The sequence below is a fragment of the Patella vulgata genome, chromosome 1 (assembly GCF_932274485.2).
Source record: "Patella vulgata chromosome 1, xgPatVulg1.2, whole genome shotgun sequence".
NCBI classification, from domain to species: Eukaryota; Metazoa; Mollusca; class Gastropoda; family Patellidae; genus Patella; species Patella vulgata.
The window spans coordinates 67,202,718-67,263,665 of NC_065879.2; the positions used below are offsets into that span (position 1 = coordinate 67,202,718).

At 36.9% G+C, this 60,948-nt stretch overlaps 1 protein-coding gene and 1 long non-coding RNA gene across 2 annotated transcripts; one reads left to right on the top strand and one right to left on the bottom strand.

Moving 5' to 3' along the window:
• The first annotated feature begins 21,700 nt into the window (after positions 1–21,700).
• Positions 21,701–51,564, top strand: LOC126820570 (uncharacterized). The gene is made up of 4 exons (XR_008788535.1): positions 21,701–22,017; positions 37,761–38,328; positions 46,471–46,614; positions 47,534–51,564. It is a non-coding gene; the product is annotated as an uncharacterized LOC126820570 (long non-coding RNA).
• A 2,964-nt stretch (positions 51,565–54,528) lies between these two features.
• On the bottom strand, positions 54,529–60,415 carry LOC126820489 (transcription termination factor 3, mitochondrial). The gene is made up of 5 exons (XM_050548500.2): positions 60,344–60,415; positions 57,911–58,747; positions 56,941–57,008; positions 55,341–55,431; positions 54,529–54,830 (listed from the first exon to the last, which is right to left on the bottom strand). Exons 2-5 carry the CDS (start codon positions 58,698–58,700, stop codon positions 54,553–54,555), a joined length of 1,227 nt encoding a protein of 408 aa, XP_050404457.2. The 5' UTR covers positions 58,701–58,747; positions 60,344–60,415; the 3' UTR covers positions 54,529–54,552.
• Between the last annotated feature and the right edge of the window lie 533 nt (positions 60,416–60,948).

Sequence of the window (60,948 nt, forward strand, 5' to 3'; positions counted from 1 at the left end):
GGCCAATAAAGGGAGGTTGAAAGAAGGGGGAGCAGGAAATCTCTTATAATAGTTTAAATTATCTCGTTCAACACTGAAAACCCGTCTCATCCCACATTTGCGGTCTCTAAATGGTGCACCCTTCAACCACTTTTGTTTTCGACTAATCTTCAAACAATTTTTGTTTATGTTAAAGTTAATGAAGGAAAATGTTTATTGACCTTCTGTCGTATTGTCAATATGGATAGTGTATGATAAGTTTTAAGTAAATATTATATAGATATCTATATCTAATATATCCTGATGAATAATTGATTAAAAGACAATATATTAATCAAATACAACACGTTGTTTCGCCATATTAAAACTTAAAAGGACAACCCGTTGACGATGGAAAATCGTTGAAAAGCAATCCTTAGTTTGCGATGATCTTTGCTCACTTCATTCTGTAACCACACAATGTAGCTAACAGGTTTTCTGGCACATATGTTCCCTCGTCTTTGTTTTCTGTGTTTCACAAGACTCTAACCCAGTTGAATTAGTTCTCTAATTAAGGAAATCCAGATCAAGTCAGTGGTCTCTTCTCTAGCTCCGGTGTTCCCAATTAAACCCAAGAGTCGCGGTGAATGTGTGATGGGCACACTCATTTATGTATACATATTTAGTCGAAAAGAATGTGGGAGGTGTTGGGGCGAAATTCCTCCAACAAAGTGTGAAAACCTAAATTGTTTTGGACAAGATGGGATTTCTCTCGAGCGACATGGCTATATTAGAACAATTCAAATATAAACTCCAGCAAATTGTTAAGAGCAATCCAAACCATAAAGTCTATCATGGGGACATTTGAAACTCAACTAGACTACCGGATACTGGTAGGTATAATTTGAAGACATTTGGCGGAAACGCCCCTGTCGGGACAAAATTAACCATAGCCTTTAGTAACAATAGAAATTTCGATTACCGTATGTTAGTCTCGAAAGTAAATAGTTCACGAAATTATTTTAATCCTTATTCAAACTGCCATAGCATATTTTTAATGCGTTAAAAATTTGTACACTGGTAGGACTCATTAAGACCTTGTTGTTTTTCCTAAGATTTAACTTCTGCTGACACCGACGCTGATATCGCATACCAGTTGTTTTATTTTAGTATATCTAGCGCATGCGCAAAGATCTTTCCTTTATGAAGAAACCGGAGTACCCGGTGAAAACCCACGAGATTGAGAAGGCACACACACCAGGGATCAAAACAACTGCAGCAAGCCAGAGGTGACATGCCAGTTACAGTTCAAAGCGTGACACTCCAGAAGACTAGACCATCCCAACCCAATCATGTCCACCTTAAACTGTCACAGCGGTTTGTCACTTTGATATGTTTACATTCAATGTCTTATTTAATATACTTTATTTGAATTGAAAGTCTGACGTGCTTGTCATGGCAACCACTATCGCCAGTAGAGTAGACCATGTTTCAAATATTATGTCTACAAATTTCTCAGATTGACGATGTGTTCCGTTTCATTTTTAGCGATGATATTTTGCATCCATTTAGGTAAGTGATTTGTGCCTTTGAGGAATGCTGATACCACTTCTATATTCTACTTAAACATACATTATGCAAAAGCTAAACCTCTGCACCCGTAACGATAGTACCTAACCGCAATCGATTGTTGTGAATGAAATATCAAATGGGGTTTAACCTACTTGTAAAATGAAATGAAATGGGTTTAACGTCCTACTGTTCTGCTCCTATTCTAGGCTAATGAAGATGATCATTCGTCTTGCAGTGTGTTATGAGAGACATTTTGCCCGGACAACGGCACTATGGCCTACTCTTATATAGAATTCCAACTGCCAAGGAATCACATTTTAATGAATTTGTTTTGAACTTGGATAACTCAATTAAATGAAATAAAATACAATGAGGTTTAATGTCTTCCTGTTTAATAATTCAATTAATAAACATTTTTATTTTGTTGAAATTTGCAGTTATCCTACACTGGAGGCTTTCTAATAACTGTAGACGTAGTCTTTAAACCAGTATCGTTCTGATTGGATATATTTCAAGCCCATTTCTCATTTATCAAAAGTGTTGGCAAGGATTCGACTAGAATCTCGAAACATACGTAAAATATGCCTTGGTCAACTAAAAAACGTCTCTTTCTTAGAAATTACCCAACCTACTCATTTAAGATTATCACTCCTTTAAGAGCGTAAAATTTTATATCTTTAGTTTTATATCCAACCAATGTCGATGCTTATCATGGTAGAGATGGGCAAACTCCTCCAACTAATGATGTATCCAGTACAACTCCTACAGCTAAAGGACGTAAGTTAATTTTCTTTAAAAGTAATAAGCGTAAAGTTCTTACCGGTCATCGTCACAGCTTTTTTTCAAAAGAAAAGACCCTTGCGTTCGTTCAAACGATCGTTGTTCGTTAGAGGGGTAACATCCGTTCCATTTAGGGAAATGCCGCGGGTGAATATTTCCTTAAAAACCTACTGAGAGTCAAACCTAGCGTAGGGCAGGAATGAGGGTTTGGGGTGGGACGGAATTCGCAGCCCCCACCCCGTATTCTGTAACTTTTTAAAAATCAGATTAAATTCGTTCTCTACTTTTCGTGACTACTTCCGCTGTTATTGAGATTGAATAGAGCAGTTTACCCGGACAACGGCCTTCCTGCATACCGTATCCTTTGCGACTTCAAACTGTCCAGGTGTCGTTTACTTACACCCGAATTTGTAAATGGGTGAAGCTTGGATATCGTCCTATCCGGAGGACTGGGCACCCGGGTCAAACAAATCGATAGTACACTACCGCTCTGTTAAAGGGATAAAAAATCAATTAAATAACATGGTTAAACACTAGTCTTGAACAGTAAGATCGACACATCAGTGTCTCTTTGATCATTCTATATAAATGTTAGTTAGTTTACTTTATTGGATTGCAAGTGTTTAAGTATACGCTATAGCAACAGGTATCCTCATTCGAGTAGGACATGTTTCAAATATAGTGTGTAAAGTTCCACAACTTGACGATGCGTTTCCTTTCATTTTTAGTGGTAATGTTTGGTACCCACGTGGGTAAGTGATTTCCTTCTTTAAATGAAATGGGATTTAACCCCCTGCATTTCTAAACCGACTCTTCTAATGAGATTAGGTCGTAGTGCCGCTGTCCGAGCAAAGCTTCCTTCGTAGCACACACTATACGACGTATGCCCGTCTTCACCAGCCCAGTCATTTTGTTTATCTTGACAGACATACAGGCTATAATTACAGAACCCTTTATGGTAGAAAAGACATGATAATCGTGATTGTACCAGAAGAGGTATAATCATAAAGTTACATTTAACCAGGCTGGCAATGGGTATTCAAACCGAGGGCAATTCCAGGTAGAATAATTTATCTCTAACGAATATTTGGGACTGGATAATTCCTCGGGGTGTCAGGTTATTGACAGGAAACAGATATTTGAAGTGCACTCGATAATAGATGAGATGGTAATTAATTGGTCAGAAATAGACTGAAGTACGCTTGTTTGTAATTTTTCATCTGAAGTATATTAAATGAGGCATTTTCAATAATCTTTCTGGCAAATGTATCATTTTACCAGGTTAGATATCAATCGAAGTACAGAAAAGGTGGTAGCCCTCTCCGGTTTGGGTCAAAATAATATATAGAGGATATTTGTCGTTTTAGAGTGAATAACATATTTTATTTCATCGAGAAGCAAGAAGACTTATATTTTCACGAATGCGTAGCATGAGTGAAAATATAAACGTTTTCTTGCTTAGAGATGAAATAAAATATGTTATTCACGACAAAACGACAAATGTTCTATTTATTTTATGATTTTACAATCATTTTAGGTAAAAACAACATGGACTACTTTGTCCGCTTCTAGCCAGTGGAATAACACTTTTATTTCACTGATAAAACGCGGTATTCCACTACTGATCATAAAATAAATTTGATTAGTTCGGTTTGTGGGATGACTGTCTATAGATAAAGCCAGATTTGTATCCATAGAGTAAGCCAAAAATGAAACTAAAATTAAAATTTCGAAACAAAAGGATCTATCGTATAGAGTGTGTCATTTCTTTCACCGAAGTAACATTACCAGATCAACCCAATACAATAAATTCAGAGCAAACAAAGACGTTTAGGTCATTTAGACGTTTCATGGTTGTTTATAAATATTCCTATTTTAGCATTAATGTATTTCTTTACTTAACTTTTAAATTTGATCTGTACACAATTACCTTAAAGATGCATTACGTAAGATTTAAATAAAAAGCTGGTCATTCGTGCTACAATGTACAGATTATAGATAATGAAAAATTAATATATTGAAAATTTCAAACAAAGTACTTTAATCTGAGTGCAGTTATGAGTCTTTGTAGGTTTGAGGACCATTGCTACGATAAATAAAGTCTCGATTATCCATTTTTAAATCAAATTAAGAAATGGCGATTGTGTATTAATTCATTAAACATCACGGCCATTCGATATTAATTATGGGCTTGCCGCGTGAATAAATGTCTAATTAATAATTTATGTACCATTTGAAGCCAAAAGAAAGACCTGCTATAGGCAAATTTGAAGTCTTACTTAACGCTTGGTCCGGTTCACGGAGCCTTGGTGACTCAGTGCTGAGTAAGGCGCTGACTCGCTAACCTGGACTTCCCGGATTGGTTTCCTGCGTTAGTGATACAGAAAGGAGGGCCTGGCGAGAAATATTGTCTAGTCGTTCAGGTCCGACGATAGGCCCCATGTACATGTTGTTGTGCTCGTTAAATAACCTTTGACAGTTGGAATTCGAAATAAGAGTAGCCCTAAGAACGGCTACCCGGAAAAATTATCCTCATAACACACTCTATGGATCAGAAAAGTTGGACGTTAGTCTGAAAATTAATCAATTAAATTACAGTATAAACAAGATACTACATCTCTCGTTTCTATTCAGTCTAAATGTGTCAATTTTTTTTATCTTTAGTTTTGTACGAAACCATCGTCGACGCTTACACTGGAGATGCTGATATTCCTGGAAAGACTCCAGCTACTAACAAAGTCGATACGTCGAAATTGACTCTCGATCAAGGACGAGCGTCGGCATTGACTGCTAATGGTGGACCCAAGTCAACTCCTCCGACTAATGATCTACCCAATAATGGCGGGCGAGAGGTGACATTTGCTAAAAGAATAAGCTGCAAGTGCAGTTGCTGTCCTCGTAGTTCGAACTCCGCCACCAACCTTACCGCTGAGGAACTTGAAGAAAAACTGGAAAACATTACCAAAGCTCTTACCGTGGAAACTGACACGTTGTCATCGAATGTGAGAAAATCCATTAGTATCCCTGACGACCGCCCATCGTCACAGTTCTTAGGTACCTTCGCCATTTTGTTTATTACGTTTATATGCATTGCGGTGTCACTTCCGGATATTCTGAAAGTGTTGTATCATTTAAATAAGAGGTTCAAGATTGTCGACCGTTGTTGGCCGCTGAGAAAGTGTAAGGAACTCTTTCGACTTCTTAGGAAGAAATGGCAGAACATTGATAAACCAAAACTGCGGAGACAAATCATGGATAAGTTGAAAAAGCTGGATAGATGTGGACTCGCAGATAAATGTGAAAAATTGAAAAACATTTTGTCTGAGAAATGGAGTTTATTTTGGGATAAATGTAAATCTCTAGATAAGTGTAATATGATTGAAAAATGTCGGTCTTTGTGTAGTTCTAGAGATTAACTGTTTATTCTCCTGTAGTAGTAAGCGCAGGAGAACCGCACCACACACATACAAACATAGCCCCAGACACACAACACACTTAAATTGCAAGCAATAAACAACAAAAATATTATTATCAAGTCAGTTGAATGGATCCGATCGTAAGGGGTTCACTGTAGTGATAAAGTCTTTTCTTAAATGGAGCCCCAAATAAAATCGAAATTACAAGGGCAACAATCTACAAACAGGGGAATATTTCCCAAATATGTGTACGTGTATGTGTTATTTTCGTGTATGTCATAATCGGCTGTGTGGTTAAACGCATGTCAAAATGTTAGTTCATAAGAGAAACCCGTTTAGTTCCATTTGGTGTGTAGAATTGAGGATTTAAAACATTATAAGCTTGATAAAATATACGAACATTCTAAACATGTTGGGCCACTAGACCATTTTCAAAATAAAACATGAGCTGAGTACAAGAAAGAAACAATGTACATGTAAATGATGATACTGGCATTGACGGTAGTTGTTTGCTGTAAGTAGTCTCTATACAGCTTTGTGACTAGACTACTACAAAGGGCGATAATCCGCATAAGGGTTGTATTTACATTTTAGGAATAAAATTGAATAGATGAAATACCTTTTATTATTAAACTGTATCATTGAACAAATATGACCAGCCTATGGAAGAAAAGAAGCTTACGTTGTTTAGAATTTATATTTATATTAAGTTCAAGTTTTACAAAAGATAGCTTTAGATTAGTCTAATACTTAGGTATTTGTGTATCTTTTGCAAATATTTGTTCTGCGAAGTTGTACTATTATAAAACAAATATGGTTCGCCTGTCATTCATTTATTAAAAACCATTAAATATTCAAACTGCAACGCCAAAAATATTGCACTATGATGGATCCCTGTCAGGGCTCACTGTTATGCAGATTCGTTTAAGTGGTAGTTAATAACCGCCAGGGTCAGACCACCAATGTAGTTCCTCCCAATACCTGTCTTTCTCCCCCCCCCCCCCAGCGACCTTTCTCCCCATTTGCATGGCTATTTGCATGTTGATTATTTAGTTCCTTGCTGAAGCGGGTGTGAACTGACATCTTTTGGTAAATATTCATGGTTTAGAAGGGAAAGGATAATAGAGTAAAGAGAGGTAAGTCACGGTGGTGTGTAGTGCGGCTATGTTTTGGGAAAAGTTGGTGATGGAAAAATAGACAAATAGACCAGAATTAACAATGAAGTCAATGGGCAAAATTATTGGTGATCTACTTCCCTATTGCCGGAAAATCTTATATGGAGTTACCCCCCATATATAATGATGTCCAAAAGAAAGTATACACACTAAAAGTATGACTACTGTCTGATTCATCGTAAATTTTAAACGGATTTCTTCGATTATGAACAAACTACTTAACGTTGGTTATTATAAACTTACCTGTGTGTTTGTAATGAACTCCCGTTCGATAAAATCCATTGCACAACTAATTATCACAACGATGAAAACAAGTTCTCTCTTGAAAAATTGAAATATCACAAACTTTTCCCAGAGAAAAATACCAATATGAAAGATGGTTACGTCACTCTGCGGAAGATATCATTTCGTATTAGCGGTGACAGCATAGGAAATTCAAGTACAATTACGACAAGAATCCATGACCACTCGGACCAAAGATCACTCGGTTCAAGACCAGTCGGACCAAGTGATAGACCACTCAGCCCAAACAAATAGACTACTCGGACCATACAAAAAGACTATTCGGACCCAACAGAAAGACGACTCGGACCAATAATAAAATGTTGTTTTAATAAATTGATAATTGCGTTTGTTTTAATATAATTACTCGAACCAATAATAAAGTGTTATTTTAATAAATTGATAATTGTGTTTATTTTAATATGACTACTCGAACCAATAATAAAGTGTTATTTGAATAAATTGATAATTGTGTGTGTTTTAATATGACTACTCGAACTAATAATAACGTGTTGTTTGAATAAATTGATAATTGTATTCCAAATCGCAAAATATCGAGAACCACACTTGTAGTCACGTTTAAAAAGGGGCATATAAACGTCCGGTCTTCGTATTATTATGTGCTGTTTATATTAACGCATCAAGGGCGGATAACTTGAAAACGTGTCTCCACCTCCCCCCCCCCCCATATATAGTAACCCAGGGGTTAGTGGGGTAGAACGGAATGAAACCACTGGGGATACCGCGAATGTGGAAAAAGTAAAATTAGGCTATCAGACAAGAACAGTATACCCGTATATGTAGAAACTGTCAAAAGTCTGGAAATACCGAGTCTCATTGCAAGAGTAAAGAAAAATTAGATTGATATTTTTTTTTGGCACCATTATTAATTAATTTTAAAACTAATCGTTGATTTATTTACGTACACAAAATTGAACCAAACAACTCTAAATATAAGAATTCCGTATAAGAATTATTTGCTTCTTTGTATTGTGATTTAATAATAACTAAATAGCATATTGTCTAGCCTTATAATATAATTTAATTGGTCCGACTGGTCTTAGTCCGAGTAGTCTTTGGTCCGAGTGGTCTGGATACCTACGACAATTGGCATTGAGTTTGAGCGTTCGCACACATAACTACCCGCATTCCTGTATTTAGTTACCGTCTTTTACATTCTAGTAAAATCTCTGCAAATTTTATAGCTTTACTTTTTGAAATATTTTGTTCTAATTATTTGATTAGCGACTCGGATGGGATTATTTACTTTTGAACACGCATGCCGCACAAACACAACTATACATTCGTTTTACGGGCTTTATCACACTTCGGTCAAAACTGTCGAATCGAGAATTAATGTTCCGCTTCTTACGGGGTCATACGGGCTTAGTAGCATTATATACCCACCCGGGCACCCAATACGGCAATAGACACGCTGAGGGCTGCCGCAACACGCTTAAAGATGTTACTGAAGCGGTTATTATTCGATCGAAAGAATGCGTATAAAATTAAAAATACACTCAGAGAATTCGGAGGTAAGCTTCGTGATCCTTGTTAAATTATCTATAACATGAAGAAGATAGGATATTTATAGTTTATTCATGACTTTATTTTTACGAGTATCCGTGCAATCAGTGATATTTTAATTGTGAAGAAAATTTGATAGACTGGCGATCAATGGTTTCCATATAAATCTCCTATGTAATTGCCTTCAATTGATATTTTTCGTCGCCCAAACCCATATACGATCAAAATGATCGCGCTGTCAAACTATCTTTCAATGTTAACCAACCCCCGCAACAGGTATATTGGATTCGACCAATACGTCACGAAGACATCGTTGACTCGACTCTGTCGAAATTACAAGTAAATTTTCAAATTTTTCAAGAGAGAAATTGTTCTCATCGTTGTGATAATTAGTTGTGCAATGGATTTTATCGAACGGGAGTTCATTACAAACACACAGGTAAGTTTATAATAACCAAAGTTAAGTAGTTTGTTCATAATCGAAGAAATCCGTTTAAAATTTACGATGAATCAGACAGTAAATTTTGTTTAGATTAAAAACATTTGATAAAGTATTACTGAGTTTGTCTCTGGCATCCAAACTCAACATTTCTTAGCAAAATAAAAATGTGAAACAAATTGACATTCTACCCAGATACCGTATACCATGGAAAAACGACTTTGGTTGATGCACCACAAAATGCACAGTTTATACTTTCTTTTGGACATTAGTATATTATATATTGTAAATAGGCGTGTCCATATACTCGCCACCATATCTCAATATTATTTCCAGATGACCAAAGGTAAAGACAAATATGATAACGACACTGAATAATCCCACGGGTCATTGGTATCCTTCAAAACCCCACATAATGCAATGAGGATAAAAAAAATTCTGAAATAGTAATGACGATGCTTGGCCTGAACAATAAAGCTGTTTGAATCCCTATAGCCAATAAAATGTCGTGAGTTTTGGATACTGGTACGTGAAAAGACTCATAACTGTCAAAAACTAAAAAAGGTTGTACAAAAATCAAAATTTATTGTCCCTTACTAAGTCCGTTTTTCTGTTCACCCCCCCCCCCCCCCAACCCTGGCGCACCGAGGAAAATATCCGTATGTTAGTCTTAAAACGACCCACATATTGTAGACGAGATACTAAACTAACATTCATTTCCATTCCATTACGGTAGAATATAGATATTATACCATGAGTTTGTTTATAAACATAAACAGTGATTGACAGGTAACCCCATGACGTCACAACTGTTAACACGATTTATACTTCGGATTCGGCATGGGTAAAACCTTTTGATACTAGATACTGAATACCATACACTGAGAAGTAGTAATAGCGTTATTTGTACGTTTATGGCATAGATATCTAACATTTTTGGTAAATTTGTACGAATATCGGTAAAATTCTAATTATCGCAACAAATCTAATACGAAGAGGCTAAAATCTGTAGGTAATAATAATCTCCTCCCGTGCCTCAAACCTTCTATAGTTCTATAGTTTCCAAGTTTTAATATTAATATCAATCTATTGCATCGCAATGAAGTTCTGCCGTGTTCACGTTGTTATATTAATAATCGTCCCAAATATTTCACCGGATGAAGTTCTACAGTTTTTACATTTTAATAATCGTCCCATTTTACCAGATTGAAGTTCTATATTTTTCAAAGTTTATTATTAGTAATCATTTCAAATATTTCACCATTGTTTTCACAGATCTATATTAATATTTCCTCCCACATGTCACATTTTTATGTTCTTAAACGTACATTTCATAGATCATGTCCTCGGCAGTTCCAGAGTTATAACATGTTTTGATTTCATAACAGGTTCGATAACTTTTAAAGTCTCCACTTCCTGGATAGGTCTCCTTCTGCAAGTTTCTAAATCATCGTGCTGAATAAGAATACCCCGTGTTTGTAGACTCCGGGAGAGCGAAGAGTTTTCAACTACTTTCGACTTTCTTGGTCTCATAGAAGAAAAGGGTCTACTCAAAGGTTTGAAGCTGCTGTAGGATTCTGAGACTTGAAAACCTTGTTCGATTTCAGCAGAAGCTGATAAATTGACAACGCGAACAATTTGTGAAGCACTTGAAGAATTTCGTGCGGATTTGGACCTGGAAAGGTTACTTTTGGATTGTTTTTGTGGTTCTTTGGATCTCGTGTGATGGGGAAAATTATCGTTGTAGATGTTGTGAGTTCCGTCCGCATTCAGCCGGTTACAAACGTCCGACTTACTTCTCGCAAGTCGTTGGGTAGTCCTTCGAATTGGTGGTGAATTTAAACAGTCTTTTTGATTAGAAGACGTCGATTCCACGAACGAAACCCGACCTGGCGACGTCTTCGGTCTTTTAAGAAAGGGTATAAAATTGTCATTTTTTCTTTTGTCCATAAAGTCAATATTAAGCTGAACGGTGGTAATTTGAGTCGAAGTTCTCCTGGTCTGGGGTTTTGGGAAGGGGGCTTTGGTATCTACCGATGTTTTTATCTTTGCGTCAGCGATACTTGTATAAATATCCTTGGATGCGTCTGGTAAATCAATTTTATTAAATCTTATATTTATTCTTTGAGGTTCCGTGGAGTCCGTCGGACCCTCCTCAATTTTGGTCATTGCTATAAAATTGGCTGTTTTTGGTCTTCGTCGATGGTCGCCCTGAAACCTAATATGGTCATATCCGGGATCCGGTGCGTCTAAAGATGCATGTGCTGTCTTTGGTCGGTCAGGAATACCTCCTTGGTGCACAACTTTTGTATATTTGTAGGGAGGCGCGGGGCAATTTAAAGTTGCATATAGAGTTTGTAATCTTTCCAGGCTGCACCCACAGCAAGTGGAAAGTGGATTATGCACATGTTCAGTGGATTTCCGATTGTGATCATTAGGAAACATTTCAGTGTCATTTTTACTACCCGTATCACTATAATGGGAACTGTTTTGGGAATCTTCTTTGTGGGATAAATCGTCTGCATGGTGTGTATCGTCATCATGCAGTACATGGTTCTGTCGTGAATCTCTGTAGTCATTTGTGGTCGAGTATCCTCGATCTTCTTCATTTTCGGTATACGCTAAACTTTTCGTTTCAGCAAGAGAGGAGCTTATTCCAGATCCTGTCCTTCGTTCCGATTCGAAGTCTTTTACTTTTCTGGGAGCATTAATCTTAGACACATGTGCCAGTCGGGTGTCTGTAGATTTTTGATGCGATGTTTGCGAAGCTATCCCAGAGTCTGTCGTGTTCGGGCGTTTTGGTTCTACAATTCGTGATTCTGCAGTTTGCGGATGGGACAATTCAGCTGCCTTTTGAAATGTATGTTGCCAAGTTGATAACCGTCGAGAGCTGCTGCTTGTAGCTGGTCCATCCCCAGATGATTGCAACTGTTCATACCATGTTCTTCCCACTACGTATCCACTATCTTGGGTGTTGTGACTTTCTAGGGATTGTCTTAGCTTTGATTTGTGCAATCTGCTAGTAGTCAGATGCCTAGCGGTCAAGGCGTCCCCGATTATGTAATCTCTGGGTTCCAAACTCGGTTCTGGAGTGAACGTCGCACTTGTAGCAGTCTTAGGTCTTATCGGAACAATCCTTTGTTTGTCTTTTGTTTTTGCCGTTTGAACTCGGGAGGTCCTCGGTGTTGAAAGAAATGGCATTTCAAAATTCTCAATTTGCACGAACCCATAATTTTTATTTAGACCATCGGCAGACATATCAACGTTGTTTGAAAATCCCCCAGTTATGAAGTTTTCCAGTCTAGCTGCTCTAAGTATCCTGTTCAGCTTTTCATCTTCAACAGGTTCCGGGAATTCTGATGCTTCTATTTCATCGAAGTCGTACATTTGATTTCTGGAATGTGGAATATCAAAGTCTAATGCTGTTAAATTGTTATCTACTATAGAATTAGCGTCATTTTTTTGTGTTTTGGGGATTTTGGATTTTTGACAGGATCTAACTACTAAGCAATCAATCATGCCATGGTTATTCATATTAGAGGAGACGTCTACATTATCTTCTAGATGTTTTTGTACATTTTCAATAGGACTATTTGGGCGTAAATTATCACCTGTATAAGAACGGGCATGTTCAGTTTTGAGTGTGGGAAACATGGATACAAGATCTGTAACTTTAGCTTTAGTTGTTCTTGGGGTTAACTGAAATGGACTAATAGTCATGCTAGTTAGCTTTCCGGCTTCAGTCGCGATCCGTTTCTCATATTGTTGTCCTTTACTATCTGTATTCAGGAAAGTTGTATCTTTGTGTAAGTTGAACAGTTTATTTTTGGAAGAAGTGCTCATATTATCTGGATCAAAATAGTCACATAGGTCGACATGGGACGGCAGTGACTTCACTGATGATTCGCTTGCTGTGTCTAGTTCTCGTTCAGACGAGGAGTGTTCAGTTTCCAATACCGGATATTGTAGCTCATGTTGAGTATCGCCATCGCCTCTTTGTTTCCGAGAACTATTGCTAAAGACATCGATATTACCCAAAAGCTGTTCAACGGTGATGTTCGTATCAACATCCAAGGAGATATCAGAGATATCTTCAATATGTGTATCTTCATCAGAATGCATGTCTTCGGGAGGTTCCGTTGTTACTATAGCTTCTAATCTGCTATTATTCTGAGAAAGTTCGTTTTCAGGAGCTTCATTCGTGTTTTTATTGGTAACCACTCGCTCTGTTCTTTCACTGCTAACCAAATTTTGTTGAAAGATTTTCGTAAGCCTTTCGTGTATTTCAGAAGTCTTTAGGGAAACTCCTTTAGTTCTGTCGTTTGCATAAACTTCTTCCCCTTCACACTGGGGATTCTGTACCACCTCCGCTTTACTGACTTGAGAACCCCTCCTCATATGTGATATCACCGAAACAGCATCTTTCACGTAATCCACGTAGGACAAAAGTTTTCGCTTTTGTTCCGAAACTAAATGATACTGGCTGTCTTCACGGGTGAGCTTTCTCGAACTCGGGCGCCGTAGTCGTTTGTAGGTTCCGAATTTACTGTCGTCGTCCTCATTGTCCTCTTGTTTTTTCTCTTCGAATTTATCATCACCATCATCATCATCATCATTGCCATCCGATGAAGCTTTCCTTATTTCGGGTTCAGGCAGTTGGGGTTTTAGGCATACCATGAAATCACGAAAATCTGAAATAAAAAGAACGTAAATAAGATCCTGTTAAATTAATCTCTTCGGGAGTTTATTAGTCTTGTTTTGCAATGCATGCTTCTCCTTTCCACGTACATATTATTCCTGTCTATGGCCTGTGTGTATCTTTAACGACACATTTGATTGGTACATCAGAACATCAAATTAGACTTATGGACAACGGGTTCACCCCTAACCATCGAAGATCCTTAAAGAGCTAATATATCTTTAGCCTGACAATCTGGTGGACGATAACATATAGTTAACGTATTTTATACATTACCTTCAAATCCTATCTTGCCGTCTTGATCAAGGTCTATATTATTCACCAGAGCTAATAGCTCCTGATCAGAGATAGATACTTCCAGTTTCTGAAACAGCCGGTGGATGTCAGCGCATGTTATATATCCGTCATTATCCTGATCCAAAATGGCAAAAGCTTCGTCAAAATACAGCTCCTCGTGGTCACCATTTTCTGCTGCTATTCTCACTAAGGCCTTATCTAGATCTATTGGATCTATCGCCCCGTTAGCTGAAAAACAAAACTGACCAATTTCTATTTTGTTTTGATTAATATGGTTGTATTATCGCCATTAAGGGACTTTAAGTTACTTTAGGATTTGTGTATCTTATTTTAATAATGCCAAAACCCACAAAGATACACAGCGGACACTTGATCATTCGTAGGGCTGAACTCTCCACCATATCGATGAGGAAATTAAAAGGAGCAGGCAAAGCTTTAGCAAATTTTAAAAGATCATTCCAATCTTCATGTGGGGTATATTTGTCATACGACAAAATGTGATCTGTCAGTGGGTTGCAGAAAGGATTTTAAAATATAATTCAAAATAAAATGAAATGGGCTTTAATGCTAAAAAATATAATTCAACTTGCAAGCCTTAAACGAGGGGTGTCCCTTTACGTAAGGTCAAAATAAGTGTGGATTTGTTTTGATCCGATGTGTTAATAGACACGCACCTTTGGTGTTATTTGTCCTTTTAAATATTTCATTTCTAACATGTTTTATGTTTCGAGTTCGGCAGTCTAACGGATTGAAATTCCGAACTATCTACATTTGGGGACTGGGCGGTACTGCGAATATGACCCATATGTCAATATGGTGACAAGTGAAAGCAACTTCATTTTTAATAGTCTCAAAAAAGTTTGGACACTTGTCAGCTGCTACACTATCACATTTGGACCAGGTAGAGAAAGCACAAATTATATTACTATCTTTGCTTTGCTTATCTTTGCTTATCCATTCGGAATTTTTTTTAACGCACACTATGTATACTGGCGACATTAACGATGGGAGGCTGAAAATTTACAAACCTTCTACTAAAGCATTCCTGGTTAAATCAAGTATATCCGATTCACCCTGGTGAACCCCCAAAGATGTCAGCAGAGGTGCGATGTTCTCCACGTTCAGTTTGATATCGTCACTTCCACCCGCATCTTCACATAATGAAAAGGAATATTTGACCTCTGGAAAAAGAAATACTATATTGAAATATAACATTTATCTGTTAAACTGTTGTATTATTTTTTTTTCGGGGTTCCTAAAATAATTTTCTAAAAGGAGATAAACTTTTCTCTCAATATTTTCCATAATATTCGAAATTAAAAACACGAATTAGAATTCAATATTGGTCCATGTCAACAATATTGATGTTTCCAATATCCAATACTGTAGTAATTAGTTAAGGCTGATTCACAAACGACAAAATAATAATAAAAAACGTGAAAAAGGGGCCAGGTCGGTGTAATTCGAAATTACATTTAAGATACCTTATGGGAGATTAGTTAAAGAGCTGGCAATTCTCACTATAATAGTTAAAAACTAGATAATGTAAAGGCAATTTGCTGAAAATTTCAGTCAAATGGGTCCACTATGAACCGAGATTTTAGCGATTGAATATTGGGGCTAACCTCGATCATCATTACTAAAGTCGATGGGATAAAAAACATAGTCTCGATAAACCATTGTTTGATTTAAATATGAATGGAAGTCGAACAGCAAATCGGAACGTAATCCAATAAATATCGCAAGCTAGCCATGCCATCTCGAGTTGATTATGGTTTGGATAAGTTAATTAATGTCTAATTAATAATTTAGATCACATTTCAGGCAGATTTAGCTCTTGCATAATGTATGTTTAATATGTTCCTTTAGAACTCCTTTTGTCTAGTTTAATGTTCCAAAGGCTAGAATCATATGCTCTTTAAGGGCAAATATCATCAGTGAAATGAAATTAAATGAAATGGGGTTTAACATCATACTGCTCCGACTGAGCTAATGAAGACAGGCATACGCCATACAGTGTGCTAGGACGGAAATTTTGCCCGGACATCGGCTCTACGAACGACTAGACATTTGTTCTTGTCAGGATCTCCGCCGCGCACCGCTGACAAGGGGAGTCTACGCCGGAAAAATCCGATGAACTGTCTCCGCCAACACCGGGATAGCACCTGCGACCTCCAGGCTAGCGAGTCAGCGTCTTACTCACTTAGCCACGGTGTGTTCCGATATGATCTGTATATTAGTGATGCATCTTTCTACATTTTTATTGTTAAGTTACAACATCACCATTGTTATCTATGTCCATTTTTTCACGATAACTAGGGGGGTGGGTTGCCGAATGGTTATGGCGTGCGCGTTGGATCAGAAGGTCTGTCATTGAGTCAAGTGGCGTGGTTTCGATTCCCCGCTTGTACGTGACAAGGAGTAGGGTCGCCTGTCCAACCTCGTGTGTTTTCTCCGGGTCCTCCCACTACTAAAGACCCATATGCGCATGCGAATTATAGAAATAAAATTGAACCATATGTTAGTCCCGAAATGACCTAGTTTGTGTCGAGAGGACGTTTAACGCCATTTCTCTCTCTCCCTCTCTTTCACGATAACTCCCTCCGCATCCTAAACATATAAATCTCACAAGAAGTGCACCTTGTGTCGTTCTCTCTGACAGATATTTAACAAGAAATTTCTGGGTATGGATGAAAATGGGCCCTTGAATCTAGTTAAGAAGCACAGTGTCACCCAACCCTCTTCCTAGATCCGACTTTTAATGTAAATGAACTTACTATCTAGTATATAATTTCTATATCTCGCCTCCTCCTCCATTATACACAGATGTTCCAATTCCAACAAATGTAACCTTTCTATTATAGATAGATAGATTTATTTACATAAGCACTGTGTTATTATATATCTTAGAACAAGTGATACCACTTCCCATCTCAGATATCGGTTATAAAAATATTATGGCAGAGTTAATTTTTTCTCCATTATTTAAACCTTGAATAATCTACGATCTAAAAATAAAAATCTACGCAAAAGAGTGGTAGGTGTCGGATACGCTTACTCTTTTTTGAACACACAATATCAAAGGATATTTTTGTATTGTAGGCCTACTTTTTGTAATAATGTGTTCCAGTTTTATTTAAATTTCTTTCTATGGTACATTTTCCCGGTGTTTATTTTGACCTGGACTGTTTGTTTTGTCTCTGGTATACCTATTGATGTCACTTGTCATTTAATAGCGACGATCAAACAGTCAGTTTTCATTCATAATCCATAAGAGTTTAAATATCACTATAATATCGTACACTGCATACTACACTTGTTTGTTTCACCTGTTGACAGTGTGACTTTCTATAGGGGCACATATTATAACACAATTTATCATATAAATTCACATATCCAACAACATCCATTATACTTTAGCATTACGTTCTAGTTAAATCTGAAACATTTCATCTCAATTTGTTGAGAATTTCCAGAATACTTCTACTCATTTAGCCATTTCTCCGAGGTATTTCTCCAACTTGTTGCTTCAAAATCATTTACCTGAAAAGTTCATAGAGCTGGCATATATTTCGCAGTTATTGTTTAAGTCCATAGTATGTTGATCCTAACAGTCGGCAATACATTAGAAGAGTGACTTGAACCATATCAGATTTGTTTCGGTCTTAGATTATATTAAGCGGTTTAGGTTAATCTGTGAATGGGTGTTAAAATCAAAGTATCGTGCTATACCAAAGGCGTTGTGATATATTTAGACGGACAACATACAGATGTCAACTAAAATACCACAAGCGAGTAAATCTAACAAATGGGGTGGTGGGGGGAAGAAAGTCGGTTCCTCCATCTATATCTAACAAATGGGGGGGGGGGGGAGAAAGTCGGTTCCTCCATCTAAAAAGTAACTTTTTCAAATGCCCTTTCCTACACCTGTGTTGAATATAAACCGTTAAAGGTCCATTACATTAAAGCAAAATATTCCTATTGCTCGACCTTCTTTTGGCTTCAGGTGTGTGTTTGGGTGTGGGTGTGGGTGTGTGAGGGTGTGTGTGTGGGTGTATGTGGGTGTGTGTGTGTGTGTGTGGGCGGGGGGGGGCGAATGGTTAGCGCGTGTACGTTGTATCATAAGGTCTGTAATTGAGTCAACTCACGTGGGGTTTCGATTCCCCGGTTGTACGTGACAAGAAGTAGGGTCGCCTGTCCAACCTCGTGTGTTTTCTCTGGGTCCTCTGGTTTCCTCCCACTGCAAAAGACCCCTACGCGCAAGTGAATTATTGAAATAAAATTGAACCATATGTTAGTCCCCAAATAACCTAATAGTTTGTATGGAGTAGACGTTAACACCCCCTCTCCCTCTCTCTCTCTCTCTCTCTCTTGGCTTCACATGTTATAAGTTATTATTTAGACAGTTATCAACATGACAAGCCTATGATCAACTCTCTAGACGATCGGATGGCCGAGATTTAAATGGATTTAAACATCAACGAGATTTCTAAATTTAAGGATAAAAATGACAATCGGGGTCAAGTCTCGGTTGTCAAGTACTGTTGGTACGATAATGAACGATCTACGCTATATCTTCAAACAGTCATAACTTCGCTGAGTATAAAGTAATTTGAATGAAATTTACAAATATATATTCATGTTTCATTTTCTATTTTTGAACTGTTATAGCAAGAACGTCCAGCTCTTTATCTAATTCTTACATAATGCATCTTTAAATAATATGCTATAATATTTTAAGGTGTCCTTTTCCTGTCCATGTTGAAAATAAACATAAATTTAAAAAAAAAACATTAGGGGAAGGACAAAACGATTTAGGTACATAGATGCAGAGACAGGTGGAGTTTAGCGCTTACTCAATACAAACTAGGTTATTTCGGGACACGACATATTATGGTACTTCTTCATTTCGATAATTCGTCTGCGTTCAGTGGAGGGAAACCAGATGAATCGGATAAACACAACATGTTAGGCATGCGACTCTACAACGTGTGACGTACAAGCCTGGAATCGAAACCACAACACTAAACTCAATGGTCGACCTTATGATCTAACCTTTCACAAACTTATAAAGTCTTGGGGAAAATGTATCAGGCACTATACATGTTAATCTCTAGATGACCCCATCGTTTAAGTACGAAACTGTTAAAGTAATTTCTTTAATTTCTGATCACAAGTCAATAGAGGACTTGACTGATTGCGATGTTCATTAAATGAATCGACAAAGGTCGTACCTATTTACTGATATGATTTCTTGGAGTAAGTGATCAGGTCACTGAAAATAAGTTCATAGAGTGGCGATATGTACTGATATACATTGCTAGGTATTAATGTAGGTTATTACAGCGATAATCCAATAATCTTATAATCTCCTGCCATGTAGTAGTCGGGTATTATTTGATTATCTAAATCTACAGATTGTTTAGGTGATCATGAAAAAGATATTATCTCAACTGGTGGATCAAGAGAAGCGGGTCCGTTCCAAATCAATGGACAAATAAAATACTTTTCTACACCTGTTGGACTAATGAAGACATGTCCATGAGGTAAATTTGCAAGGACAGCGGCGTTTCCGTCTAATATTTGCTCTTTTATGGATTCTCGTTGCATCCGAACGACTAGAAAGTGTTACTTGCCGCCAGACTCTACGTTTACCCAACCAGTGACACCGGAATCGAAGTCTGGATCTCCTATTTAGTGAGTGAGTACCTTATTAGCTGGGTCTATGTATCAACAACTATGGCCTATGTCGTCTGGAGAAATTGCCGTTTAAGGGATTACGCTGATGAGTGACGCAGTCATGTGAGCCAAGCTTTAGGGGTTAGTTGTGATGACTATTAATGTAAAGAGAGGAGAAGAAAATCAGTATTTTGTGGGAAATTATAAATAAGTGGGTTCGTATGGGTGGAGGTGACTTGCGTCTACTGCCAGAATATATATGATCACTTTTATTTAGGTGGACTGTTAAACGGAATATTTTGGTTTTATCTATATGGACGTAAACTGTGCAACGACCTTTCCGCATCAAAATCATTTATAGTCACCAAAACCGGACACAATAAACCTTTAACCAAATACCCCAAAAAAGAGAGAAAAGGAAGGAAGGAGAGAATTTATCTATGGAGAACTTATTATAATTGGATTAGTCTCCCTTCAATCGGAAGATGTAAAATACATAAATGTATACAGGGGAAGAAACTTAAAAGTATTTTGGTATTTTGAGGAATTTTAAAAGTTGAAGTCGCATCTCTAGGGAGACATGAACGTCTACTGGAGAAAAAAACTTAGCAAGTTTCTTTGGAAACACCTGTCTGCGATATCACCCTTGGTGGAAGCGGACTAAAACCCTACGAACAACGAAACTTAATTATAATAAGATTTTACCTCAATGTCGCTATATAATTAAATAATATAGCCTTTTGTTTTTGTGGCGGTGTCATTTTGAGGCTAACTACGATAATTGTTATTCTACGGTTATGTTGAAGTTAAATAATGATGATCAAAATATAAATTCTATGGAACTACTGATACTACAAACAGTTTCAAAGTTCAGTATATTTGAGAAATCGTGAACCTTAATATAAGGACTGAGGTAAAATTAACATAGAAACTACGAACTGAAATGAAATGAAACTGTGTTTAACAGCCTATCCTACTCCAGCTGGGCTATTGAAGACGGGCACACTCCATACAGTGTGCTATGGGGGAACTTTTGACGGACGGCTGCGCTACAACCTACCACTTTTGAACGATTTTGGCGTGGGACAAAGTGTGTAGCGATAGAAAAAAACGTAGGTGCATCGGCGGACAGAAAATATTCTCCTTGTTTTTGTTTAGTCTGCCTTTTCCACAAATCCACAGATCCGCCCATGGAAGTGAATGGAAATTCCATTCTGATCATTGCTTTGATAAATAAAGATCGGTGCTTTGTACATTTCGATTTGAAGAATAAACTGAGATTTGCCATCCTTGCTGTATGCTATTAAATGATTTTACTATACAAATAAATTTACAGCGATTTCTGAATAAATCCAGTCTCGATTGAAGACCGCCAGTTAATTTAATTATCCGCAGTTTTCCACGTGGCTTCGCTTCCCTGTCATTTCCCATTGATTATAGAACTCATTAAAGCAGACGACACAAGCAGACGTCATAGAACTATCAACAAGTCTCTTTCCTATTCAAAGTAATAGTTGTTATCAAGTCTCGCATATAAATAGAAGATTAGCGAAGGCCGTTCAAAGATCTGAAGTCGTCAGGCAATACCACTCAACATTGCCAAAAATGTAATTCTAGACGCGCGTTCTGCGAGCTTCTGTCACGTGATAAGTATTTCTCAGCTCCGCGCCCGGCGGATCATTTTCCCGCGCCATGGGTCGTTAAAACATAAAGAGCTGTCTTGTCTAACCAGTCGTACAAGCAATATGGAATTCTGCACACATAACCTTGTTATCAGTACTTGTCAATCGAGAATAAACGTGTTTCTGACTTATAGAGATTCCTGACTTTAGGGCGGGTATGGCCTTTATCTGGTTAACGGAGTCTACAAGCTCCTGATTCCCATTGCTAATGTAGAGTCTGGATGTTCAGAAGTCGCGTGGTTTGGAAGAGTGCTGTGTTCTCGTGTTTTTAGATTTCAGAGCAGGAGAGAGGTGGAATGTAGACGATATCGGGTACAGTTATATTACATCCCGTTTTAACCCAATTTCTTTTAGGTCGGTTCTGCTCTTTTGCTGATACATCGAGTTGATATTCCCGGGGCAATATTGAGTGATATACCACGTCTGTGGAAGCGTGTGGCTTATAAACAGTTTGTGAAATGTGAAGGCGTTGGTCGCAGATTTTGGGAAGCAGACTAAAAATATCGAAAGGGTTCGTATTGGAATTTGGTTCTAAATTTATTCTCTTTAGAAATGCTTCAAGATTAACACCATTGTTATTCCCGCGTGCATTTATAGTATTGTTATGCGTGTGCATTGTCACACATGGCACACTTTTATAGCTCTATTGTGATGAAATATCGATTTTGTCATCTAACTTTACAGTCAGACTAATTTGACGATTCATTTGAGCTCATACTAAAATATTCATTTAAAGACTTTTATTGTACGTTTTCTTCCCCTTTTGTTCTGAATTCAGCTATGGTTAATATGTATTTCTACAGTCTACGGTGATTTAATTAAGCGTATACTGGAAAAAACATTTGACTTTTATACTGAATTATTCATTTAAAAAGACCGTAAAATTATATAACGGTGTATTCTGGTTTTGTAAAAGGAACCACAATTCTTTGATTTAGGACAAAATGAAATATTGAATTGAATTAATCTAGTGTGATATAACGATTGGTTATGGGGGTAAAACGAAATGTAATGGGGTTTAACGTCCTAGTGTTCTGCACCGACTGGGTTAATGAAGACGGGCATCGGCCATGCAGAAGGCTATGAGTGAAATTTTGCCCGGACAGCGGCGCTACTGCTACAATTATTTAAAATTTCAACTGGTAAGGGTTCTTTTACGTGTGCGCCAATGTGTATACGGGACCTCGGTTTTTGATTCCGTCAGAACGATAAGGCCCCCCCGTCCTATATCCCTGACAAGGGGGAGGGGGACACGCCGGGGTTATATTGGAAGCTCTGTGTGATTGAACGTTGTTTTCGAGAGATTAAGCAGATGTCAAATTACTTAATATTTTAATTTTAAGTTGGCTTCGAAAGCGGAACACAAAATAGCTTATAGAACAGTGTTTACGAAGTGAGATTGGCATCCCATAAACACAATTTGAATTCGATACTTTTGTTTTAGACCCTAATCAAAATTTACATTAATTTAACTGAATTGAGGTTCTCCCAGTAAGGCGTATCACAGTACAGTAATTATTTGCTTCTCTTGATAAAATATCAATTTAATGTCCTGTGGATGAATAACCTTCGTTGTGTTTGCATCTAAATCTTCCGGGCTGGGGTTGGGGGGAGGGGGGGTGAAGTTATCTTTACAATAGATTAAATTATTTTACTTTAATTTTAAAATATTAACTCAGCATCTATTATAATTATTATGACCCCTCGTGTTATGATCGTGGACTTTGTTGGTAAAACTAGTCTTGTTGGTCTCTTTTACAATATGTAGATACGTGTAGTTAATGAGTTCATATTCATGCTATCCCCTCACCGTATTCCCCCGCCCCCGAACCTCATCCCCAGCCTCACTCTTCATCATACACACACTAGATTGGCGTGGAACTTTTTAACTTTTATCACTAGTGAAACACGTTTAATCCATGGAACTGGTACTTCTTCATATAATTCCCAATATCCAAATATTATATGTCTATAAAAAATCTCTCCGTGGGAGAGAGGTGAATGAAAATAAATGGCTTACTGCGAGAGTATGGATATAGGGCTATAAAGCCTATTGCTGGAAATTATGATATAAACATTTATTGTGACACAATCTGATAACATTTGTAGCTTTATTCCCCGATGTTATTCCTATCGAATATTCATTTATCGTCTGCTATAATTAACGGCGCGGACTTAATACGTCTGCAGCGATATAAAACCCGTGCAATTAGCCACAAGTGTTCAATGTTCTCAGATAATTATTTGTAATAAATTACCAATTCAGAAAAATTGTTTGTTTTACAAGTGGCCTCAAAGCCTTTAATTCCATGCCTTTATGCTGAGAGTAAAGCGGGACCTCATTAACTCGGAACCCAGAAAACAACGGAGCCGACAAGACAAGAACACAATCAAATCAAGTGAATGGACCCGAGACAGAAGGGGGCGATGGTAACAAAGATTTCACTTAATAACTCGATGCGTCATTTGACTAATTATTTAACATTTGATTAAGAAAACAAAATCAAAATACCAAAGCTAGGTAATCTCCAGGCGTCGATTAAATCGGATTTAAACTAGACGCATCATGTTCTTTTCCACGAATATGGAGCAATATGGATCGATGAAATTTCAATTGATCATAACTTGGTTAACAATGAACGGAATTTTAAAATTCTTTGGACTAATAATCCAATTAGAGACTAAAATTTCACAATATTGTAGTTTGCAAGGAATACGCTAAATGACGCATCGAGCTTTTAATGCAAGTGAAAACATGAAATGACTAAAAACAAATATTAAAGCCACCTACAGAATTTGCATTACCCAAGTACTTAAACTAGTTGGCAACCGAAATATAATGTAGTTATCGGGTGTTGTCTGCGAAATTATCGAGTCATTAACAATGATTTATTATATACGAGAGTCAAGTTTAACGGAGCTAAAACAGATAAACTAAATAAATAAATATAAATAACTTTTAGTATAGTAAAGGCCGATAAATGACAACTTGCACGAACAAAGGTGCACCCGGATATGACACTCATATAATATGTAAAAGAAATTATGGCATATTTCCGGCTGATCGAGATAAAAGCGAACTAAAATAAACCAACCAGGCTAATGTAGACGGGCGTATACGACATACAGTGTCCTATGTGGGAAATTTTGCCAGGACAGAGGCACTACGACCTATTCTTATATAGAATTTAAACTGTCAAAATATGTTTACGTGAAAGGCACACTAAGTCATTAAGTCAAATTATTGGTTTCGATTCCCAATGTGTATGTGATAAGGAGTATTGTCGCCTGTCTAACACCGGGATCGAACCCGTGACTTCCTGGTCAGGGTGAGTAAGCCAGCACCTTACTCACTGGGACACCGCGGCACTCGAGATTAAATAGTATGTTATGATCAAGTAAACATGGTTATGCTGCTCAGTGGGTGTTGTACGGGCTCACTGACTAATTCGATCCCGGTTGCATCCTGGTTTCCAATTGTTAGTGGTGTAGGATGGAGAGCCTGGGTGGAACGAAAAACCAAGGTCCACTCGTGTACTCGTTGACGTTCACATAAAAGAACCTTGTGCAGTTGGAATTTGATGAAAAGAAAACGGAAACGCCGCTGTCTGGCGAAATGAAATAGGGTTTCACGTCCTACTGTTCCGCTCCGGCTGGGCTAATGAAGAGGGGCATACGCTATACAGTGTGCAACGAGGGAAATTTTGCCCTGAAAGCGGCACTATAATGGCCTACTCTTATATCGAATTCCAGCTGCCAAGGGATCTTTTACGTGCACGCCTATGTATACACGGGACCTCGGTTTTTCGTGCCATCCGAACGACTAGGCAGCTGTCCTTGGCAGGCCCTCCGTCCTGCATCACTGACAAGGGGAAACCACGTCGGAAAACTGTCTGCACAAAATGTCCCTCAAAGCACACGGCATGTCAGTATGGCTTCATTAGACCGATTGGTGCAGATTAGTAAGATGTCAAACCACTTTTTATTTTATTTAATTTTTTTAAATTATCTTTTTATCTTGTTTCCGAAACTAGTCTTAACAAGTCCCTTTTTTATTCAAATCATTTTGACAATTTACTCTAATATAGCTCCTTTGATAGGCATTTGTTGACGAACATAATTAACACAATAACTGGATTATTGTCTAAATCGACGAGAACATAAATAAGTAGAGAAACATATACAATAAGTATAACATTAGTCCAGTCCATGCAGAAAACTAGTATGAGAAATCCCACTACATCCTAGTATATCCGAGGTTATTTACAGCTGACACCAGTTGTAGGGCGTTAAACCCCATTTTATTTCATTTCTGGCACCAGTTGATGAGGTAACCCAGAGTCCTATAGGCTAAGCGTGCTTGTTAGATCGTAAGCTCAGCCATTGATGCAGGTTTTGTTGGTTTGATCCCACGCTTGTACGTAACGAATTGAAGGGTCGATTACCAAACCTCAAGGGTTTCTACGGATCCTCCAGTTTCTACGCACTTTTAAATGACCTTGTTTGTGTTGCGTACACGTTAAATTAGTATACTATTTTGCATTGTTGTTTAATCCGTTTTACATCTTTCATACACACTAAGTCTAAATAAATGGGGGTTTGGGCGGTCGAATGGTTAGCACGTGCGCGCCGTATCATAAGGTTTTCTCCGGATCCTCCGGTTTCCTCCCACTGCTAAAGACCCCTATGCGCACGCGCATAATTGTAATAAAATTGAACCATGTGTTAGTCCCGAAATGACCTAGTTTGTGTCGAATGGACGTTAAATATCTCTCTCTCTCTCACTTACTTCAAGTATATTCATTAATATAAGGAAGCTGATTTAGCCAAATTTGCCATTGATGAGTTTTCAGAATAGAAATCCTATATAATAAACACTTTACAGTGTTTTCTAGCTATATATATATGAACTATAAATAGAACATATATACAGCAATAAGTACATATATATATATATATGAAAATCTTACACCAAAATACAGTGTGAGTACAGGAATTAACCACGACTGTAAATGTTGGGTTTAATGATGATTGAGAAAAATGATACTGTTGTACTTAGTTTTATACACGCCTACTGTAAGTTGTTATCGACTGAACATGCTGTACTGATAATGTGTGCTAATGAAGAATGATTAAGATTTCTTTTTTTGTCGCTGCTGTTACCGCGCGCAAGGCAGAATATGCTTACTATTTCTCAGGCAGCTGATACTAATTCATTATTTTATCTTAATTTTACCTTTCGTTGTATTTGTTATTGATTGCCCCTGCAGAATATATAACATACAGGGCTAAATTTTAGAACACAATATTAACCATTAGCTCGTATAAAGTTTTTATCTGACTTCGAGAGAGAGAGAGAAATGGGGTTTAACGTCCACTCGACACAAACTAGGTCATTTCGGGACTAACATATGGTTTAATTTTATTTCAATAATTCGCTTGCGCGTAGGAGTCTTTAGCAGTGGGAGGAAACCGGAGGACCCGGAGAAAACCCACGAGGTTGGACAGGCGACCCTACTCCTTGTCACGTACAACCGGGGATTCGAAACCACGCCAGTTGACTCAATGACAGACTTTATGATACAGCGCGCGCACGCTAACCATTCAGCCATCCAACCCCCCTTATCTGACTTCAATTCAACTTCAAATTAGCCGGAAATCTCTGATTTAGGTTAAAATGAAGTTTGGATTAATGTGTTATTTCAATTAGTAACGTCCACTCTACACATACTAGGTTATTTCAGGACTAACATATGGTACATCTTTTTTAATTCCATAAGTCGCTTGTGTGTATTGTCTTTGACAGTTGAAGGAATCGAGGGACCCGGAGAAAACCCACGAAATTATGCAGGCTAGCTAATTCCTAGTCACGCCTCGAAAACACGAACGTCTGTCTTAATGACAGGTATTAACTGTTTATTTGTGCATGTTCTGTCTTTATTCTGGTATTCTGTATGAAAACCGAGGTCCCGTGACCATACAGGCGTGCACGTAAAAGAACCCTAGACAGTTCGAATTACCCTCATGACACACTGCAAGGCGTATGTCGGTCTTCATTATCCCAGTCGGTGGAGAAAAAAGTATGACGTTAAACGCCATTGCATTTCATTTCATAGTATGTTGTATCTTTAAAGATGGGTTCCCGCGTACAAACTGGGTGATTTAATGGTATATGTGGACTTAAACATATTCAAACTAATTAATTTGTCATAATTTTGCTTCAAAACCTTTTAAAACATTGTAATTGCGAAGGAATGCCCTGCTATAAAAGTTCTAGCAAACCAGGTCATGTTTACGTCACGTGACTTACCTCTCTTGGAAGTCAGAGGAGAATTCATTGCATACATAAGACGATGTTGTCTTTTTTCGCTTACTATTTATTACAAGTATCGAATTCTAATTAAATTCTCGGATTATTCACTACCCGGGTCTTTTTCCGTCATTTTTATCTCAGAAAGTGTTGTACGTCTAACTCTTCATAAAGTTTATCAACTTGTACATCAAGCGCTCAATGTTCGCGTGTGACCTTTGACATCACGCTTGCAGAAATTCCTAATTGTCGGGCTGTCGATTAGGGGAACCCTTACATTTTTGTCCTGTATACGCTCCATGAGTGTTTTTCGGGGAATCCAGTATTTTTCTAGTAAGATTGGATATCTCTACTTTCCATATATACCAAAATTGCCATACCTATATTGGAAATAACCACACGATAAATACGTTTCTGGGAACCCATCTTTAATGTTGGTTACGTTGATTAAACAGAGAGGCTAGTCTATTTTTGAATTAATATAACGTAATCTACAGTCTCAAGTTTGTTGTTAATGGGAATAACAGATCTAGTATCGAGTTCTGTCGAATATTTACACAATTTTAACATCTTTCTCCTCCAGAACATTATTGTATGATGAACTTTAAGTTAAATTGTCGACAAATGAATAACAGCATCTGCTACATATATATCACACAATTTTGTATAATATCGTTTTATTATTCAATCGAGCCACGTAAAAGAACCCTTGAGATTTGGAATTTGATCAAGAGTATTCGGAAACGTCGAACTTTTCCTCCTTAGCATTGCACTCGTGATCATAAAAAAATTAACCCCTGACAATGACTGTTGTCGAGACGTTAAACTCCTTTCTCTTTATTTCCCTTTCAATTACTCGTCATTGATATGTAAGCTTAAGCAAATCTTGATGAATAGTGCAAATTAGAAAAATGTTGTTAGTCAGATTGTGCCTCGATTCTGCGATTAATGACGTCTGGACCTTGGACTTTGATTATTGTGTAAATGACAGGTTAATGAGATCTGGTAAACATAAGATACTAGAATTAGCTGATTACAGTTAATATTACCTTATTGATCGTAAAGGAACACAAACAATAGAAAAGATAGCGTTCTCTTGGAACCGTTATCATGTGCACCTTTTGGACTGTTGACTTGATAGTGGCCTTTGTCTCTGGTGTTATCATCTACCCTGCTGTAAGAATCGGCTTCTGAAATACAGGTCCGCTGCGAAAGTACACCAAAAACTTGTTAGCGGCGGGAACTTCTCAAAATAAAATGGTAGTATGTGTTTTAAAAAAGTAAGTATAACCCGCCTCGTGCATGACATTCCCCACTATTGAGAGCTAATTGGAGAAATGAGTTGGGTCTAGATTTCGGAAGGGAAGTGCTACTGGATAACAGCGCAGTGGGTTAAATGAGTTGTGCCCTTGTTATTAGCGTATTAATATTTTTGTGTAGGCATATACAAATGTTCAAATATAAACCTTCCCAAGCAAATCTCGCTTGAAATGTCTTCATTGCCCTGTTATACCGATTGGTTCAGAAATGTGTTATTGTAACACTAATATTATGCGCACACGACTGGCTGTAGACAGTCAAGTCAGCTGTCGATGTCGATGTTGGTATATAAATCTCGATTCAAGGTCACAAGCGGAGAAGCTGCATCTAAGCACTTAAATCAAGAGCTAAGAACTCATAACAAAGAGCTGTACTGCGTACCATACTGGGATGCCCTACAATAACTTTGTAATCCAAGAATTATAGTTGAATGCCTTTATTACATCGATTGGACAGGCAAGTTAATTAACGGTATTAAAATATGGGCTTAGAATATTACTGGGTATTGTATGAATGTTTCATATTCTAGAATTAATTGAAAATACCTGATGTGGATTTATATCATGGGCCATTACTATCATATTATTCCTTTCAGTATCGAGTTATTTCATTTCTACTAAAGCTAGAAATTAAGTGTTATTATCGTGGTATTGATTCTAAAGTAATCCTCACAATTCCTTAGGTCGCCTTTTCATATTTAAACGCAGGATGGAGGGCTAGCTAGACAAGGAAAGCGTCTAGCCGCTTGGATGTGACAAAAACCGATGCCCCGTGTATACGTTGGCGTGCACGCATAGCCCTATGTATGGCTCATGCTCGTCTTCATTAGCCTAGACGGAGCAGAGAAATAGGACGTTAAGCCCTAGGCCTATTTCATTTAATTTTATATTTAAGCTTAAATATAATGGATGTCGATTTCATCGGATGGCTCGTGACAAGATACATATAGTTAACCGCCTGCCTCACTTTGGACCTTCTAGTATTTTTACTTTTTGAATTTTCTGGTTTGAGTTTCAATGGTGTTATGGTCATTATTTAAGGCCTTTTTATTGTTGGACTATTCAAATGCATTGTTTTTTGTTTGAGAGATTAACGGGTCTCTTATCAGCACGAGGTCGACCATTTGTGTCGCATGCAACAGCTCGATTCACTTGCCGTTTGCTAATCTTAAAGTAGTGTATTGATTTTACACCGAGGCCAGAAATGTCTCCAGACAATAGATTAGGGAAATTGACCGTTATTATTCTAACTTTCCCGGTTCGTCGATGGCTAACCCAATATTCTCTTTCAAGTTCGGTTGGCAGTGATTCCACTGACCCATACTGTCTCCCTCAGTAAACCACGATCTATTACATTATGCCATGAACACTACTAAATGACGTAATATTATGACATCATAAGTTAAGACAACCACTGAAGGAAGTGACATCTTTAACAGATGTTTAAATTTTTAAAAGCACTCACGAGACCTCAAATACACTCCAGTTAGCATTAAGTACGAAAGTTCTAAATTCTAAACATGGAGCTTTAACAGGCTAAATCTGGAATATTACATGATAGACCTATGGTGCTCATGTTTGCCGAAATATATATTTTCCATAAGCGATTTTTTCTGGGTGGCAATTCAATATTGTGTAGCCAGTGATGATTGAGTGAATCAGACCTCAACAGGAACAAACAGTTAAGGGAAGAATAATCTTGGATTTCACACACAAATTATAAAGAACCGCCCTAACATATAGTATGACACATATTCGGTTGCAGACTAAATTTGATTTTAGTATTACGCAACACTCGTAGCAATGTATAGTGAAAACCATCTGGCCGCCATCTTTAGATCTTATAACGCCAGTGTGTTAAACATCTTACGCCTCAGGTTGTTAAAACTTTAAACATATTACACCTAGATGCCTCAATCTGTGTAATATAAGTGATGGTTGGGTACGAATCGACACATAATGTGGGTCCAGGCTAATCAAAGCAGCGTGTGGTATTTCTCACCCGCGTCCTTTGACGCCACTAAAGAAAATACAAATTATCAATAGAAAAGTTAAAACGTGTATATCTCAGCAATGACATCCCAAATTTGTCTTTAATGTTGCATACAATCTAGATATATTTCACATTATATTCAAAATAACTCTTTAAACTCACTTTATCAAAAATGCAAGCACTGGACCTACTTTGAATAAAGCTTTGGTAACAAACGGTCTTTAAACGCCGCGAAAATCACTGGAAAATTTGAACTACTGTAATTTATAACGACTCGTGTATATCTCTTGTTTGGCTTCGCTGGCTTGTCTCAAAGTTTGTATATAATCTAATATGAACCTGCTCAGTGTAACTGATAGTCAAATTTATTCAAAGCAGTATTATTATTTCTGTTCTGTGCAACCAAGAAGAAGTCCAGAGTGTTATTGTCCCTTTAAGTACCCTTTTGGTGGTAATTTGTTTACTACACATCACCTGGCTAACAGCATGATGTGATCTCCAAGATTTCAGAGAATTTCACCATAAAAACTAAGGTGGGGTCATGAATCTCAATTTTACGTTAGCGGGTACTAAAAACAAATCTCTTGCCAAATTATACAATATATCATTATGAAATGAAATCTTGGCTAATTTGGTTATGGCTGATAAATTCACACAGAGTATAACTGATTTAATCAAACAATAGACCAGCTTTTCTCTGCGGAGTTCTTTCGATTGAAAAAAAAGACATTATTTTTTTTTTGTTTTTTGTGTGAATTCGCATAAAACAAATTCATTTAGACAACAATGTCATTGTTTTAATGCTCCCAATTAACATTATAAGATTAAAATGGTGTGTTTGGGCGATGTTCCAAGAAACGCAGACATTAATCATTTGAAATTTGTTTTGGGGGGGGGGGGGTATATGTCTCGATTCATCCACCATTACGCCCTTGGGGAAAGAGTTATCCTCGGATTGATTTAAGATGGATGTACATCAATGTGAGAGAAATGGACTATTGATTTAACAATTTTTGATATACTTACTTATAGAGTCATGTCTCTTGATAAAAATCCTTGTGAGGGCTCTAGTGATCAAATATTCGGGGGGGGGGGGCATGGACATCCGTCTACCAAAAATTACAATTTGACAATCTTTATGAACTGGTCGGAAGACATATTAAGAAACGGTACTAATTTTGACTGTCTAGATCCGCCCTTATACAATCTCTTTAATGGGATTTGAGTCACACAGATGTAAATAACTTATGACTTTGTCAAATGAAGAGCTTATATCCTCTTACCGTAGATACGAATTCTGAATTCCCCGATAAACGCTCTTTCTTTCCCTAGTGCATATTGTCGCAGAATCCGTGCACATTGTATGATCATTTTCTGGAAATTACCTATTTTAGTCAGCGCCCAATAATAGCTGGTGGTATTTGTTAAGAAAACATTGAGGGCTGCAACAGTGAAGAGTCTTTAAGAAGAAGCTGTCTATTGGGTAGTGCCTAAGGCCTGCTTTCCATGTACTCGCTTTCGATAGCGGAAAAACGCAGCGTATCCGCGCGCGATTATTTTTGTATTTGTACAAAAATATCGATGAAAGTTTGGGGAATCCCACGTAAATATATCATAAGTTACATTGTTTGTGTTCGGTCGCCGACATTTTATAATAACACCATGTCCAAAAAATCTGCCATTTTCAAGCTTGATTTGCAGTAACTGAAATGAAATGAAATGGGGTGTAACGTCCTACTGTTCTGATCCTACTGAGCTAATGACGACGGAATTTGCATTAACAGCGGCTGATTGACTTAGTGGAAGAGAACCCGGTAGAGCAAGCATGTGCACACTTCGTGTCAATCATTGAGCAACTTTTTTTCCCGGCTACTACATGGAAATTGTCCCATTACATTTGCATTAGACCGATCCTTTCGCCGGCGGAAACGCGTACAATATTTATTTACTGGGCTGTGAATTCACCAGCTAAACTTCGACCTAGAAGTAATCGATGACGGGTCGCCTGGAACCGGCAATGTTCCCCATGAAATGTGGCAATGCCTTAGGAGGAAGCAGCTGTTTCTCAGTGAGTATGGCACGGGTCTACTACCCAGGAGACCCCAGGTTCGATCCTAGTGTTGACCGAAAAAGTTTCTTAAGGGAGTTTAAACCTTGTTATTCCATGCCAATATTGTAGGATTGGGGTCTGGCAAAAAAAACAGTCTAGTCGTTCGGATGGGTCGAAAACTGTGTATACCTTTGACCACATATTAAAGGTCCCCTAGCAGTTGGGAATCGAAGTAAAATATAACATAATGCTCTAATCTTAGTGTATCCACGTCTTCGTTAGTACCATTAGTGCAGAAAAGTAAGGCGCCAAACACTACTTTATTTCCAGGTAATTCTAGTTTTGTAATGAATTCAGAAATGAAATGAAATGGGGTTTAACGTCCTACTGTTCTGCTCCTATAGTGTGCTAATGAAGACGGGCATACGCCATACAGTGTGCTATGAGGGAAATTTTGCCCGGGCAGCGGCACTATCGCCTACTCTTATATCGAATTCCAACTGCCAAGGGATCTTTTACGTGCATTCTAATGTATACACGGGACCTCGGTTTTTCGTCTCATCCGAAGGACTAGACAGCTGTCCTTGTCAGGCCCTCCGTTCTGCACCACTGACAAGGGGAAACCACGTCGGAAAATCAGGATGAACTTTCTCGGCCAATGCAGGGATCGAACACCCGACCTCCAGGCTAGTGAGCCAGCGTCTTAACCACCTAGCCACCGTGGCTCCCGTAATGAATTCAGATGTTATGCAGTTTCCAATTGGTTGATTTAATGAGTATAGTGATAGATTGAATAGATGCTGAAAAAAGTAATTGGTGATTCAGTATTCTACTAAATATTGTTATTGCGTGGCTGATAAATGGAACATTTGATCAATTGCGATTCAGCATATCAAGTTAAACATCATTTGTTGAATATATATAGCCTGTTTGTATAACGAGCAGTTATTGCCGTGCAATAGACTGATGAGCAGTGTACTTAACGGTATTTTGATACATCAGATTAGAATGGAGCGATTCTAGACGATTTCTTAAAAGATAAGAGATCTCTTTTTTAGCAATGTAATTGATTAAAGGCACAATAGGCAAAAGGTCATTCACATTATATATCCAAATTAAGTCACGCAATTTTAATGTAAAGACTATACATCGTCATGCATGGACTGGCAATAGCACTATTATTACATGTAGAAGGATGATATGGACTGACAAAAGGGATATCACTATTATTACATGTAGAAGGATATGGACTGCAAAAGGGATAGCACTACTATTACGTGTAGAATATGAAGTGGCAATTGGGATAGGTAGAATGTGGACTGAAAAGGGATAGCACTATAATTATTACATGTAGAATATGGACTAGCAAAAGGGACAGTACTGTTAATACATGTAGAATATGGCCTGATAAAAGGAATAGCACCATTATTATTATTACATGTAGAATATGGACTGACAACAAGGATAGCACTTGCACAAAAAGATAGCACTATCATTAGTAATTTATTTATCCAAGACACAAAAGCTGTAAATAGTTACCTATGTGTAATAAATGTGGGCGGTTGAATTAATTTAACAAAGTCTGTGGAAAATTACATGCCAGTTCAAAATATGACCGTGTATTTGGATAAACGCCATTACAAATAATCCTTTATAGGCATTTAGTAACTCGATAGAATAATAAACTATAACACATACTATTACTATTAAGGGGATTATCGAAGCATGTACAGTAGTAAATTATATATAGACAAACAATAAAAATAAATCAGATACTATACAGAACATTAACAATATGAAATACAGGGTCAAAGGATCATAAAACCACTAATAATTATTGGTAATTAATTAATGTATATTAAATGGATTAATAGGGGTTGATTAAGTAAAGAATTTAATAATTAAATAATAGATACAGGCATACAATACCCATCCTGCAACAAACGAATCTCATAAATTATTGCTGATAAGATTTTAAAAAGTTACATAATAATTTTCGGATGAGACTCCGCTCCACCAAAAAATCAACCATGTTGACATATATGACAGCCAATGAATCATTTCGGTACAGGACTTATCAAAATAAAACATTAAAAGTACATTCCTTAAAGTTGCAATTTCATATTTTTAAGTTATATTTTTTAAAATTTATTAAAATAAATCCTTAAAATAGATGGTATCTATAAACAGTCCTACCTTGTTTGAGAAATTGGCAAAAATATCATTTTCAACTTTAAATTCAAACTTTTGAAGATAGCTATTCCATGGGGGGGGGGGGTAGAAAAACAAAGGATTTTTAAGTGGGAGAATAATACCAATGATCGTATAATAGTGAGTTGACAACCTATTGAGCAAAAGACAGAAATAATTATGTTTTGACTTTCTTAGAAAATATGAAATTATCGCTTTAAACCTTAAAATAATCATGTATCAATTATTGGATGGAAAATATGTATGACATTTTGAATAGAATAGAATCGTGTATCTATTATCGGATGGGCAATATAACATTTTAAATAGAATCATGTATCTATTATTGGATGGACAATATAACATTTATTATGGACACTATAACATTTAAAAGAGGACCCCTAATTTAATATGGACACTGTAACGTTTTAAAAGAACGAGACCTTATAAATGTGTATGAAATTGATGTGTTGATATGTTTTATCACTAAGTGGTTTCCTGCATTTAAAATTTTACGTCTTTTGATTCAGCCAATGGCAGGATAATCCTTATATTCGGCTCTTTAAGTAAAACAAGAAACTTGGCCCGCTTACAATGTCGATAAGAAAATTATATATTACTAATCTCATAAGACTAGGTTGGGTATATGTCATTATTTGATTCGGTACCATGCTTTATACCATACGAGAATTGATTTACCACATTGCTGCAAATTATTTTTAACCGGCCATATTGAAATGTGGTCGTATATTATCGCGATCCCCATCCGGCCGTTCCCTTGCGTTCAGTTTCAGTCTGTTCATTTTCCTTTATTTTATTTTACTATTTAAACATACATTATGGAAAAGCTAAATCTGCCTATTGCAGGACTTTCTTTAGGCCTGAAATGTTATCTAGAATTAGACATTAATTAACATATCCACACACCAACTCTCTATGCCATCGCTTGCCTGCGATTTTTAGCGGAATGGAACGGAATACATTTTTTGAAAAATAATTAAACGTAAAAGTGGAGAATCGAGACTTTATCGTACCGACCTTAATAATGATGATCGAAGCTATCCTAAAATTTAGGGTGGAGCAATTTGACTGAAATTTTCGGCATATTCTATTTACATAGTCTATTTTTAACTACTATAGCACAAACTGCCAACTCTTTATCTAACCGCCTATAACGCCCCTTTAATCTGATAAAGTGTACAAAATCCGAATCATGAAGACCAAAGGAAATAAAGATAAATTATGAATGAGTCTATTACAAATATGTACTGCAATTTATAAGAGTGGGTGTATTTTATAAACTTTTTACAGCTGTAGCATGTGTATGTAATTGATTTTACATAATAACAATTTCTGAATCATTTGAATGATCACGGGCATATGTGGGGTAATTCTTGGTCACGTGATATTTATATATATATATTTACATACATATACTTGTCAATGGTTTACAGCTGTAATTAATCACTAGTCAATTAATTAATTAGCTCAAGTGGCTGCATTTAATTATCAGTAACATATCTAGAGATTGGTGTGTACTGAAGTGTATTATACATTAAGGAATTTTTATTGAAGGTTGTAAGTATTCTGAAACGTTTTTGTATTTAAAATGAGACCAAATAATGTTTTGTGAATCAGCGGATTTTTAGGGTATGTTAAGTTTTTGTTGATGACAACAAAAGTGTATTTAGACATTCGGGTGGAACGAAAAACTGTACAATTTGCTAGTATACTGGAAAATCCCTTGTCCTTGGCAGTTTCATTTCGATGAGGAATAGGCGGAAATGTCACCGTCTAACAAAATATCCACCCTGGCATTGCACACTTTAGCACAGAAATCTCAAAATCACCAAAGTGTTCTGTTGAGTTTAAACCCCATTTCGTTCAATTATATCAACTAATGAAAGAATAAAAACCAACATTGTAACATATTCTAGTTAATATGTGTTTATTCGGAAAAGGAATGGGAATGAGCCAAAAAACAGTTAGTTTTTTCATTATGTTAAAAGATAATTTGAATTATATTTAAATCACACACAGATATTTATATGATTTATATGTATTTATTATGTATATCTGTAGCAATAATTGGGTCCCAAACGCTACTCATCTTCATGGTTGGGGGGGGGGGAGGGGCGTTCATAAAAAAAAAAACCCAAAAAACAACTATGGCCCTGCCAATTCAAGTAGATCAACACGATGCTTGTTTCTTGTTATTGGACAATTTCGCATCGGTTGACAGACTTCAATTTTTTATATGACATCACAATTCTAAAATGGCTGCGATGACGTCATGCTCGGTATATGGTTCATTTCATATAGTTCCATCGTACTTGTTTTGTAAAACTTTCACTATATTTTGATTTTTAATGTACGGCCATTTTTTTTTCAGGTGTAGTCTGCCACCAGCAAACAGTTTCAGTGGATTATTCTTGTCGAGCCTTCAATTGCTGTAGAGTAATTACGTACTGTATTGTGCAATTTTAAGGAAATATTTTGAGAATTGTGAAAATAAACTGAGGATATCCGTTAGTAAAAATTCTCATTCAGAAGTGACCAATTACGTGTGGGCTAAAATAACGACTGTGCAGTTCACGTTCTGTTTTGAGCAACACAGGAAATTAAAACACCAAACGTGTAATATCAAGGAAATTGGAATTTTTCTGTAGTTGTGGATTTATCTTTTGATCCGGGGCTGAATTTAGAATTGTTGGATTAATATTTCACTCTGCTTGAATATTTTTGAATCGCCATGATGGCCAGTTGTTGCGCTATTTTAGGGATTGTATTTTTGGTCTTAACGAATTTAGCGATTATTATATCGTTTGCGACGCCATATTGGTTGGATGAGATGCATTTGATAGCCGGAAGGGTTAATCAAGGATTATGGGCTGTCTGTAGTGAAAGCAATTGCAGGTGGGCGTTTCAGAATGATTTAGCCATACAGAAAAATTACCCAGGTGAGGCAATTATATTTTTAAAAACCCGCATTGATAAATATAGTAATACGTTGTCGTCCTCCCTGGCTGTCCGCTAGTTCGTCCGTCAGTCCACAGTTCCCCTTGAACGTTCAGTAGCTTAAAGAGCACATAAAATGACCAAACAAAATTATACAGTATGTACTTATAGCTAGTGTTTACTATACACTCTATAACAATTCCACATGGTGATTTTATGTGCTCCTTAAAGTTATTATAGTGTCTTTTTTTTAAAAAAATAGTAACGGTTGTTCACATTAGAGAGAGGAAGGTGTGTAATACTATAAGGGTTATTTTAGTTGTAAGAAAGGTGTTCTGTTTAATATAAAAAATCGTTACCTACATGATGTGTGACGAAAACTAGGGTAATGAAGTAGCTTGCATCATTCTACTACTATCTGAGACTAACTCACCTACAGTTATGTCAGTAGCCATTGCTGGAAGTAGGGTACTATAGTCCATTCATCTCGTCCACGGATTAATACAATTAACTAGAATAGTGTTGACGTAAAACGGTGCCTATACGAAACACTTACCCAACATCGGTAATTGTCCCACCCTAATAGATGACGCATTATACTTTCTATATAGAAGAGAGCTAGTTTGATTTACCTACAGACATTATTCGGAGCTCAAGGGGAACATACCCATAGCCTTCTCGGCTAGGATGAACATCATCCAAGCGCAAACCTTATGTAGAACTATCAAGAAGTAGCTCTTGCCACGTTAAGCCGTTAGGTCTGAGTTAGAAAGGATATTAAACTCAGACCGTGAATATTTTAATAACTTGAAAAGTACTATCATAGATATTGTAGTTTCCTGTATTTAACCTTTGTAGTTTGCTGCATTTGATATATAAACATAGTAACAACATAAACAGTGTTTCAGATTTAATTTATCATTGGAAATAGTTATCGCAACCTGAAGTCGAAGAAAGGCATAGACGGTAATGTCACATCTACCCCGTAGTGTCACAGTCCGTTTTATTTGATTTGGAGTCCGTGACCGGGATAGTCACATCTCCCCCCTAGTACCACAGTCGTTTTTATTTGGTACCGCGACACAGGATAGTGTTACAGGTGCCTAACGAATTTCATCCGATTAAAGTTATTACATCTTGCTCTATCTGATCGAACTGCTTAAACTTAGTGAGCTGGGGGTCGTTAGGAATAAAAATAGTTAGACTAGGCGGTGGTGTAGCCACCGGAGAAACCTACCCCCACCCTCTCCAAAGAGATTTTGGTCGGATAATTGGCATGGCTGTTGACAAAATTTTAACTTTCAACATGGTGGACTAAACGAAATAAGCAGTTACCATATAAGATTAATTAGATTATCATATCAAAAATTTATGCACGAAATAAGATTCAAAAGATTTCGCACGGGCCACAATCCCCGGTCCTAATCACGAGGTACGCCATTGATTATATGCTCGTCCACGGGGTTAAATAAACAAAACCTATAGAATGAACAGATGTCAATTAGCAACATAAATAGGTCAACCCGGGTCACGATAAACGACAATCAATAATACCAATATCAATAACCCGGATGTAATTAATTCTCGTTCCACACCTTGTTATACTAGGTCGTCTTGACACGAACAAGCATTAAAAACTGATTGATCAACTCAAATAATGCCCACAATGTTCAATCTGAATTCGTTGTACCTGTAAATATAGAGATATTATGTTCATTCTAAATCGGGTTCACTTTCGTTATAGAGACAGTCCGTTCAATACGAATTTGTTTGGTTTCGTTATAACACGTATAGAGACATTCGCTGGCAAATATCTGTTGTATTTTTGTATTAGATATGTAAAACTAATGTAGGTATCATTATTACTTTTTTTTATTTAATTGTTTACTGCCGTCGCCACTGTTCGGCAATCCGTTATGCAGAATAATTTTCAAATAGCCATGTCAGTTCTGAAATCGGAATGTCTCATAAAACACTTGTTCATTTGGAACCCGAATATTGATTTCTGGAGGAAATTTTTAATTTAGCGCGCGAGATTTCGCCATTCATACATGAAAGTAGTGCCAACATTTATGACTCATGAGGTCCAATTTCTGTTCGCCTCTCTCGCCATTTTAGTTTGGCACCGATAACGTCTAATGGAGTTGAATCTATAATTGGAGGTCGTGGAGGTCATATGAAGAAAATCACGTCTGCTGAAGTGAAATATTGTGATATTAGGCTACATGATATAAGTGAATGTTATTAAATATTTATGAATATATGACTATCGTCGCGTTTTTATTGTTGTCTATGGCAACAAAATGGCCTAAAGAGCCCTTTATTATTCAGGAATATTGAATAATGTATCTGGAACAAATGTAATTTTTTTTAACGTCTGTCTAGCTGTTTATCAATTACATATTGTCAGGGGTAGATAATAATTCCCAGGCGTTTCTAATACATATTATAGTGCTCCAATGGTTCAGATATTTCTTCAGAGATTGGGAAACAGCTGTAATTTTGAATAACATTTATCTCGACAATCGGTGCCTGAATACTGCATTTCAGGCTGTCTATTTTGAAAATATTTCTGGGAGAGGTTCCCCATACACTCCGTAAGGGCTCGCTACTTTGGCGCACATGAGGGAGCTTCGTCGAGGTTAGCAAATCCGTTCGTTTGACACTTTTCAATCTGGTCGGATAAACGAGTGGTCAGGCGACAGGCAGTATCTGGTCAGGTCAATTTATCTCGACGATCAGTTCCTGAAATATTACCAGACTGCATTTCCGGCAGTCAATTTTTCAAATGTTTCTGGGCAAGCCTCCCCCCCCCCCCCAAACGCCTAGTTGAAGCTCGCGCCTTTGCCCCCGGAACCTTGGACTTTACTCCAGCTTTGCCCCCCTACAACAGGCGGCTGAGGTGGGGGCGCTCAGAATAAGGCCATGGTTATTTTATTAGGTAGCCCGGTAGCCCTCTGATCATCTGATCACGACCACCTTTATGTAATCCTTAGGTTACCGGCAACCTCTATAGGTACAATGCGTAGGTAATCTTTGAGTTTCCAGAGTCCTTTGTAGGTTTCCAGATTTTTTCGTGAATAACCAGGTTCGTCTGTAGGCCTAAGCTGGGCTTAGAGGATCCTTTGTAAGCAAGCGCTGGGTTTTGAAAGTCCTTTGTGTGAAACCGCTGGGTTACCCAGATCATTAGTTTCACTTGTACTTTTAGACAATCGCTAGGTATCTGTAGGCAAACGCTGTGTTTCCGGGGTCTGGACTAATTCTGTACAAACACATGGTATCCTCCATCGTTTCAAGATAACCTGTATGTTTCCGGATTCCTCTCTAGGTAACCTCTGAGCTCAAGCACCGTCCCAATGTAACTTTTAGGTTTACGCACATGCATAAATGAGGGTTATAATCAACATTTTGGTTAGTATGTTGTGTTGTATTGGTGTACTGTATATTTATACACCCCATCTATTTATAGCTGTTTAGTAATTTTATACCTGCCTTGTCAGCAAAACATCTACACGGGAGGAAACTTTCTACATCAGTACATGAAAACATCACAGACAATTCCAGCTGTCAAGGAGATGGGGTGACGTAGTAGTCGAGGCACCAGGGCACGGGAATCTACTGGCCGGTTCCGAGCATGGAAAGAACCTTTGGTTTTAAGCCCGACTCTCAGTTATCAGGGACGGCGCTTGCGGGGTTGACAAGTTTTGCACCTTTAGAATGGGACGTAAAACCGAGGTCCATATGTGTACATCATGTAAAATAAAAAATCATTATAGCGGGAAATTGATGAAGAGTTGATGGAAACGTCACTGAGATCAGAGCAACTTTTGCCCATCTTTCATTTACTTATTTTTTTAAAACAAAACCATATTCATATTTGTCTCAAAATGACCGAAGTATTGTGCTGACGAGACATTAAACCCAATTCCAAATTGTCAAAGTGAGTTGCTTAGCCTGAAATAACTGCAGAAAAAAATGTATAATTCAAAAATGAATGTCAAGAAGCTGTTAAGGTCAATTGACGAGAGACTCACGTGTATTTCACGTGCAGTCAGGTTATAAAGAAACAATTTTAATTGGCGACCAGGTTCTGAAATCACCCTAAAACGTTTGGAACAGAATTTTTTCATAACTTGCGTTGTAATTTCACTCAATACAAATTAATCAATTATTAATCCACATCCTGAAAGCAAACTGTATTCAACCCTTTCTTGTTCATTATAAAGAGAAAATTGAGTCATCAACACATTTCTATGTTATGAAATATTGATTGGGTTTTATTCATTTAAAAAAAATCCTGGTCCATAAATTAAATAGTTATTGTCACAGACTCTATATATAACAAATAATAATGGGTATGCATATATCTCCTTCTTACCCTAAAATTAAGTTTCAGAATATTACGGTATCAATCGAATGAGAACGTGGTTCAGTGAAGCCGCTGGCTCCCTAAACAGGCGGTTCCGGGTTCGATCTCGGTGATTTTCCAGTCAGGGAATTCCTTTCCCTGTTTGACGATTGAACTTTGGATCATCACGTATTAGCCAATACGGAATTCTCCTTGGAATCAAGAATCTGTAACAATGATGGTCACCTTGCACAGATTATTCATTCCTAATGCCACCGTTTCCAAAAGGTGAATGAATTGATGAAAAGCCAATGGAACGATGATACTATGGACATGGTTGGACCCAAGGGTTTATTTCATCTGCGGATCATGGGCCTAGAAGAACCCTGGTTCTGACAGGGGGCTCCTAAGGGGCCGACAAGTAAAGCGTGTCTAGTACGAAATGGTACGAAAAACAAAGGTCCATACGTGTAAACATTGGGTTACACGCAAAAGAAACCTGTGACAGAATTCAAGGAAGAGTAGGTGAAAACGTCACTGTCCGGGCAAATCACCTTACCTCCAAAATCGTACAAGTGACGATAGAAAAATAGCAACATTAAAACTTTTTTATACGCCCACATTGAAATATGGTCGTATATTGTCGCCCCCATCCGTCCGTCGGTCCGGTGTCCACAATTACCCGTGGACGCTCTAGAGGCTAATTACTGCCAGAGTTGTGGCCCTTGGTGACATTGAAATATATTGTGGTCACTCTAGAGGCTAAAGTTAATATCTGATTGACTTTAAATTTACACACATTGTTTAGGGCCATGGGACGAAAAAGCCTATTGATTTTCAACAATTTCCAATAAAGACTGCCAGAGTTATGGCCCTTGATCACTTTGAAAAATCTTGCGGATATTTCATGTTTTGTATACTAAACATAAGTATGGAGCAGAACTAGAAGCCAAACAAATTCTGATGATTTTCTGATAATTACTTAATGAGTTGTTACTCTTAATCAGATTTTAGTGTATTATAAATGTTTCATTACCGATTTAGCTACTGTTGGCCTGGCAACCTATCTTTTTGAAAATTATTGCGAATAGGATATGCAAGTTTAACAAGTTAACTGCATATAATCATATATTTAAAACTGAAAAGCAAGATTGTACAAACTCAACCGCATTATATAATATAATTTTTCTACAAAACTTCTGACAGATAGCGTTCTATAAATTGTTGGCTGGACAGACGACACAGTCAGTGTTACGAATTACGACCGCATCTTTCACCTTTCGATTACACCCGCCCCTGGTTAAAAAGAGAAAGAAGTGACACCAGTTCATCCCGGTTGTATATAAATGATAGATGAGGTTGCATATTATAAATACCGGATATGGCCTTGATGTTCTTTTTATTGCAACGATGAAACTTGATTCAGCTATTGTTGCTTAAAATAATACTAGATTGATTTTGTGTATACAACTATGAATAATATCACAATGGGAAAACACGAGGGCACCCAGGACAAAGACTTGTCTGATTCATGTAGCTGCTTGAAATCTAATGGTAAATTGAAAGGCGTTTCACCTCCACTTAAGATAAACTAGGGCATACATCGACTACAATATAGTATGTTTATTTAATAAATCGCTTATGCGAAGAGGGATAAACCGTAGATCCTTGAGAAAACCATTTCTAAAAGCTACTGATTGAAGTGTGTTGGATTTCCAAAAAGAATGACTAAAGTCTGGAGCGGGGCGCAAGCCACCGAAAACATTTAATTTAGAATTTAATACAATGAAAACAACATTATTATGAGAGTCAGGGCCCGTGAAAGGGTGGGGGTGACGGCTGGGCTGGGAACTTGGGTGTGTCTGTTAAAACAATTTCTTTGGTGGCCAAATTTGAGGCAGGGAGGGGGCAAATGACACAACTCCTATCGCAGTATTATATGTTTAGAAATAGTGTTAGCGCATATACTATTATATGTTTAGAAATGATGTTAGCGCATTAAAAAAAAACATTGCGAAAGTCAGTTTATGTAGTTAATTGGAAGTATAGCTCGTGGCGCGTGGTGTATAATTTTGATTGATAACCCGAATCCTGATATCCCATGTTTGCCCTCTGATAAACTGACAGCTCACAACTGGTAGTAACTATAAATAATTCTCTACCATAACCTGATACCCGTTATTAGTGTTACTTAAGCCAGGTTAACCAGACGGATATTGTTGGTTAACCAGGCGGACATTGTCCATTTGATGTCTTTGGAACTATAAAAATCGAAACGAAATAGGATCTGTGTTTTTATACGCCCACATTGGATATGTGGTCGTATATTGCCGTCTGTACGTCTGTACGTCCGTCCGTCCGTCGTCCACAATTTCTTGTGAACACTCTACAGACTACATTTATTATCTGATTGTTTTGATATATGTTGTTGATATTATTGAGATGAAGAAGCCTATTGATTTTCAGCGATTTCCGATAATTACTGCCAGAGTTATGACCCTTGATCACTTTGAAAAATCTTGTGGACGCTCTAGATTCTAAAATTAATATCTGATTGACTTCAAATTTATACACGGTGTTTAAGGTCTTGAGACGAAAAAGCCCAGTGATTTTCAATGATTTCCGATAATTACTAATAGAGTTATGGTCCTTGATCACTTTGAAAAATCTTGTGGATGCTCTAGAGTCTAAAGTTAATGTCCAATTGACTTTAAATTTATACACACTGTTTAAGATCATGAGGCGAGGAATCCTATTGATTTTCAACGATATCTGATAATTACTGCTAGAGTTATGGCCGAGACGAAAAAGCCCAGTGATTTTCAATGATTTCCGATAATTACTACCAGAGTTATGGTCCTTGATCACTTTGAAAAATCTTGTGTATGCTCTAGAGTCTAAAGTTAATATCCGATTGACTTTAAATTTATACACAGTGTTTAAGGTCATGAGACAAAGAATCCTATTGATTTTCAACGATATCTAATAATTACTGCTAGAGTTATGGCCCTTGATCACTTTGAAATATCTTGTGGACGCTCTAGAGGCTAAAGTTAATATCCGATTGACTTTAAATTTATAGACAGTGTTTAAGGTCTTGAGACGAAGAAGTGCATCGGTTTTCAATGATTTCCGATAATTACTAACAGAGTTATGGTCCTTGATCACTTTGAAAAAACTTGTGGATGCTCTAGAGACCAAAGTTATCATTCGATTGACTTAAGATTGATAAACAGAGTTTAAGGTCTTGAGACGAACAAGTATATTGATTTTCAACGAATTTTGATAACTTGAACAGCTAAATCCATGATATTAAATGCTTCATATATTTAACGTTAGCATGGGGCAGAACTAAAAGCCAAACAAATTCTAATGATTTTCTGATAATAACTTAATAATTTGTTACTCTTAATCAGATTTTAGTGTATTATAAATGTTTCATTACCGACAATAGAAAAAAATATGTGACAACTCTTGTTGATCTGCGGACGACTTAGCTGCTGTGGGCGTATGTTTCGTTGCCTGGCAACCTATCTTTAATCAAATTGACTCTCTCTGTGCTAAAGCTTCGGGCATACTTAATAGTGGGGTTTACTGACAACTAGTGTTAGAGTTCACACGGTCGACTTTGCTGCTGGTTTAAGCGTTATATAGGAGTTTGATAAGCCCTAGTTTATGTTTAATTATTGATATGAGTTATCGTTGTCAGTGTTGCAGTTAGCTAAAAAAAAAAAAAAACAGAAAACGGCACTACGGCATTAATGTGTAATATTTGATTATATATATATGTTTTCAGTATGGTGGGTGGCTGTTCAAGCTTTGATGGCGTTCGGTTTGTTCCTAGGCCTGATGTCGTTATTAGTGGCGACACTAGCGCTGTGCTGTGAATGTAAGGGATGTAACTCTAGTCATGCTGTGGCCGGTATTCTAATGATTGGATGTAAGTTGAATAATTCTTTCCGCATTGAATTCTACGTTAAATCCGGTACATTTGTTGGTTTAGGAGCAACGCTCTTCAAAAAAAGAAATCCCAAGACTCCCCCAATTAAAGCACGCTCGACAATAAACTAGGTTTCCTTGTTCCTTGGATAACTGCACTCTGACAGAAAATTTCAAGATCGCGGCGATGACATCGTACTCAGAATCCTGGTCCATTATTAGTAGTTCAACGTCATCTGGTAAAGATATTGCAGAAAGTTGCCTTGACTGTTTCAATTTTGTCTACGTCTGAATTAAACATACATTATGCAAGAGCTAAATCTGCCTATTGCAAGTCTTTATTTAGGCTTCAGATGTTATAGAAATTATTAATTAGACCTTTATTTACACGACAAGCTTAAAATCAACTCTGTAGACCCACGGATGGCTTGGATACAGTTTGGATTTAAACAGCCTCGTCCATTTAACATTAAATCAATAAATGGCGGACCAAGCTAACGTTTACCGTTACTCGCTGATGTCACAACCGGGCACTGGTGATGAATTATGATACCAAGAATGGCCAACTCTTTATAAAACTCTTAACTAATGTATCTTTAAGTAATCTATAGGCTGTGACATTATTTTTATTTACTTCCTTATCCCTCCGCTTTAAGATCATGAACATTCACCGTCGATTCTAGACCAAAAAGCCCCACCCCACCCCAAAATAGACAATTGGCATGCAAAATTGGGGAACCAGATAAGAGAAGTAACTACTGATCCTCAGTGTAAATGACTGATTTGAATATGCCCGTGGCCGTCAAGACTTTAGAATATTTAGATCAATGAAATTTCAGGGATGGGGTTTGTGATAGATGGCTAGGTGGGCTTTGATAATATATATGCTCTGTGTAACTAGTGTCCGCTTTTCATTTCAGTTATAATCATGGGAATAGCAGTGGTGCTCTTTGGTATCAAGGCTCACCTGGACAGAGGAACGGAGATGGAACTTGAGAGGCGATCGAGCAGTCGTTTTAGTTGGTCGTTTTATCTAGGGATATCTGCTTCTGCTCTTAGTCTTTTTACCAGTTTAATATATGCATGCGACGGCAGAAACCGACATTAAACTACTCATTGTTTAAATATATATATACTTACAACATTAGGGCTACTTTCATATTCGCACATCGGATTCAAAGATCAGATAAAATTATAAATACATTATATGATCTTAGTATGTCTACTAAATACAAAACCTTTTGGTTTCTCAATCTGGATTCTAAAAGAATCAGTTTCTAGTTGAAGAAATACAGTATCCGATTAACAAATTTGAGTTAATATTTTGTATATTCTGAGAATATACATCATTTCTGGGTTAAGAACCTTGTGTGCTAAGTAACTTACATTTTGCCTGCCGTAAATGAATAAATATGTATATTATTATGTTAAGCTGTGTTTCATATTAGATCTTATTTTAAAATTTCAAAATGGGTAGTATCTGTTACGATTAAAAATAATAGAAATTGTAGAAAAAATTGAAATAATATTGTCTGCCACTTTTAATTATTTTGTCATACCAATAGGTATTATTCTAATTTACCCTGAAGTTTTGATAAATAAAAAATGTATAACTTAGAGTTTTAGCGAATACTGCCGTATACATAATATTGAAATTTGCTGTGACATGTTGTGGGGAACTACAATAAGTTTAAGTTGAATTTAATCAGTAAAAAATTTGAGAGATTAAAATGAATTTTAAGAGGAATTGAATGTTATGATATAGTCAATCAAAAAAAATATGAAATCTATTTGTATTGTTATTATACCGAAGGAGACCGGTTGTATTTGTCATTCTTATCAACAATATTAAAGATAGAGTTTGCTGATTGCATCTTTCATTCTGGCTCACCATTTTATAATAAGATCTAATATAAAATACACGTGTTTACAGGTGTGTTTATGTAAATATTATAGGATTTAGAAAAAAGGGTATTCCAGCCGACAACTGACTATCGTGACATAAACAGGCTGCATAACATACCATTATTAACACAGATTAGGTGTCCTGATGATCGCGTTGACTATGTCGCCATACGTTATTAATTGGACATTATAACCCTTATTTGTAGCGCCAATCAAAAGTGCCGTACCTCCTGATGGTGTATGCATGGATAAAATAATGATAAAGCAACATGACATCTGGTCAGATGTTAGTACACTTGGTTAGCATGGAGCTATTATTGCAGTATTACTAAGATGATTAAGATAATCTTTCTTGTCCGGTCCTGCGCCAATAAAAATTTGGTCACGACCGCTGTCGACGTGACAATTGTAGAGACAAACTTACCAAGAAAAACTAACATAGTACTACGGTGCAACGAAGAAGGTGCTAAAATAAAATGTCCACCATCAGATCCATACAACAAATGTCGGCTAATATTCTATTTCTCAATGTAACTGTATAACATAGGTCATACTTTGTATTATTCAATCTATCGCTCAGTTTTAAAAATTGTTTTTTTTTTTAACAAATATATTTACAATTTTATATTCAAATATTATGTGTGTATTAATAACTGCTTAATTGTTTCTTATGTCTGCTGATCGTAGCTTATTTTTGGTCTGGATCACTCCAGTCTAAATTTTCCCAAAGATCATACGGGAATTTGTTCTGACCAATAGTTGTTGTGGTAAAACGGAGACAGTGTGGACTGGAGCGATTCCATAAATTTCGTTTGTTTTCTGATTTCCACATAAAAAAAAGGATATGAAATTGTCATCTTAGTTTAACCAGATTGGGTACGTTTTAAATCCTGTTGGCATTGGTTGTTGGGTGGTTAAAGAAAAACCAACACCGTACGCAGTGATTAGGGAAATCGAAAAAAAAAATCCTATGTACGCTCGTACTATAATAGCTGTTGATCTGAATAATTATTTTTTTCTTTGGGTTTTCGGACTAGTACGGTTTTACGCCATCGCTTTTCCGCAAAGAGAATTTCTTAGAATTTATAGCACGTCTACCACACGAATGGAAAACGGCCACCTGTCTATCCTAGTCAAGTATCAGTATTTTCTACCTGCTAATATTCTCGAATCATATTTATAAATTAAGTATTTTCTGTAAATCATATTTAGCTATTCTCCATCTTTGTTACTATCATAAGCCAGTATTATGAAATATGCCTTTTGTGTCTTCCTAATATACCAGCATTTTCTAGAATTGTTTTTTATTCCAGATGATGTTTAATGACGCCATGTTTAATGACGCCAATATAACTGCTCCTTGTCTCAATGTCTACTAGATTTTTACATTTTATTTCTTTATGAGGCCATTATCTGCCACTTGGACAATCGAGAGGTCTTAAATTGGTTATATATGTAACTAACTGCTTCTTGTGTTGTTAAGTTGAGAAGTACATTCGTTAACGTTGCTTTGATACGAACTACAACACTCACAAGTGTCACTATTTACTGTCTTCGGAGGTCGTTCTGGACGGCTTGATGATTCTTGTCAGCAACGAATCCAAAGTACCTGTTGCCTTCTTAGTGTTAAAAGAGCAATGTGCAGTTTGCATACCTTACCATTTGGGGGTTGGGTGGCCGAATGGTTAACACGTGTGCGCTGTCATTGAGTCAACTGGCGTGGTTTTGATTCCCCGGATATACGTGACAAGGAGTAGGGTCGCCTGTCCAAGCTCGTTGGTTTTCTCCGGGTCCTCCGGTTTCCTTCCACTGCTAAAGACCCCTACGCGCAAGTGGACGTTAAGCCCCATTTCTCTCTCGCATACGTTACCGTTAGTCATTGTCCGGTAGATATTGGCCTTAAGTCATAAACCACATTATTAATAATGCAATTTGAGTTTATTTAAGAACGTTATATTATTATTGTTTTATTTTTTCGTTGAATATATTCTAGTCAATCTTTTGTCGGTATTGTATTGTTTTTGAATTGTAAAATATACTATATTATGACTATGTGTATAGTCGTCATAAGCACGATCACGTTGTATTAGGTTTAGGTCTATATTCGTCATAGTATCGCAACTTCTCATTAACTCGGTTTTCGGGCCTGTTTGATTGTCACCATTCTAAATCTAGATTCTCCTTCCAGAATCGAGTCACAAATAGTTTTTAGAATCCATCGCGTAAGCAATATTTATTTTTATAAATTACGCAAGATACCTAAACAATTAAAAAATGTTTTACGTTGATCAGCTCTTGTTGATATGTAAATGACCTTACATGAATTAACACTACAAGACAGAACCACCTATCTGGATAGGAATTCAAAAATTGTTAGGAAACAACAGAATGAACAGAATCTAAATCGGATTCGTGACCGCCAAACCCGCCCGAAATAAACATGTAGTTTACAGTTGACAATACCAGGGACTGATTTAGTGTAAAATGCATCAAGAAATATAATTACAGAGTATTTTTATTGGAGTTTTTGGATTTTGAAAACTTGCCAACACAAAGACGAGAATACATTTACACGCTTAGAGATTTTAGTATCGACAGAGTTATCTCCCATACTATATTATTGTTGACTTCTAAAAATACTGGTAAATGCACACCACCAGTCCTATCCCGTCAGCTTCTTATTTTGACCCAATCATTGGGCTCCAGAACAGCCTAATAATTGATAACGATGCTTCATACATGGGCCAATGCATACCACAGACAATTTTTCCCTTTCTTTAAAACGTCGGTTAATGTCCGGCAACAATAGGCCTATCGTTGCATTCGAACAGACAACTGTTCGACTTTTGCAGGTACATGTATATTATTTTCCACAGTTTTCAATAAACTTTGTGTATATTAAAACGAAAGTGCTATTATTATTATTGTCTATGTTGTGTGGTGACGTGAGTTATTCTCCTTGTCTAGATATTTGAAACTGTTTTAAAACTAATTATACAGCGTTATATCGTATCTTTTTAAATAAACATTTTTAACTAACATTAAATGAATTGTCTTTGTTCAGTTTTATAAATTTAATTTCAACCAGTTGTTAAAATAGCTTGCAGAGTTATGCCTCTTGGTGACTAAATGCCTCTGTGCGTTTATAAGCCCGCGTTTATACCTAATTGTGGATTTGTGAGGGGCTGTGGGTTTGTACCCTGGGTTCCAAGATAATAGCAAAATTTAACTGCTACTGTTCTAAAAACACCAGAGTTTCATAGTTTCAATTGAGCTCCCACGCCCACACCATCTTACCATCCCGAAAGAACCTTCAGAAATCGTCACCAAATTGGTCATAACCAACACAACGGTCAGTCTCTCTGCGGAAGTGGAATAAAAACTTCCAGAACTATCATCACATGTTCACACTTTTATAACCATACAAGTGACCAAATTTGCAGATTCATCTTTATAACCGCGGTTCGGCATCATTAGTCACCCGATTACTTTAAATTATTGCGTTCAAAGGGGCTATTAAATTTAATAAAGTTTCGGTTTCGTTTTTAAAATCGGAAAAATAATTGTGACCTCTAGAGATTTTTCGATCAATCAGGGGCCATAATCCAGGCAGTTACGTTCGGATATGTGTGATTATCAAAAGGAACCAAGATCTTTATGATAAAAACATAAAAAATTTAAATTTTTACCCAAATCGGATAAAAACTGTGGCCTCTAGAGGGGCCACAACCTTGATATACTGTACCATATTTTTTTACACTATTTGCGTACAAAAGGCGGCAATTATGTCTGTCAGTTTTTTCGGATAAAAATTGTGACCTCTATAGGGGACCACAAGCTCAAAACGCAATTTTTCGTACAATCAAGGGCCATAATTCAGGAAGTTACGATGCGATATGCACGAATATCGACAGGAACTAAGGTCTGTGGGTTATAAACATGCATTTCAAGTTTCATCAAAATCGGATCAAAATTGTGAGCTTTGATATACCAGATGTTTACACTATTTGCGTACGAGGGGCGGCCAGTTTGTCTGTCAGTTTTGGTCCGATTTTTACGAAATTCCAACTCAACCACCCTAAAGGGGGGGGGGACCACAAGCTAAAAGCGCGATTTTTCGTAAAATCAGGGGCCATAATTCAGGAAATTACGATCCAATATCGAAAAGAAACAAGATCTTTGGGACATAACCATGCATTCCAAGTTTCATCAAATTCGAATGAAAATTGTTACCTATAGAGGGACCACAACCTTGATATACCATATTTTACACTATTTGAGTACAATGGGCGGCCATTGTGCCCGGCAGTTTTGGTCCGATTTTCACGAACTCAAAGATCATTAGGGTGTAACCGTGATATCCTAAAACGTTTTTTTTAAATTGGATAAAAATTGTGACCTCTAGAGGGACCACACGCTAAAAACGTGATTTTTCGTAAAATCAGGGGCCATAATTCAGGAAGTTACGATCCGATATGCGCGAATATCGAAAAGAACCAAGATCTTCAGGTTATAAACATGCATTTCAAATTTCATCAAAATCCGATCAATATTGTGACCAATAGGGGGCCACACGCTAAAAAAAAGTGATTTTTCGTACAATCAAGGGTCATTATCCATGAAGTTATGGTCCGATATATGCCAATATCGGACGGAACCGAGATCTTTGGGAGAATAACCTATATTTCACGTTTCGTCCAAATTGGATAAAAATTGTGGCCTGTAGACTGTCCACAAACAAATTGTGGACGGACGGACGGACAGGGGCGACAACAATATACGTCCACTGGGCGTATAAAAATCATCTATTTTGACCTATTGTGGCACCCAGACTGTGTAGGGCCTTCAGCATGCATATTAGCATGCAACTGTGCGCAGTAATAAAGCGCCTTGAGCATATGCATGTTAGGATGAAACTTTGCGCGGTATAAATGAACATATTATTATGGTTGTTTATTATGTATATGTGTAGGCCCTAAAATTTGAATTTGGTAAAACAAAACCCTTTTATTTTTACAAAAACTTTTATTTCTATCATTTATCTGTGACACGTTTATACCTGGCCGAATTTGATAAATTCCAATCGGGGCAGGTTAGCTGGCAAAGTTGTCTACCAAGTTCACATTTTGGATCATAGCGTCTAAGAAACTAATGGATGTTAATATTTCTTGTAAGTGAACATAAATCCATTGTCATGGATAAAGTGCTTGTGGCACATAACACATGTACACTAGTGTCTAATGCGAAAATTCCACAGGATTTTCCAGCATGGTTCCCCTGTGTCAGAGATGCAGAACAAAGGAAGGACCTTTCAAGGATGGTGACTAGTTATTGAGTTGGACGTGCAAGGTACCCTTGACAGTTTAATTTATTTGCCGTTCAGGCAAAATTTCGCTCACAGCACATTGTATATATGTCTGTCTTCATTAGCTTGATAGGTGCAGAAAAGTAATACTTAAACCCTCATTTCATTCATATTGTCTTTGAAGTCAAGTATTAGATACTGCAATTTTATTCTTTGACACAAGACATTTGCTGAGTTATCTGACTGTTGTGAATGTTACCTCAGCAACACAATATTTGTTTTTCTATGGTTGGGTGTGCAATGCCAGATAAAAACAATAATTATTATGTTTTGACAACAGCGTATATCTGTCTATTCTTCATTGATTTCGAACTATCAATGTCTACATAGATGGGCATTGATTTCGAACTATCAATTTCTACATAGATGGGCATTGATTTTCCGCAACATTCAAATGACTAGGTACAGTTTCCTTGTCAGCCCCACCTAATCCGGACAGTACAACTTGGCCCACACCAAAAGGTCATCATTTTACCTACTTGCAAATAACACCAGGTAACACATGGTTAGATCTATATATAGTGAAGGACATCTGAAGTGTATAAAAACAAAATTTACATCCGTATTTAATCTGATTGTGCATCCATATTAAGTGACATTGTTATGCCAGTTGACCGGAGCTGGTCTAAGGGTATAAAGATGACATTCAATTTCACATTTATTTACAAATCACAAACATTTCAAAAATGCATCGTATTCCTGCTCTGATGTTTTTGCAATAGTTTCACAAAACTTGCGATCGCTACAACTACACAAGGCCTGAAGGGATACAAAGTTTTCCATTTCAGGGTCATACTGAACACGCTTGACTTTCAGTAAATAACGATGTCTATGGTTTATTATAAATAATCGTGTTCCGAACACTGCCGGCCACTCCAATAGTCTTTTATGATCCAGTCCCATCACATTATGAAGAAAATCAAACTTTTTACCAACGCCATGCCGATCTGAAAAAAAAAAAAATAGATATATTTATAATAACTTGTAGAATCTGATATTAGTATTAATGAGGGATTTCAAGTCTCAAATATTAACATAAGATCGTTGTATGATCACTAGTTGTTGGCAGTGGTAATCTCCATTTTGAGCTCGTTCTCAGCCTGGAGTCAAACTTTATACTATTAAAGGTGTTTTTAATGACCACTGATTAGCCATAGAGATTTACATTCAATCAAATTTTAAGCTTTAAAGTTCCATCTAATTCAAACTGATTACCCTATCGGCGAATTTATTGACACTTATTACTCCAAATCACATATATCAAAGAGAGATAATGAATCGTTCTGGTTTTAAGTTAAGCCAATCTACTTTCTACATGTGATACTCTATGAATGAACATACCTTAAAAGAAGAAACAAAACAAAATAAATGTGCCGGGGGGTTGTAGGGAGAAAGGGATTGAGGCATTAAACTTTGTGCCAAACAAGAACACATGAAGTAAGGGAGACAATTCTTACCCATTAAAAAGACTTTAGGATAAGTCAGCAATATCTTCTTTAATTCTACATCAGTAAAACCCAAAAACTCCTTATAATACAGGGTATTTTCCTGAAAATAATACAATTTAGATTAAAAACCCTTTATAATAGAGACTATTCTCCTGAAAAACCAATAAAATGATGGTTTATAAAGATTTATTTTTTTGAGAACCAGGATTGTCCTTAAGCTACCATTTTATGTATATATAGCTTTTATAGAAAGGGAAGTGACGAACGCAAAAGGAAAATACGAGTTATCCTTCAATATAACTGACTGAAGTGACGAGTGATAACAGACACACTGGTGAATATCTGCTCACTTATAATTCTTTTGAAGACCAAAGTTGTTATATGAGACTGTGAGAGGATGTCTGATAATTCCAAAAAACTAATTGAATGTCACTAGATAAGGGAAAACGAGAAAAAATGGAAATAGTGCTTACATTCCCTTATTTTTATTTATTTTATACTAAAAACATGGTAATGCACAAACTTTTTCTATTTTTTTGGTATCTAGTGACAGTTAATATTTTTTTGCATTCGTCACTTCCCTTTCTTGAAATCTTCATAACACATCTATTGTAGCAATGATCTCTGTGTTAAAATTATATTTGGAACATGTTTAACCAGTTCTATCAAATATGTGATAACTGACACCAATAATGTCCTTTAAAGCCACAATGGCTCACTAACCTGGAGGTCCTGAAGTATGGAGAAAAAAGTCTGGTCTCACATTGACAGTTGGAAAGCGAAAAAAGAATACCTCTGCTTGTCATATACACATAAGCCTGGTTGGTGTAAATATGTAAGACTTTTGGGAATTTTGACCATATGATATTTGTCCATTAAATGAGTACGTTAACAGACACAGGTGATAATATATGTCCACATACATGTAGGAGAATAGACAGACAGTCAGACTGCAGGTACATGTATAATTTAGCCGATACTCCTGCGTCACTTTAAAAGGGCCACATGAGTCTTTATTTTAAAAACAAATACAGCCTCATTAAGTACCACAAGTAAATATTTAACCACAGTTATAGGAAGTAACTATATAAAAACAATTTTAATGAATACATAGTATTATTTATCAAGTATATGAAACCCTGATACAGTGTTAATGACAATCTAAAATGATACTGGATATATAATCATATACATTCCTATATTAGAGAGAGAGAGAGAGAGAGAGAGAGAGATGGGGTTTAACGTCCACTCGACACAAACTAGGTCATTTCGGGACTAACATATGGTTTAATTTTATTTCAATAATTCGCTTGCACGTAGGAGTCTTTAGCAGTGGGAGGAAACCGGAGGACCCAGAGAAAACCCACAAGGTTGGACAGGCGACCCTACTCCTTGTCACGTACAACAAGGGATTCGAAATTCCTATATAAAGCCACATGATGAGGTAAATGAAGTGCCATGAAATTTGATGTGTATGAGAAGTCATCTAGCCCAGTTGTGATCCTTTGACAAAATAAAAACTCAAAAATAAAAATACCACCAAGGATTGTCTGAGAACCAGAATAAATGTTTGTATGACCAAAGGTAGTAAAATGTATTTGTAACTAACCTGTATTTTGTTAAGTCTCCATGTTATGATCTTTGGTATCATTGTAGCTAGTTGACGTACCTCATTACCTATAAAACATAAAATATAATACATAGACAGGTGTGTGAAAAAACATACATGTATGCTCTTTTTACAAACAGTATTATACCGTTAATGTCTTCATATTGTAGTGCTAATTTGTAAATGAAATGTCATCACAAGGTCATATTCATAAGGTGCATCACTCTTTAAAACACCCATGTCAAAAATCCTTGTGGAATTGCCTTTCTAGACAGCAATATCCAATTTTGATATCACTTTGGTCACTTTGGTCAAAATTGAATACGCCATATCTTAGAAATCGCCAATCCCATATCATGCTAAAAATTCCATCCATTCTGCATGACTAACAAGGTTAAACCAAGCTGGAAAATCCCAATAATCCTGCAAAGTCAAATCAGTGGGCTCGTGGCTGGTTGTAGTTACTCTTTCGAACTGCTAATATTGCCAATCACGGCTCCCAGAGATAAGTTTACCCTTTGGCTATATGTCGGCCATTTTGAATATCATGTGATGTATTATTCTGTCGGTCGCTTCACATAGATCCAAGATGGCGGCTCAAACATGCGTTTCTTCAGAAATTTTGCATATTTAGCCGAATCACTCACATTACGAGCTAAAAATAGTGCCCGCTAATTAATCAAATCAACTGTTTTCAAATGAACTTTTGATGTCAAGATCGTGGAAAATGTTTCAAGGATCGTTAATATGTAAAGTAACTCATGCAACAAACCGATGCCTAATTGTCAAGAAATCGGCAGCATTTCATTCAAACAAATCTAGCCAATCAGGAGGCACTGGTGGCAGGGCTTAGGAACTGATTTAAGACTGATTAATGGCCAGCGAGTTTTCCCAGAGATAAACGAAGGGTAAACTTATCTCTGGGAGCCAATGATTGTGCTATGGCTAGTTTATAGAAAAATTGTTTTACCTGTCAAATTAAACTGTTTCTGAAAGTAACCTAGCTTTTTATCAACTGTCTTCACAGGAAGAGATAAAAACAGTGGAGCTTTAAGAACTATTCTTGCAATGGATTCTTTACTGAATTTTTTTGACTCGAGATAACTGACCCGCGCTTGTAGATCTTCTAAACTCTGTTTAAAAATCAATGGATTCTTTGCTAGATATGATCCGTATTTGTGTACCCCACAGTCTTTTAGAAATAACAAATATGGCATCACATCTTTGTCAAAATCTAATTTTACAATCAAGTCAGCCATACCCTTGTATTTCTCAATTGCACTTAAATCAACGCCTATTTTTAAGAGCTTTTGTAATGTGTCTGATTCATTCACTAAAGCAGCTAAGTTAAACACTGGCTTAAATTCTTTAATAGAAACTGGTTTGTCCGTCACAGGTTCCAAACCTGTTTCCGGTTCCTCAGAATTATTTGGATTGTTCTCAATAAAATGTCTTTCATTTTTGTGTTCTGTGGTTTCATCTAGTCTGGCTTTGTTCCCATGAATGCTTTTAAAGTAATCAATTTTTGGTCCAGATGATGGTTCTGTATTAATAAGGGTTGTCTTCCTTGACTCTTCAGGGTTATTGCCTTTAACATCCGTCTCATATGAAATTCCAGATTCCTCTTTTTCTGTAGAGATATTTTTATTTGTGAATGAAGTCGTGGAACATCTTAACCATGAATTATAACACTTCAAAAATTTCACAGTGTCTGTATCAAAAATCTTGAGTCTTTTGGCAACTGAAATCACTCGCAACATTTTAAGTTTTATAAAACTGATTTACATGACATCAGATAGGACACCAACTGAAAAGACAATTTATATATATGAATTTTAGTCAGGGAGGACTGAGAGCCATTAGAGCCTCACAAAAAATTACAATGCCCCCCCCCCTCCCTTCACCCCCTCCAAAAAAAAGGTAATATATATATAAATTTTAGTCAGGGAATATCAAGCTGTGGACTGAGAGCCAGCCATTGGAGCCTCACAAAAAATTACAATGAGCCCCCCCCCCCCTTTCCCTTACAATTCAAATTTTCTTCCGACTGTGGCTATACAGCCCCACGTAAATTGGTTAGCTACAAGTATCTCACTAAGAACTTTGAGATACGTCTGATTATGTGTTTGTTGCTACGATTGGAGTCCTTTTATATAGTTCCACTCATTTTGCTTAATTAAGGTGGCATTAAGTAAAATTAGATAAAGAGCTGACAGTTCTTGCTATAATAGTTAAAAAATAGATAATGAAAAGAGAATATGCTGAAAATTTCAGTCAAATTACTTTACTCTGAGCCTAGATATTGGCGAAACATTATAGTTTAGCCTCGATTGTCACTATCGTTGTCACGATAATAAACAAAGTCTTGATTATCCGATTTACGGTATCATAACTGCATCGACCACAAAACATATTTAAATCTGCTTGTAACATAGACGGGAAATCTTTCTTTGTTCTTTTCGTTGAATAAGCCGATTGTTTTCCCTCTAGTAGATTGGCTGGAGCTTAAACGTGCAATAACTAGACATGTTCAATGTTATTGCACTCTTTTGCTGGTTTACACTAGTTTTAGTAGAAATCATATAGAGAAGTCGGGTGGGTTTTCTGTGCAATAACAACAAGCATGTTGAGCAGGTGTCAATGTGACAAGTCATTTATAATTTATAGCACACTTCATTCGTTAACAGGTTTTACATCTCAACCTACATGTACGGCCTCAATGTTTAAACCTCTTAACTCATGAAAGCCGTGCTATAAATATAATTTATATCGCAGCCATCTGATAGCATCGCGAGTTGATTATGGCCTTGGTTAATTCATTAATGTCTAACTAATAATTTATATAATATATCAGGCCTAAAGAAAGACCTGCATTGGGCAGATTTTTCAGCACTTGCATAAATGCCTGTTTAATGTACAATGTCTTAAAAATCTCATACTGTGACTAATTAAACACTGGGCCTGCACAATCTTTGCAATGACAAAACTTTGAAGTAAATTAAATCTTATTAATAGACATTAAATTATAAGCAGTGTTGTTCCACAGTGCATTCTTTCCCAAAACCAGGAAGCAAGCAAGCAAGGCACCCCTTGCAAGCACTAATGCACGTTTGAGCGGGTTAATTATATAGATAACAACATGCAAATATTTAGCCCCTCCCAAACCCACCCACTAATTCAGATCTTCGCTACGCCACTATTCGATGGGATAAAATTAGCTCCTCATATAAATAATATAATTGGCTTAGGACAGTGTTGATTCAACAATCAACAAATACTTTATCTAATTCTAAAGAGTTATGTTATAGGTCTAATGACTGATTATGACGATTTATCATTTATCATAGTTTTATTAAAGCATATTATTTTGTCGTATTTAAATTATTCTCGAAGTTTGACAAACCTCAAAGGTCAAAACAGAAAAACGTGCTCATCTGTCAGCCATACTTGTTTATAAAATTGTCTTATGAATCTCTTTCAAACGAGCTTGTGATAAGGGACGCAACTCGTTCATTTTATGGAACGTAATTGGAGGCAGACCACCATTAAATTTCATCATCTCGGTACCCAAATGAATTGTAGTTCGTCTATTTATAGCAATTCTCTCTCTCTCTCTTTTCTCCCCTTTTGCATGCCCATTTTTGTTGATTTTTTGGTCTAGAATGGACGAAGAGGGTTTGAATTAACATTTTCTGCCAGGTTTTGGTAAATATTCATGATTTTGAGGCGGAAGGATTTAAGAGGGTTATCAGGTTAGCTACGGCGATATGTACGGCAACTAGTTACATGTTTTTAGTATGTTTCTTCAAGTTTGTGTATCTCAAAATTTTGGTGGTCAACCTCATACAAATTTTAGTGCAAAGACATGATCATTTGTTCCCCTGTCTGTAGTGAAAAGCATTCAGCCCAACGAAAATTTGGGGAAAAGTTGGAGGTGGGCAAAGAGGCCAGAATTAACATTGAAGTCAATTGGGAAATTAATGGTGGTCTGCCTCCTAATTCAGACCA

Bases quoted from the DNA above. Each gene is read 5' to 3' on its own strand.
- LOC126820489 (XM_050548500.2), bottom strand. From the start codon at position 58,700: ATGTTGCGAGTGATTTCAGTTGCCAAAAGACTCAAGATTTTTGATACA. The intron at 57,009-57,910 runs GTAAAACAATTT...TATGTTTTATAG, and splicing joins GAAACAGTTTAATTTGACAG to GTAATGAGGTACGTCAACTA. The intron at 55,432-56,940 runs GTTAGTTACAAA...TATTATTTTCAG, and splicing joins GGAGACTTAACAAAATACAG to GAAAATACCCTGTATTATAA.